Source organism: Oncorhynchus masou, chromosome 13 (assembly GCF_036934945.1).
Source record: "Oncorhynchus masou masou isolate Uvic2021 chromosome 13, UVic_Omas_1.1, whole genome shotgun sequence".
NCBI classification, from domain to species: domain Eukaryota; kingdom Metazoa; phylum Chordata; class Actinopteri; order Salmoniformes; family Salmonidae; genus Oncorhynchus; species Oncorhynchus masou.
The window spans coordinates 55,527,186-55,592,185 of record NC_088224.1 but is presented as its reverse complement, the minus strand read 5'-3'; the positions used below and the strand labels follow the sequence as shown (position 1 = coordinate 55,592,185).

Here is a 65,000-nt window from a genome sequence, read left to right as displayed (position 1 = left end):
CATACTGCCCTATCCCATCTGGACAAGATGAAGCTCAGCCTTCAACACCGTAGCACCCTCCAAGCTCATCATTAAGCTCAGGGCCCTGAGTCTGAACCCCGACATGTGCAACTGTGTCTTGAACTTCCTGACAGGCCGCACCCAGGTGGTGAAGGTAGAAAACAACACCTCCACTTTGCTGATCCTCAACACAGGGGCCCCACATGACTACATACTCACCCACCTCCTGTGCTCCATGTTCAGCCATGACTGCATGGCCACAGATGCCTCTAACTCAATCATCAAATTTGCAGACGACACTGATTACCAACAATGACGAGACAGCCTACAGGGAGGAGGTGAGGGCCCTGGCAGAGTGTTGCCAGGAAAATAAAACAAAACGAAGGAGCTGATGTGGACTTCAGGAAACAGCAGAGGGAGCATGCCCCTAATCACATCGACGGGACCACAGTGGAAAAAGTGGAAAGCTTCCTCGGCATACACATCACTGACAATCTGAAATGGTCCACCCACACAGACAGTGTGGTGAAGAAGGCGCAACAGCACCTCTTCAACTTCAGGAGGCTGAAGAAATTTGGCTTGGCCCCTAAGACCCTCAGAAACTTTTACAGATGCACAATTGAAAGCATGCTGTTGGGCTGTATCACCGTCTGGTATGGCAACTGAACCGCCTGCAACAGCAGGGCTTCGCAGAGGGTGGTACGGTCAGCGCAACGCATCACCGGGGGCAAACTACCTGTCGTCCAGGACACCTACAGCACCCGATGTCACAGGAAGGCCAAAAAGATCACCAAGGACAACAACCACCCAAGCCACTGCCTGTTCTCCCCGTTACCATCCAGAAGGCGAGGTCAGTATAGGTGCATCAAAGCTGGGACCGAGGGACTGAAAAACAGCTTCTATCTCAAGGCCATCAGACTGTTAAATAGCCGTCACAACCCGACTACTCAACCCTGCACCTTAGAGGCTGCTGCCCTATACACATAGACATTGAATCACTGGCCACTTTAATAATGTATCACGAGTCACTAGTCATGTTTACATACTGCTTTACACATCTCATGTGTATATACTGTACACTATTCTACTGTTTTTTTAGTCAATGCCTCTCCGACATTGCTTGTCCTAATATTTACATATTCAATTATTTTACTTTTAGATTTGTGTATTGTCGTGAATTGTTAGATGCTACTGCACTGTTGGAGCTAAGAACACAAGCAGTTTGCTACACCCAGCAATAACTACGATGTTCATGTGACCAAAAAAATTTCATTTGATTTGACCTCCTTGATGTCAAGATAACAGATTTAGTTAAACAGGCTCAATGCATTGCCTTCAATGCGCTCCCTACAACCCCCTAAATTGGGCCAATCGAGAGTTTAATTTGTGTCTACCTAACCCCCGAGCTGCGCAGCGGTCTAATGCACTGCTTCTCGGTGCTAGAGGCATCACTACAGACCCTAGCTTGATTCCAGGCTGTATCTCAACCGGCCGCGATTGGGAGTCCCATCGGGCAGCGCACAATTGGCCCAGCATCGTCCGGGTTTGGCTGGGGTAAGCCGTCATTGTAAATAAAAAATGTGTTCTTAACTGGCTTGTCTAGTTAAATAACAATAAAATAAAAAAGAGATCCATCTTTGATTGGCTTGAGCCGTTCAGGGTTTCTCCTCGTTAGCTACCATTAGCCTGAGGTCCAGACATCCTGTCTTCAAGTTGCTAATGATAATTACAGAGGAGTGGCTGTCAATGCTAGCCTTGCAGATGAACGCTCTTATAATGGAGGCCACTGAGTCACTCCACTCAGAGTTATGCTAAATGTGTGTGTGTGTGGGGGTGTGGGGGGGTTACGTTTTTCCATATTTGTGGACAATGACCTATGAAGGCCTTGCTTTTTTGACTCTACAATGCAAATGTAGATAATTATAGGTCAGAGGTCATATGGTATACCTCTTACACCTTCTCTCAGTCAATGTCACTATGCTGCTGCTGGTGCTGACTGGAGACATCAAGTCCATGCAAGTTGATACCTGGCTGGCAACAAGACATATATCCCATTCCCTAAATCAGTGTTTCCCAATCCTGGCCCTCCAGTACCCCAAACAGTACACATTTGTGTTATAGCCCTGGACAAACACACCTCATTCAGCTCATTGAGGGTTTGATAATTAGTTGACAAGTTGAATCAGGTGTGCTTGGTTACAATACAAATGTGTACTGTTGTGGGTACTCGAGGACCAGGGTCGGGAAACACTGCCCTAAATCACTCTTTGGTCAATACATTGTGCTTTTGAAGATAAGTTTTAAATGGTCACTTTGATCTAGCTGTATGGCCTAGTCCACAGAGATTCCCTGTTTCATTCAATGGGAAAGACAGACCCTCCTGCCAAGACATATGTCTTCCTGAGAACAGCCATGTTCTCTCTCTCTCAATTCAACTTAAGGGTTTTATTAGCATTGGAAACACACTGTATTTTTACTTTGCCAATGTAAGTGAAATAGATAATATTCAAAAGTGACATAAACAATACAAAATTAACAGGAAACATTACACTCGCAAAAGTTCCAAGAGAATAAAGACGTTTCAAATGTCATAGTATGTCTATTTTTTTTATTTTTTTTTATTTTACTAGGCAAGTCAGTTAAGAACAAATTCTTATTTACAATGACGGCCTAGGAACAGTGGGTTAACTGCCTGTTCAGGGGCAGAATGACAGATTTGTACCTTGTCAGCTCGGGGGTTTCAGCTATGGGGTGGCAGGTAGCCTAGAGGTTAGAGCGTCGGACTAGTAACCGAAAGGTTGCAAGATTGAATGTCTTCTCCCCTGAACAAGGCAGTTAACCCACTGTTCCTAGGCTGTCATTGAAAATAAGAATTTGTTCTTAACTGACTTGTCTAGTTAAAAAAAATATATACATGCAAATCTAGGGTGGAGTGGTGGGCCAGGTAGACATTAGGTTTTGAGGCACAGTCTTGTAAAATGCTTGCATTTACCTGCTGTATGGTGGCAGGGTGAAAGTATTTTCGTTGTAGCAGGGTGCACTTGTGCTTTGGGGAAGTGGAAGAAGCTTTTTCAATCATTCCCTTGAGTGTTGGGTCACTCTTTCCTGCCGGTCCCTCAGGTCATTTGTGCCCGTGTGAATTATTATGTGGCTGGGGGACTCAAGTCTGTCCTCTGACAACCGCTCCAGGACATGCCTAGTGTTTGGGCACCAGATTTTAGCCACTTTGTGGAAAAAGTTTATCTTCTTTAATCTATTTGCCATTTGAGTCAAGGAGGAGCACAATCTCTGGATTTTGTGTCCTCAATGGATGTGTGGGGGATGTCAAGAGAGCTATCAGGGGGGCTGTTGGGAGGGTATAGGGTGTGTTGGGTTGGTGGGTCCTGTGTTGTATGTCCCATTGCGGTGCTGAGGTTGTGGTCTAGGTCTGAGGTGGGCTGTTCTGCTCTCTGTCACACACACCCCTCTCCCTCTCTCTCTCTCTCTCTCTCTCTCTCACACTCTCAATTCAATTTCAATTTAAGGAGCTTTATTGGCATGTGAAACATATATTTACATTGCCAAATCGAGTGAAATAGATACTAAACAAAAGTGAAATAAAAAATAAAAGCTTAACAGTAAATATTACACTTACAAAAGTTCCAAAAGAATCAAGACATTTCAAATGTCATTGTCTATATTCAGTGTTGAAATTATGTGCAAAATAGTTAAGTACAAAAAGAAAATAAATAAACATAAATATACTGTACGTTGCTATTGGTGTTTGTTTCTTCACTGGTTGCCCCTTTCTTGTGGCAATAGGTCACAAATCTTGCTCCTGTGATTGCATACTTCACCGAATAGATATGGGAATTTATAGACATTCTCTCTCTAATATGGTCATACATTTGGCAGGAGGTTAGGAAGTGCAGCTTAGTATCCTGTCACATCCTGATCTATTTCACTTGTCTTTGGGATTGTCTCCACTCACCTCCAGGTGTCACCTGTTTTCCCCATAGTCCCTGGGTACTTATTCCTGTGTTCCCTGTTTGTCTGTTGTCAGTTCGTCTTGTCTACCAAACCAGCATGGTTTTTCCATGCTCTTGCTCTTGCTTTCCCTTATCTCTGTTTTGCTAGTCCTCTCTGTTTTGACCCTTGCCTGAGTTGACTCTGGACCCGCCTGCCTGACCATACTGCCTTCCCTTGACCTCGAGCCTGCCTGCCACTCTTTTCACCCTTGACCTAGTTTTTGATATTTTGCTTGTCCACGACCATACTCTTGCCTGCCCCTTGGGTTATAATAAATATCAGAGACTTGAACCATCTGCCTCCCGTGTCTGCATCAGGGTCTCGCCCCCTGTGTCCTTTATATTTCTACCTCATTTTGTGGGCAGTGTGCACATAGCCTGTCTTCTCTTTAGAGCCAGGTCTGCCTTCTGTGGAATTTCTCAATAGCAAGGCTATGCTCGCTGAGTCCATACATAGTCAAAGATTTCCTTCATTTTGGGTCAGTCACAGTGGTCAGGTATTCTGTCATTCTGTCACAGGGCCAAATAGTGCATTTTTTTTTTGTAAATTATTTTCAATGTGTCAAGTAATTATCTTTTTGGGCCTAATAGTGTTGTTGTCCCGGGTCTCTGTGGCATCTGTTTGTGTTTGTGAACTGAGCCCCAGGACCAGCTTGCTTAGGGGGCTCTTCTCCAGGTTTATTTCTCTGTAGGTGACAGCTTTGTTATGGAAGGCTTGGCAATTGCTTCCTTTTCGGTGGTTGTAGAATTTAATGTCTCTTTTCTGGATATTGATATTTAGCGGGTTTTAGCTGCATCCTTGTCTCACCCCCCGGGGCTGTGGAAAGAAATGTGTTTTTTGCCAATTTTAACAATTGTTGTTTGTGTACATGGATTTAATAATGTTGTTTGATTTTCCCCCAACACCGTTTTCCATCAATTTGTATAGCAGACCCTCGTGCCAAATTGAGTCGAAAGCTATTTTGAAATCAGCAACGCATGAGAAGACTTTGCCTTTGTTTTGGTTTGTTTGTTTGTAAATTAGGGTGTGCATGGTGAATACATGGTCTGTCGTACGGTCATTTGGTAAAGGTACATTGTTTTCGCTGAGGACATGTTCGAGTCTGCTGTTAATGATATTGCAAAGGATTTTCCCAAGGTTGCTGTTGACGCATGTCCCACGGTAGTTATTGGGGTCAAATTTGTATTCACTTTTTGCTCCCACAGTTGATTTCTTCAAACCAAGCTGCTTACCTATTGCAGATTCAGTCTTCCCAGCCTGGTGCAGGTCTACAATTTTGTTTCTGGTGTCCTTTGACAGCTCTTTGGTCTTGGACATAGTGGAGTTTGGAGTGTGACTGTTTGAGGTTGTGGAGAGGTGTCTTTTATACTGATAACAAGTTCAAACAGGTGCCAGTAATACAGGTAACGAGTAGAGGACAGATGAGCCTCTTAAAGAAGAAGTTACAGGACTGTGAGAGCCAGAAATATTGCTTGTTTGTAGGTCACCAAATACTTATTTTCCACCATAATTTGCAAATAAATTCATTAAAAATCCTACAATGTGATTTTCTGGATTTTTTTTCTCATTCTGTCTGTCATAGTTGAAGTGTACCTATGATCATCAATGAGCTTGATGCCTTGATAAGCTCCTTTCCTGAGGACGGCTCACCTCTCACAGTCCTGGGCGACTTTAACCTCCCCACGTCTACCTTTGACTCATTCCTCTCTGCCTCCTTCTTTCCACTCCTCTCCTCTTTTGACCTCACCCTCTCACCTTCCCCCCCTACTCACAAGGCAGCCAATACGCTCGACCTCATCTTTACTAGATGCTGTTCTTCCACTAACCTCATTGCAACTCCCCTCCAAGTCTCCGACCACTACCTTGTATCCTTTTCCCTCTCGCTCTCATCCAACACTTCCCACACTGCCCCTACTCGGATGGTATTGCGCCGTCCCAACCTTCGCTCTCTCTCCCCCGCTACTCTCTCCTCTTCCATCCTATCATCTCTTCCCTCTGCTCATACCTTCTCCAACCTATCTCCTGATTCTGCCTCCTCAACCCTCCTCTCTTCCCTTTCTGCATCCTTTGACTCTCTATGTCCCCTATCCTCCAGGCCGGCTCGGTCCTCCCCTCCCGCTCCGTGGCTCGACGACTCACTGCGAGCTCACAGAACAGTGCTCCGGGCAGCCGAGCGGAAATGGAGGAAAACTCGCCTCCCTGCGGACCTGGCATCCTTTCACTCCCTCCTCTCTACATTTTCCTCCTCTGTCTCTGCTGCTAAAGCCACTTTCTTCCACTCTAAATTCCAAGCATCTGCCTCTAACCCTAGGAAGCTCTTTGCCACCTTCTCCTCCCTCCTGAATCCTCCTCCCCCTCCCCCCTCCTCCCTCTCTGCAGATGACTTCGTCAACCATTTTGAAAAGAAGGTCGACGACATCCGATCCTCGTTTGCTAAGTCAAACGACACCGCTGGTTCTGCTCACACTGCCCTACCCTGTGCTCTGACCTCTTTCTCCCCTCTCTCTCCAGATGAAATCTCGCTTCTTGTGACGGCCGGCCGCCCAACAACCTGCCCGCTTGACCCTATCCCCTCCTCTCTTCTCCAGACCATTTCCGGAGACCTTCTCCCTTACCTCACCTCGCTCATCAACTCATCCCTGACCGCTGGCTACGTCCCTTCCGTCTTCAAGAGAGCGAGAGTTGCATCCCTTCTGAAAAAACCTACACTCGATCCCTCCGATGTCAACAACTACAGACCAGTATCCCTTCTTTCTTTTCTCTCCAAAACTCTTGAACGTGCCGTCCTTGGCCAGCTCTCCCGCTATCTCTCTCAGAATGACCTTCTTGATCCAAATCAGTCAGGTTTCAAGACTAGTCATTCAACTGAGACTGCTCTTCTCTGTATCACGGAGGCGCTCCGCACTGCTAAAGCTAACTCTCTCTCCTCTGCTCTCATCCTTCTAGACCTATCGGCTGCCTTCGACACTGTGAACCATCAGATCCTCCTCTCCACCCTCTCCGAGTTGGGCATCTCCGGCGCGGCCCACGCTTGGATTGCGTCCTACCTGACAGGTCGCTCCTACCAGGTGGCGTGGCGAGAATCTGTCTCCTCGCCACGCGCTCTCACCACTGGTGTCCCCCAGGGCTCTGTTCTAGGCCCTCTCCTATTCTCGCTATACACCAAGTCACTTGGCTCTGTCATAACCTCACATGGTCTCTCCTATCATTGCTATGCAGACGACACACAATTAATCTTCTCCTTTCCCCCTTCTGATGACCAGGTGGCGAATCGCATCTCTGCATGTCTGGCAGACATATCAGTGTGGATGACGGATCACCACCTCAAGCTGAACCTCGGCAAGACGGAGCTGCTCTTCCTCCCGGGGAAGGACTGCCCGTTCCATGATCTCCACATCACGGTTGACAACTCCATTGTTTCCTCCTCCCAGAGCGCTAAGAACCTTGGCGTGATCCTGGACAACACCCTGTCGTTCTCAACTAACATCAAGGCGGTGGCCCGTTCCTGTAGGTTTATGCTCTACAACATCCGCAGAGTACGCCCCTGCCTCACACAGGAAGCGGCGCAGGTCCTAATCCAGGCACTTGTCATCTCCCGTCTGGATTACTGCAACTCGCTGTTGGCTGGGCTCCCTGCCTGTGCCATCAAACCCCTACAACTCATCCAGAACGCCGCAGCCCGTCTGGTGTTCAACCTTCCCAAGTTCTCTCACGTCACCCCGCTCCTCCGCTCTCTCCACTGGCTTCCAGTTGAAGCTCGCATCCGCTACAAGACCATGGTGCTTGCCTACGGAGCTGTGAGGGGAATGGCACCGCAGTACCTCCAGGCTCTGATCAGGCCCTACACCCAAACAAGGGCACTGCGTTCATCCACCTCTGGCCTGCTCGCCTCCCTACCACTGAGGAAGTACAGTTCCCGCTCAGCCCAGTCAAAACTGTTCGCTGCTCTGGCCCCCCAATGGTGGAACAAACTCCCTCACGACGCCAGGACAGCGGAGTCAATCACCACCTTCCGGAGACACCTGAAACCCCACCTCTTCAAGGAATACCTAGGATAGGATAAGTAATCCTTCTCACCCCCCCCCCCTCCCCTTAATGATTTAGATGCACTATTGTAAAGTGGCTGTTCCACTGGATGTCAGAAGGTGAATTCACCAATTTGTAAGTCGCTCTGGATAAGAGCGTCTGCTAAATGACTTAAATGTAAATGTAAATGTAATGATGAAAATTACAGGCCACTCTCATATTTTTAAGTGGGAGAACTTGCAAAATTGGTGGCTGACTAAATACTTTTTTGCCCCACTGTATATGTTTTTGCGCTTTGTTCTTTGTTATAGAGCCAAAAATATTGGAGAAGTGGTTTATCCATACATCTCTGTTTTGGATAGATTTTGTGCTGTTTGTTTAGGGTATTACAATTTTCCCTGAAGTGGTTTGATTCTTCTTATTCCGTACTGTATTTCTGTATTGTTTTAGTGATTCACCATAGTGAAGGGGTAGGCTCAGCTTTTCTGGGTATCAATGTTTTTGTGTTTCTCAATATCTTTCTTAGGTATTTGCAATCTTCATCAAACAATTCATCATTATTGTTAATTGTCTTAGGTTTTCTGCTTGAATTTTTTAGATTTGATAGGGAAGCTGAGAGGTCAAATATGCTGTTTAGGATTTTTACTGCCAAGTTTGCACTTTCACTATTACAGTGAAACATTTTGTCTAGGATATTGTCTAGAAGGGATTGAATTTGTTGTTGCCTAATTGTTTTTGGTAGATTTCTACACTATTTTCCTTCCATCCATAGCATTTCTTAATATTATGAATTTTCTTTGGCTTTGATGCTTCTTGATTGAGCAATGCTCTGTTCAAGTAGAGTGTGATTTTGCTGTGGTCTGATAGGGGTGTCAGTGTATTGACTGTGAATGCTCTAAGAGGCTCTGGGTTAAGGTCAGTGATAAAGTAGTCTACAGTACTACTGCCAAGAGATGAGCTACATGTGTACCTACTACAGGAGTCCCCTCGAAGCCTACCATTGACTATGTACATACCCAGCGTCTGACAGAGCTTCAGGAGTTTTTGTTGGTTATGTTGTCATAGTTGTGTCTAGGGGGGCAAATGGGGGAGGGAATGCTGTCACCTCCTGGTAGGTGTTTGTCCCTCTGTATGCTGAGGGTGTCAGGTTCTTGTACAGTTTTGGCATTTAGGTCACCACAGACTAGTACATGTCCCTGGGCCTGGAAATAGTGTATCTCCCCCTCTGGGATGGAGAAGCCGTCAACGTTAAAGTATGGAGATTCTATTGGGGGAATATAGGTAGCACACACGAGGACATTCTTCTCTGTTGAGATCATTTCCTTGTTAATTTCTAGCCAGATATAAAATGTTCCTGTTTTGATACATTTAATAGAGTTGGTTTGGTCTGCTCTATATCACATTAGCATACACCCTGAGTCTCTTCCCTGTTTCACACCTGGTAGTTTGGTGGGTTGGACTACCAGCTCTCTGCAACCAGTGTGTCCGTATCCTCTGTACCATGTTTCTTGTAGGATGACAATGTCTGTATTTGTTCTGGGTTGCTGCTCTGTAGGCCAAAGGCAGATGACCTCAGACCTTGTATATTCCAGGATGAGATAGTAAAAGCTTTGCGTTCCATAGTGTCTAGTGTCATGTTTATGTGGTTTAGGCCCAGACCATTACAGTAGGTCTCGCTCAGTATATCTCCATCTTCTCCCTATGTTTCTAAAAAAAACAGGACACTGAGATCATTGTGTCATTTCTGTGTGAGTGTAGTATGATGGATAAGAACATTAAAATGTGCCTCCCTTGTATGTCACAGTATGCCTAAGGGTAATGGTGCGTTTGTGAAGCTATGTTTGTCTGAGTGTGTGAATCAATGTAGCCCCACACAGACACACACGTGTAGAATGGGCTCATATTGTCGCACCTCTCAAAGGCTCTGCATGTGCTCCACAAACCATCTGTGTGATTGCAGTGTAGATTATAATGTACAGTGCGTCCCTCCATGTGTGTATCACTAATAGGAGCGTGAGTCTGCTGAGGGGGCTGTAGGCTGTAGTCCAATTCTTTGTGTTCTTCAGATGGCGGTTGGCCCCCATACGGCCCCTAACAGAGGGGTCAGGCTCCCGGGCCCCGGGGCCAGAGCATCCATCATCCCACTGGTGTTTGAGGCCAGCTCCGTCGACAACACCAATTATTCTGAGGAGCCTATCGACAACACTCGCACACTGGGCCTGTCTATGTCCCACTTCTTTTGTCTTGTCCTCACAGACAGAGAGCAACTGATTACTAATGATTATTTATTAGTTTTTTTTCAACTTTGTTGTTTTTGACTGTTTTATGGACCGCATCTTTTAATTGTCTCTTTTTCAACATTTTGTTTCATAAGGTCTTTGTGAATTAACATGTTCCAACAACGTGCTGTTATTAACGAGTTGACAACAATTGAGAAACGTTCAAATTGAAAGATTTGAAGGTACGGAATTGCCAGCGTATTCCCTCTTTGTGATATAGTCACAGAAGTGAAACACTTGTGGATATAGCTCCTCAGAGACAATGACCGTACCCCCAAAGATGTGGATGTTATCCCAGCTCCCTGTCATGCCCCCTGGGCGTATGGCACGTCACAATAGAAAATATGCACACTTGTGTCCCGTTTCCAAAACACACTGAAATTAATGACCAATTAGCTTACACAAGTCACTCTTAATTATGCCTCAGTCTGCTTGTGGCATAAGAGGAATGTAACAATGGCCGTAGTTATCACAGCTCAGGAGAAGCCCCAGATGCAGACAGTTTTGAAGTAACAAAAGTTTATTACAAAAACAAGGGCAGGCAAACGAATGGTCAAGGGCAGGCAGAGGTCAGTAATCCAAGGCAGTGTCACAAGCTACAGAACAGCAGGCAGGCTCAGGGTAGGCAGAATGGTTCAAACCGGGAAAAAATACCTAGAGCACAACAGGTGTATGGGAAAACCACTGGTAGGCTTGACGAGACAAGACGAACTGGCAACAGACAAACAGAGAACACAGGTTAAAATACCCTGGGGATAATGGGGAAGATGGGCGACACCTGGAGTGGGGCGGAGACAAGCACAAAGACGAGAGAAACAGATCAGGGTGGGACAGTAGTGTTTCTGTGCCCTTCTCTTGTCAAATCAAATCAAATCAAATCAAATCAAATTGTATTTGTCACATACACATGGTTAGCAGATGTTTAATGCGAGTCTAGCGAAATGCTTGTGCTTCCAGTTCCGACAATGCAGTAATAACCAACAAGTAATCTAACTAACAATTCCAAAACTAATATCTTATACACATTGTAAGGGGATAAAGAATATGTACATAAAGATATGAATGAGTGATGGTGCAGAGCAGCATAGGCAAGATACAGTAGATGGTATCGAGTACAGTATATACATATGAGATGAGTATGTAAACAAAGTGGCATAGTTAAAGTGGCTAGTGATACATGTATTACATAAGGATGCAGTAGATGATAGAGTACAGTATATATGTATACATATGAGATGAATAATGTAGGGTATGTAAACATTATATTAGGTAGCATTGTTTACAGTGGCTAGTGATATATTTTACATCCTTTCCCACCAATTCCCATTTTTGAAGTGGCTGGAGTTGAGTCAGTGTGTTGGCAGCAGCCACTCAATGTTAGTGGTTGCTGTTTAACAGTCTGATGGCCTTGAGATATAAGCTGTTTTTCAGTCTCTTGGTCCCAGCTTTGATGCACCTGTACTGACCTCGCCTTCTGGATGATAGCGGGGTGAACAGGCAGTGGCTCAGGTGGGTGTTGTCCTTGATGATCTTTATGTCCTTCCTGTAACATCGGGTGGTGTAGGTGTCCTGGAGGGCAGGTAGTTTGCCTCCGGTGATACGTTGTGCAGACCTCACTACCCTCTGGAGAGCCTTACGGTTGTGGGCGGAGCAGTTTCGTACCAGGCGGTGATACAGCCCGCCAGGATGCTCTCCATTGTGCATCTGTAGAAGTTTGTGAGTGTTTTTGGTGACAAGCCGAATTTCTTCAGCCTCCTGAGGTTGAAGAGGCGCTGCTGCGCCTTCTTCACGATGCTGTCTGTGTGAGTGGACCAATTTAGTTTGTCTGTGATGTGTATGCCGAGGAACTTAAAACTTACTACCCTCTCCACTGCTGTTCCATCGATGTGGATAGGGGGTGTTCCCTCTGCTGTTTCCTGAAGTCCACAATCATCTCCTTAGTTTTGTTGACGTTGAGTGTGAGGTTATTGTCCTGACACCACACTCCGAGGGCCCTCACCTCCTCCCTGTAGGCCGTCTCGTCGTTGTTGGTAATCAAGCCTACCACTGTTGTGTCGTCCGCAAACTTGATGATTGAGTTGGAGGTGTGCGTTGCCGCGCAGTCGTGGGTGAACAGGGAGTACAGGAGAGGGCTCAGAACGCACCCTTGTGGGGCCCCAGTGTTGAGGATCAGCGGGGTGGAGATGTTGTTGCCTACCCTCACCACCTGGGGGCGGCCCGTCAGGAAGTCCAGTACCCAGTTGCACAGGGCGGGGTCGAGACCCAGGGTCTCGAGCTTGATGACGAGCTTGGAGGGTACTATGGTGTTAAATGCCGAGCTGTAGTCGATGAACAGCATTCTCACATAGGTATTCCTCTTGTCCAGATGGGTTAGGGCAGTGTGCAGTGTGGTTGAGATTGCGTCGTCTGTGGACCTATTTGGGCGGTAAGCAAATTGGAGTGGGTCTAGGGTGTCAGGTAGGGTGGAGGTGATATGGTCCTTGACTAGTCTCTCAAAGCAGTAGTCGTTTAGCTCAGTTACCTTAGCTTTCTTGGGAACAGGAACAATGGTGGCCCTCTTGAAGCATGTGGGAACAGCAGACTGGTATAGGGATTGATTGAATATGTCCGTAAACACACCAGCCAGCTGGTCTGAGCATGCTCTGAGGGCGCGGCTGGGGATGCCGTCTGGGCCTGAAGCCTTACGAGGGTTAACGCGTTTAAATGTTTTACTCACCTCGGCTGCAGTGAAGGAGAGACCGCATGTTTCCGTTGCAGGCCTTGTCAGTGGCACTGTATTGTCCTCAAAGCGGGCAAAAAAGTTATTTAGTCTGCCTGGGAGCAAGACATCCTGGTCCGTGACTGAGCTGGATTTCATCTTGTAGTCCGTGATTGACTGTAGACCCTGCCACATACCTCTTGTGTCTGAGCCGTTGAATTGAGATTCTACTTTGTCTCTATACTGACACTTAGCCTTACGGAGGGAATAGCTGCACTGTTTGTATTCGGTCATGTTACCAGTCACCTTGCTCTGATTAAAAGCAGTGGTTCGCGCTTTCAGTTTCACGCGAATGCTGCCATCAATCCACGGTTTCTGGTTAGGGAATGTTTTAATCGTTGCTATGGGAACGACATCTTCAAAGCACGTTCTAATGAACTCGCACACCGAATCAGCGTATTCGTCAATGTTGGGACATGTACATGTCCCAGTCCACGTGATGTCCCAGTCCACGTGATGGAAGCAGTCTTGGAGTGTGGAATCAGCTTGGTCGGACCAGCGTTGGACAGACCTCAGCGTGGGAGCTTCTTGTTTTAGTTTCTGTCTGTAGGCAGGGATCAGCAAAATGGAGTCGTGGTCAGCTTTTCCGAAAGGGGGGCGGGGCAGGGCCTTATATGCGTCGCGGAAGTTAGAATAACAGTGATCCAAGGTTTTGGCAGCCCTGGTGGCGCAATCGATATGCTGATACATTTTAGGGAGTCTTGTTTTCAGATTAGCCTTGGTAAAATCCCCAGCAACAATGAATGCAGCCTCAGGATGTATGGATTCCAGTTTGCAAAGAGTCAAATAAAGTTCGTTCGGAGCCATCGATGTGTCTGCTTGGGGGGGAATATATACGGCTGTGATTATAATCGAAGAGAATTCTCTTGGTAGATAATGCGGTCTACATTTGATTGTGAGGAATTCTAAATCAGGTGAACAGAAGGATTTGAGTTCCTGTATGTTTCTGTGATCACACCACGTCTCGTTAGCCATAAGGCATACGCCCCCGCCCCTCTTCTTACCATAAAGGTGTTTGTTTCTGTCGGCGTGATGTGTGGAGAAACCCGCTGGCTGCACCGCATCCGAGAGCGTCTCTCCAGTGAGCCATGTTTCCGTGAAGCAAAGAACGTTACAGTCTCTGATGTCCCTCTGGAATGCTACCCTTGCTCGGATTTCATCAACCTTGTTGTCAAGAGACTGGACATTGGCGAGGAGACTGCTAGGAAGTGGGGAACGATGTGCCCGTCTCCGTAGTCTGACCAGAAGACCGCCTCGTTTCCCTCTTTTACGAAGTCGTTTTTTTGGGTCGCCGGCTGGGATCCATTCCGTTGTCCTGGTTGAAAGGCAGAACACTGTATCCGCTTCGCGAAAGTCATATTCTTGGTCGTACTGATGGTGAGTTGACGCTGATCTTATATTCAGTAGTTCTTCTCGACTGTATGTAATGAAACCTAAGATGACCTGGGGTACTAATGTAAGAAATAACACGTAAAAAAACAAAAAACTGCATAGTTTCCTAGGAACGCGAAGCGAGGCGGCCATCTCTGTCGGCGCCGGAAGTAGTAGTTGTTCTATCCAAAATAAGATTGCTGAACTCTTTTGGACCATTTGCAGTTGCTTTCATGTATGATGTGTCTTAGATCTCCAAGGGAGGCAAAGTAATGGCTCTCGCGTTGTTTTCCAATTGGTTTGAGTGTCAAGTGGATTCTTATACTCCTCATTGCTTTTCTTTTTGATATATTTCCAGTGGTTGATTATTGTTTTAGTTCATTATTTCATCAACTCACGAAATTAATGAAGTACAATATGTTTGAACAGGACTTAAAGCATTATCACGCATACATTAGTAGGTCTACAACCCAGACAGAACTATGTCCTGATGTTAGCTTTCGCAACTTCAATTCCTATGGAAGATATAATAGGAGTGTAGATGCATAGAAATATAATAAATAGAAAAGGCTTGGAAGCTCTAAGGCTGGCAATTTGATTGGTAAACTCATGGGTACACTCCGAATGACTGCCTGGTATTGTGATGCAATCATTTCCATGGTAATTTGAAATGTTATATCAAATGACACCATGGTAATGTAGAATTGTCATTCAAACGATGCTAACTTATGTGGCTTTTGCAATGGAATGTATTTGTTGTAACGTCAGTCGAGTTGACTCAACAAATCACAGAACAGATTGAAGGGTACACTTCCTGCTTTTACTTCCTCCCACGGGGCTGTACTAAAATGACGCCGAAGAGGACGTTTTACATGCCCGTAACCAATTGTGCTATTTTGTTCGTATTTTTTGCTCTATTTGTAATATATTTTTAAAACTTATTTCATACATAATGTTGCTGCTACCGTCTCTTATGACCAAAATTTACTTCTGTACATCAGAACTGGGATTATTCACCACGAACTGGAAGAAGCTTTTTCTTTAACGAGTCCGACGAGAAAGATATACTGGAACAGGCCCAGATCCACATCATTTGCGTGAAGACAAGACATAGGAAAAGAGGATGCAGATCAGGCTGCCTTTTGAGAATCTGTAGACGAGTGAGTAAACTCCCACTGCCATCAATTCTACTTGCTAACATGCAATCATTGGAAAATGAAATGGATGACCTACAATTACGATTATCCTACCAACAGGATATAAAGTACTGTAATATCCTTTTTTTCACCGAGTCGTTGTTGAACGATGACACGGACAATATAGAGCTGGAGGGATTTTCAATGCACCGGCAGAACAAAGAAGCTACGTCTGGTAAGACAAGGGGTGGGGGTGTGTGTCTTTTTGTCAATAACAGCTGGTACGCGACGTCTAATATTAAAGAAGTCTCGAGGTATTGCTTGCCTGAGGTAGAGTACCTTATGATAAGCTGCAGACCACAATATCTACCAAGACAGTTCTCATCTATATTATTCCTAACTGTCTATTTACCACCACAGACCGGTGCTGGCACTAAGAGCGCCCTCAACCAACTCTATAAGTCCATAAGCAAAAAAGAAAATGCTCACCCAGAAGTGGTGCTCCTAGTGGCCGGGGATTTTAATGCAGGCAAACTTAAATCAGTTTTACAATTTTTTTACCAGCATGTCACATGTGCAACCAGAGGAAAGAAACCTCTAGACCACCTTTACTCCACACACAGAGATGCATACAAAGCTCTCGCTCGCCCTCCATTTGGCAAATCTGACCATAATTATATCCTCCTGATTCCTGCTTACAAGCGAAAACTAAAGCAGGAAGTACCAGTGACTCGCTCAATATAGAAGTGGTCAGATGGTGCGGATGCTACCCTACAGGACTGTTTTGCAAGCACAGACTGGAATATGTTCTGGGATTCATCCAATGGCATTGAGGAGAATACCACCTCAGTCATCAACTTCCTCAATAAGTGCATTGATGACATCGTCCACACAGTGACCGTACGTAGTACATACCCAACCAGAAGCCATGGATTACAGGCAACATCAGCATCGAGCTAAAGGCTAGAGCTGCCGCTTTCAAGGAGCGGGACACTAATCCGGACACCTATAAGAAATTCCGCTATGCCCTCAGACGAACCATCAAAAAAAACAAAGCGTCAATATAGGATAAAGACTGAATCCTACTACACCGGGTCTGACGCTCATCGGATGTGGCGGGGCTTGAAAACTATTATGGACTACAAAGGGAAACCCAGACGTGAGCTGCCCAGTGACGCAAGCCTATCAGACAAGCTAAATGTCTTTTATGCTCGCTTCGAGGCAAGCAACACTGAAGCATGCACGAGAGCAACAGCTGTTCTGGATGACTGTGTGATAACGTAGCCAATATGAGCAAGAACTTTAAACAGGTTAACATTCACAAAGCCGCGGGGTCAGATGGATTACCAGGACATGTACTCAAAGCACACGTGGACCAGCTAGCAAGTTACTTCACTGACATTTTCAACCTCTCCCTGACTGAGTCTTTAATACCTTCATGTTTCAAGCATACCACCATTGTCCCTATGCCCAAGGAAGCAAAGGTAACAGCTCAGTGTTCAACACTATAGTTCCCACGAATCACATCACTAAGCTAAGGACCCTGGGACTAAACACCTCCCTCTGCAACAGGATCCTGGACTTCCTGACGGGCTGCCCCCAGGTAGTAAGGGTAGGCAACAACACATCTGCCACACTGATCCTCAACACTGGGGCCCCTCAGGGGTGTGTACTTAGTCCCCTCCTGTACTCCCTGTTCACCCACAACTGTGTGGCCAAAAACGACTGCAATACCATCATTAAGTTTGCGGACGACAAAACATTGACAGGCCTGATCACCAACAACGATGAGGCAGCCTGTAGGGAGGAGGTCAGAGAACTGGCAGTGTGCTGCCAGGACAACAACCTCTCCCTCAATGTGAGCAAGACAAAGGAGCTGATCGTGGATTACAGGAAAATGCGGGCCAAACAGGCCCCAATTAACATTAATGGGGCTGTAGTCGAGCGGGTTGAGAGTTTCAAGTTCCTTGGTGTCCACATCACCAATGATCTATCATGGTCCAAACACACCAAGCCAGTTTGAAGAGGGCACGATAAAACATTTTCCACCTCAGGAGAAAAAATTTGGCATGTGTCTCCAGATCCTCAAAAAGTTCTACAGCTGCACCATCGAGATCATCCTGACCGGTTGCATCACCGCCTGGAATGGCAACTGCTCGGCATCTGAGGGTAATGCGTATGGCCCAGTACATCACTGGGGCCAAACTTCCTGCAATCCAGGACCTATATAATAGGCGGTGTCAAAGGAAAGGCCATAAAATTGTCAAAGACTCCAGTTACCCAAGTCATATACTGTTCTCTCTGCTACTGCACGGGAGTGGTACCGGAGCACCAAGTCTAGGACCAAATGGCTCCTTAACAGCTTCTACCCTCAAGCCACAAGACTGCTGAACAATTAATCAAATGGCCACCGGACTTTTACGTCGACCCCCCTCCATTTGTTTTGTACACTGCTGCTACTCACTGTTTATTATCTATGCATTGTCACTGCACCCCTACCTACATGAAAAGATTACCTCTTACCTGTACCCCCACATCTGACTCGGTACCGGTACCCCCTGTATATAGCCTCATCATTGTCGTGTTATTGTATTACTTTTTATAAATGTTTTACTTTAGTTTATTTTGTAAATGTTTTCTTAACTCTTCTTGAACTGCACTGTTGGTTAAGGGCTTGTAAGTAAGTATTTCATTTTAGGTCAACATTGGATCATTCAGAGATCCTCACTGAACTTCTGGAGAGAGTTTGCTGCACTGAAAGTAAAGGGGCTGAATAATTTTGCACGCCCAATTTTCCAGTTTTTGATTTGTTAAAAAAGTTTGAAATATCCAATAAATGTCGTTCCACTTCATGATTGTGTCCCACTTGTTGTTGATTCTTCACAAAAAAATACAGTTTTATATCTTTGTTTGAAGCCTGAAATGTGGCAAAAGGTCGCAAAGTTCAAGGGGGCCAAATACTTTCGCAAGGCACTGTAACTACCAGCGCCGTTGCTAACTAGCATACCCATTGTTGCAAAGAGCTATGGGTTATTATAATTGTCTTAACCTTTGTCATCTTCAACCTATGGGTACACTCACATGGCTGCCAGTCCACCCATTATGCCGTCATTGACTCGAACAGGGATATCCGTTCTATTCATTCTATTTCTATTGTTAGATGTGTCGGTGAAAATGGGTCACCAACAGATGACAAAAACAGAAAAATTCCAGCCCAGTTCAAAATCGGGAAAACTTCACACCTCAATGAACTTGTGAGAGAGCTAGGCAAAACAAATGCTGTGAAGGGGCCTGTGTTGCTCGTAGAGGGGGACGCCCTAATCTCTCTATTGTCCCGGTCCAGGTAGGGGTCTCGCTTTGGTATGAAGTTCCCCTTGAAGTGGAGTGAAGCAGGGTGGGTATAATGAAGTGTGATGGGACACCACCAGCCCCCTCCCCCACCATCTCTCACCCTGTCCCATACAGCCCAATCCCGTGCCATTATTGCCACTAATGTCCTTCCTGGGTCTGTGGAGAAGCCAACAGATGTTGGCTGGTGTGAAAGGACCCTTGAGCTTGTAAACTAGCCGTCGGGATTTGGAGGGGACGGGATCAAAGGGAGGTTCTACTTGAACACCTCCAGAGACACATATACTCTGATCAATCTTCAACCTCAGCATGTAGACAAATGTGTATTCATACATGGACTCTCACATTGCAAGCGCAACATGCAATCAAGGACAAATGTGTGTACACATACAAACACGATTTCACGCACAAATTTACAGGCATAAACACGCACACAGGTACTTGAACATGCACTAGTTAACCAAACAAATCCAAAAGGGGTCTGTTTTATGTAATACTTGTCAGTGTAATAACTGAAGAATTCACCATTGGAGGAAGTGAGCAGTCTAAAAAAAAATATGCAGACAGAGGAAACAAATAGCAGCGTGGAGCGACAGCTTTACTTCGGGTCCTTTTCCCAGATTTAGAGAGCAGAACGGAGGATCAAGCACCCGGGTAGAAATTGTCTGAATCTTTGTTGAGTTTGACAAACCCAGGTTATGCAACAAGTGCTGCTTGCAATGCCAGGTGACAATTAAAATAGCAAGCGGCGAAGTAGGGAGAAACTTAGAATAAATAAAAATTTGGCAGAGTGCTCAGGCAACACTGTCTGACAAAACATGACAGGAGAATAATGTGGCATCACATAACACAACAGTCCTTCCCCAGATACCTGTTAGACAATGACTGCTCATCTTATCTTTCCTGGATGAATATGCATTTAGGCCAAATGTAAAGGAAGTGGATTCGGTGGATGTGCCAACATTGTAGCTTTGTTCTCAGTTATTCCAATGGCAGCGGTTGCGTCTCCCTGTCTGACAGCGCAGGCCTTTCATCCATAGGAGATGTCCCTGCTAGTCCTCCCAGACTGTCACCTCAGCAACATCACTACCGCTTTCATCCGCTGGGAACAGGAAGTGGTTTTTTACGACTGTTTCCTGGATGTTACACTTCATTGTTTACTCTCCCTGTGTCGTGATGCACTCTGTCTTCGTCTCTGAGTTTAAGGTCACTAGGATTTCTATGGTCAGCTAGATCTTGTTTTTACAGCTTACCAATTGAAGAACTACAAAATAACACCTTCATATGTAAAAAAAAGAATAATAAAAAGGAGAATCAGAGCTTTGTCATTAAACAAACCTCTTTCTGTCTATGGCTTTTTTTTGGGAGGGTGGGGGGTATATCCCTTGCAGTCCAAAATAGCCTTCACCCACACACCAAAAAAACATCTCACATACTTGAACAATTAGTTCCATGGCTCAAATCACCAGAAAAAGTCCAACAGTGCTTTTGACTTGAGTACAATGAAAGTACATACAATCAGTGAGGTTTGGGTGACAGTTAATACAACATGAGGTTTGTATTCACTCACTTAAAGAGGACAGACTAGTCCTTAAAACCCCATAGAGGTTATCAAATCTCACAACAGTCACATGTTAGGGCAGAATGACATGTCAAATTAATTACTATTCCCGAGAATGTAAACTGTCTGCCTGAACAATTTTGACATTAGCTGTGGGACCAGCAGAGGCCCAAGAGGTCTGTCTGCCTGGGTGTTTAGTATTCTGCACCACCTGTTTGGAGCCTGAAGGACCAATGATGTTAGATTTCAATCCATCTAGCAAAAATGCTGAATCATTGCTCCTCCATTTTGTAAGACTCACAAACATACCATGATTAAAGTAGTGTCACAACCTGATCTGTTTCACCCCCTCCAGGTGTCGCCCATCTTCCCAATTATCCCCTGTGTATTTATACCTGTGTTCTCTGTCTGTTCGTTGCCAGTTCGTATTGTTTGTTCAAGCTTACCAGCGTTTTTCCTGTCAGCTCCTATCGTTTCCCAGCCTCTCTTTTCATCCGCCTGGTTTTTGACCTTTGCCGGTCCTGACCCTGTCCCCACCTGCCTGACCTCTCTGCCTGTCCCTGAGCCTGCCTGCCATCCCGTACCTTTGCTCCACCTCTGGATTACTGAACTCTGCCTGTCCCTGAGTCTGCCTGCATTCCTATACCTTTGCCATACCCTGGATAATCGGCCCCTGCCTGCCTTGACCTGTCTTTGCCTGCCCCTGTTGCTACAATAAACATTGTTACTTTGACAATCTGCATCTGGGTCTTACCTTGATTCCTGAGAGTACGAACTGGCCATGACTGACCCAGCAGACTTGGACCTGCGCCACTACACCATTTCCTTAAAAGGAGCCACCATTGGTAGGCACGAGGAGTTGCTTCGCGGTCTGATGGAGGGGTTCCAGGCCACGGCCAAACGTCACGGCCAAACGCGACGACCAAGCACTGGAGATTTTGCAGGAGCAAGTCCGTGGTTTGCCTACTAGGCAGCCAACACTGACGGTAACCTCCCAGCACCTCTGTAAACCGACTGGTAACAGTGCCGTCACGCGGGTTTCCCGGGAACCCCGCTTACCTCACCCTGAGCGTGACGATGGAGATTCCAGAACCTGTCAGGCCTTTCTCTCCCAGTGCTCCTTTTGTTTTCGAGCAGCAGCCTTCTTCATTCTCCTCGGACCACTAGAAGATAGTGTACATTATTTCGCTGATGTCCGGGAGAGCACTCACCTGGGCCATGGTGGTGTGGGAGCAACAATCTGCCGTCTGCCTAAGTCTGGAGGTATTTAGTGGCAGAGGTAAGAAAGGTATTCGAGGCTTCGGTGTCCAGGATAGAGGCTGCCCGGAAGTTACTCCAGCTTCGACAGGACACCCTCAGTGTGTCAGACTATGCAGTGGAGTTCTGCACGCTAGCCGCGGAGGGTACATGGAACCCGGAAGCGCTGTTTGACATGTTCCTGCACAGCTTATCTGAGGAGGTAAAGGATGAGCTGGCAGCCCGAGAACTACTGACAGATCTCAACTCACTCATCGCTTTAACCATCCGGATCGATGGTCAGCTACGAGAACATAGGAGACAGAAGAGGTCCAATTGCGGTACCAATCGCTCACTCAGGGATCCCACCTTGCAGCTGATGAAGTCCCCGGCGTCTACGTCCCTGAGAATATCCGAGTTAACCGAGTCCCTCCAAGAGCCTCCGGAGACTGCTGATTCACCTCTTCCCGAGCCGATAAAGCTCGGCAGGGCTGGGCTGTCTCCAGCCAACCGCGTACGCAGACTTGAGACCCAGAGATGTCTGCATTGTGGTATTGCCGGTCATTTTGTGTCTACTTGTCCCTTCAAGACAGCTATCTCATTCGTTGGAGTGAGTACACTGGTGGGTATGAAAGATAATTGTTCTTCTCCCCTTACTCGCCCCACCTATCTATGCCACCCTCCTGTGGGACGACCAGTCCAAGCCTCTCCAGGTACTCATCAACTCTGGGATTGATGTGAGTCTCATGGACGTTAGACTGGCATTCGAGCTGGGCATCCCCACTCAACCCCTCTCCATTCCCAAGGGTGTTGGAGTGCTGGACGGGCGCTCTTTTGGCCAGGTCACCCACCAGACCACCCCTGTCAACCTACGAGTCTCGGGGAACCACAGCAAGACTATCCAATTCCTGCTGGTTGAGTCTCGGCAGGTTCCGAGGTATTGGGATTCTCGTGGCTCCAGCAACACATTCCCTCCATTGACTGGGCTACTGGTGCCATTATAGGTTGGAGCCCGTCCTGCCACACTCATTGACTGAAGTCAGCTCTGCCTGCCCCGGGACATCTTCCTGGGGGCTTGGAAATTGCCCCTGACCTCTCCACCAGCTCCACAGAGTACCAGGACCTCTGGCAGGGGTTCAGTAAGGACCGGGCCACTTCGCTTCCACAGCACCGACCAGTTACAAAAGAAGGTCGAGCCTGAGGCACTGGCACATCGCTATAGGGCGGCAGCTACACCCATGGAAGCCAAGACCTGTCCCGCCTGCTCCAAGATCATTACCCCCTCTACTGTTTGTCCTCTGTTGCCCTGTACCCTCCATATTTTTCCTACCTTTTCTGTGTCTAGTGTCCCGTTTGTCTTCTGTTTCTAGACCCTTCCCTCCCCCCGTGTCATTGATGGCCAGCCCTGATCTGTTTTTACCTGTCCTTGTGCTTGTCTCCACCCCCCTCCAGGTGTCACCCATCTTCCCAATTATCCCCTGTGTATTTATACCTGTGTCCTCTGTCTGTTCGTTGCCAGTTCGTCTTGTTCGTTCAAGCTTACCAAGCTTTTCCTGTCAGCTCCCATCTTTTCCCACCCTCTCTTTTCTCGTCCTCCTGGTTTTTGACCTTTGCCTGTCCTGACCCTGTACCCGCCCGCCTGACCTCTCTGCCTGTCCCTGACCAGGGACTGCCTGCCGTCCTGTACCTTTGCTTTACCCTGGATTATCGACCCCTGCCTGCCTTGACCTGTCTTTGCCTGCCCCTGTTGCTACAATAAACATTGTTACTTCGACAGTCTGCATCTGGGTCTTACCTTGAATCTTGATAAGTAGAGGAATCCAGATGTAGGCTAATGTTGTTACCTCATGTTCCATATTTTTCTTTTGGATCTTAAGTCCCATTTATATCTGCCTCTAACATGCATACTTCATCCTGATCTTGTCTGTTCACACTTACAAAATTGAATTACAATCAGATCAGAATGTGTCTTTTAATCGTCTATGCCTGTGGGCACATTTAGCATGTGTACAAGATCAGGACGCATCGGACGCATGTTAGCACCAGGTGAGAACGGGTGATGAATGTTTTATTTGCTTTGGAGGACAATGACAAGCACCACATCTGGCAAAATTAGTTCATGACTTTAAGGTTGAAATCAATAAAATAGGAGATAGAAGAGCACTGGTGTAGTTTAATTTGAGCTCGAATGGGCAATTCAACAGGTACTCTTCAAAAGGTCAACGTCAAAAAGGTAGGCCTGGTAATAGAGTCAAAGGTCATTTGAAAATTAAGGGGAAGTGTTTAAAAAAAAGTAAGATCAAATTTAAAAAAGGGATCCAGAACTTTTTCCTGAATCTAATCACATGGAGGTGATGTGCAGTGTTTTTGTAGGGAGAGGCAATCTCAGCCTTTTTGACAAGCTCTAAATCCATTCATACGTTCTCTTTTAAACAAGCCGATAATCTTTGTGTAAATCAGCACTTGAATGAAAGGAATCTGCTGTAAAAGCATCAGAAACGATAACTGACACATCAATAATGAAGGTTTACCATAATGCAGGCAAAGCTGACAACCACATGTGAGAGTGGAACCACTTCGCTGGTTACCTTGCAAAGCTGCTTTTGGGCTCCCTTATGTAAAACATATGCTAATAAGAAATTACACATGAATCTCAATGAATGTTGTCAATCCTGTTAATGCTTTTTGCTTCCCTAAAATACATATTTGATGTATATGGTTTGTCCATGGACATTTGCCTAGCACAATGGCAATGCAGTTTTAAACAATGACATGGTTGGACCATCTGACCACAGACTGGAAAGCAGAAGTACGACCTAGAGTTAATCAAATTTAAATAAAAATATTCACGTCAACAGTGCCTGTGGAACGGCCTCTGAGATTAGGGGTGTCTGGCCATAACATAACCACTAGCATCTATAGACCTGTTACTTACTCAGTTGCTTCTCTAATATCTTTCCCACACTAATCTGTCTGAGTTGAACTGAGCCTCTGGCGACCCTTAGTGGCAAAACCATACTTCTGTAACTGTCATTACATTGTCATAACGTCAGTTTGGTTGAAAACTGACCAACAAAGCTGATGAAAACACTGCTTCTAATGCATTTTCAAAACAAGTTTGACACTTAATGCAATTATTAATCTATGAATAGGATCCTTTTCAGAAATTGTGTGAGTAATTTTGCTGCACATCTTCAAGAAAAATAATTTTATTTCTTTATAAATCCACATATTTGACCTATGAAAGCATAAAATTCCATCTCACGTTTTTTTCTTTTTGTTGCTTCATAATTCAAAGGAAATATGGGTATCAAATCAGAGAAGATTGAAGGTGTATCTCACATACAAATACATACACAGTCAACAGTAAGGGGAAAAAGAGTATTTGATCCGTGTTTCATCTTTTCAATTGGCAAGTGGTATACAATAGGGTCAGTTTCTTCTCTGTAAAGTTTGTGTCAGAATGAAACTTAACTCACCATTTCACCATCAAACCACAAGGCATTGCTTGTGCTGTAGGTTCATGTAATCAAACCAAACCAGGTTTTTCTTTTGTCCTCATCTTGAGAGCCCATGTTTTTGGCCAAATAATTATATTTTTTCCACCGTCATCCAAAATGGATGCATTTGATCTCAAAATTGTTGAGTATACTATTCAGTTGTCCATATAGACGGAGGGAGAGAGAGAGTGGGAGAGAGAGAGAGAGAGAGAGAGAGAGAAAGAGAGGATTATAAAGTGCCCTCGAGATCACCGAACAACCGTTTGATATTGGTGCGTCGACGTGACATCGATGTGTGCTAACACTTCCAAGGCCCTCGGGGGGAGGGGGGAGGGGGGGTAGAACGAAACACTGTATAGCCATCTCTTATTGTATTCCTTTGGCATGTGACCGATCGTTAAGGGAGAGTGGAGCTTTATTACGAAACCAACAACATTTCATCAAAACCATCCAAGGGTGTTCCTCTGTAATAGGCAATTCCAATGAGAATCCCCAAAAAGTATTCCGAAAGGAATTTGAGGCGTCTGGGTTGTCAACTCATTCCTCACACAGTGAAAGAAGCCCCAGGTTTTGGAATAAATTTCCCTCCACTCCACAGGGCTGGATTACATCCCAGTTCCAGGTAGAATTGCATAAGTGACGGAACACAGCGATTCCATGGCATCCACCCATCTCTACTCCTAATGCTGTTCTTGGCTTCATATGTATTCTTTTGTGAGTTTGTTTTTCCAACTTCCTTGAACCTGGGGGACTTTACCTGGAGGAGAGAATTAAAGTAAACATCACCAAGGAATTGCCTAAACCCGCAGTCTACTAGACAATCTAATGCAATAGAAAGAAAACACTATTTGTGTTGTACGTGTCCCTTCTTCCCTTCTCATTTGCCCTTTAAATCAGACATGCGTAACGTCATAACTTCACCATCTCTATGTAGAACTTGCATATAGAATTGAAATGTATAGCTCTCTGCCCCTAAACTCACCTTTCCATTCTCCCTCCCTCCACCTCAGAAGACGAGCATGGGTGATGTGTGAATCTGGAAGAGACAGGACACAGGAATCAGTGCACGAACCTCATCACCTGAGCTAAGAATTCCTGGAAAGTTCCCGTATGTCTTACCTGACCCCGGGGGGGTTCAATTCTGTAGATATGAATATCACATCTGGCTACGTGATTGCGCCTACTAGTTCCTTTTTTTTAGACAGAGACACAGGATAATAAGATGGTGCTCTAGAAGGGCATAGGCCAGATTCAAACCCACGCCAGACCTGGCATATCTGTGTGATCAGAAGACAACAGCAGTAACCACTAGACCACCCCAGGCCACACAAGCCTACAAGTATTTGACAGTGTCTTACACATAGGTCTAGTTGAAAATGAGGTGATGAAAGCGGACCAAGACCATGAACAAGCATATCTAAGAAGCTGGTTCACTGACTGATTTGGATAAGGTCGACATTTCTCAATAGCAATCCTCACTGAGTCTCTCCATAGTCAAAGCTTTCCTTAATTTTGGGTCAGTCACAGTGGTCAGGTATTCTGCCACTATGTACTCATTCTAGTTTGCGCAGTTTTTTGGTTAATTCTTTCCAGTGTGGGGTCTGTTAGTGTTTGTGAACAGAGCCCCAGGACCAGCTTGCTTATCTTATGGGACTCCTCTGCAGGTTAATCTCTCTGTAGGTGATGGCTTTGTTATGGAAGGTTTGGGAATCACTTCATTTTTAGGTGGTTGTGAAATTGAATGGCTCTTTTCTGGATTCTGATAATTAGCGGGTATCGGCCTAATTCTCCACTGCATGCATTATTTGGTGTTTTACGTTGTACACAGAGGATCATTTTGTATAATTCTGGTTGGTGAGCGGACCCCAGATCTCACAACCATAAAGGGCAAAGGGTTCTATAACTGATTCTAGTATTTGTAGCCAGATCCTGATTGGTATTTCAAATTTGATGTTCCTTCTGACGGCATAGAAGGCCCTTCTTGCCTTGTCTCTCAGACCATTCACAGCTTTGTGGAAGTTACCTGTGGCGCTGATGTTTAGGCCAAGGTATGTATAGTGTTTTGTGTGCTCTAGGGCAACGGTGTCTAGATGCAATTTGTATTTGTGAACCTTTTTTGGAACACCATTATTTTTGTCTTACTGAGATTTACTGTCAGATTTACTGTCTCTCTCTCTCTCTCTCTCTCTTGCAGTGCATGCTGGGAGTTTTTTGGGAGTTTGAGTGTTTGGTTTTTCTATGGTGGAGGGTTAATGCAATATTTGTTTTAGTGGTATCCACAGTTTTTTCAAAGTTAGGGTGGAAGAGGACAGAGTAACTTTCCTGGGGTTTGGAAGGTGTGGTGTGGGCGATGGCTTCTCAGCCTAGCGCGGAGGAGACGCTATTGATACAGCATGGATTCAGGTGTGTTCCTGAGAATGGAGTTAAGGTGGAGGAGGTTCTGCTCGCGGTCGGTGAACAGGTAGGAGCTGAATTTATACACTCTGCTTCTAGAATGAACAAAGCTGTGGTTGTGTTCATGAAAAGGGCTAATTTGGTTGGTAGGCTAATTGCTAGCGGAATATTTGTAAGGGGTGTGTTGGTGTCAATTTCACCTGTCTCTACCCCTTCGACAAGAGTGGTAGTTGCAAATTTGCCTCCATTTATTACAGATGACCAAATCAGGAAAGAACTGAGTCGTTTTGGTAAGTTTGCTAGAGGTTTTTGTGTACTGTCAGCAGGCTTTCAGGCAGATGCCGTTAAGCACGTTGTTTCGTTCCGGAGGCAAGTGTTTATGTTTCTGAACAACAATGAGCAACAACTAAATGTGCATTTTAAAGTGAGGCACGGGGAGGGGCTCTATGCAGGGTTTGCCAGCACATATAGTCTACGGTGTTTTGAGTGTGGGGATTTGGGGCATAAGAGCTTTGCGTGCCCACATAAAGCCTGTAGACAAGGTGAGGCTACAAGCGCCAGTGGGGGAAATTGAGGTCAAGGTGCAGGGGGTAAAGAGATGCAGACAGCAGAAGCTGGGCCTAGTCATGCCAGGGAAGGTGGTGTAGATGAGGCTGGGCCTAGTCAGGCTAGAGATGGTGGTGTAGATAAGGCTGGGTCTAGTCAGGCTATGGATGGTGGTGTAGCGGAGGCAGGGTATAGTCAGGATATGGATGGTGGTGAAGCGGAGGCTGGGTCTTGTCAGGCTAGATATGGTGGGGTAGCTGAGGCTGGGTATAGTCAGGCTATTGATGGTGGTGAAGCGGGGGCTGGGTATAATCAGGCTAGAGATGGTGGGGTAGTGGAGGCTGGGTCTAGTCAGGCTAGAGATGGTGGGGAAGCAGAGGCTGGGTCTAGTCAGGCGAGAGGTGGTGATGTAGCTGAGGCTAGGCCTAGTTATGCTATGAAGGGTGGTGTAGATGATTCTGGGCCTAGTCATGCTATGGAGGGTGGTGTAGATGATGCTGGGTCTAGTCAGGTTATCCTATTGGATCAGGAGAGTATAGTGGGGAAGTGTAAGAGATTTGGGGGGAGGAGGAGGGTGTCAAGCGGAAAAGTAAAAAGGGTGTGGACAAAGGCACCATGGAAAATTTGCCTGTTGCTGTGGGTGATGCCCTGACCAGAGAGGAAGGCCAGGTGGTCAGGGTGGGAGATAGAGATGAGGAGGAAAGTGAGTCTGAGGAAGAGGACGAGGAGTTATTTTTTTCAGACTCCTCTTCAATGGGCCCGGAGCTGACAGCCAGTCAAGCAGAGGGGTCTAAGTACACGTTGAGAGAATTGCCAAGGTTCCGTAATGAGACTAAGGGGAAAAAAGTTAAACTTGAGGCTTTTTTTTCTGATCCTAGAAAGTTTGTAAGATCAGTACAACATGCTATGAAAAATGAGGGACATGGTGTTCTCTCACCCAGGAAACATTTTAGGTTGAGGAAGTGGGTCACAACAGTACGTAAAGGTTTACCTTTAGACACTGTTTAGATGTATATTTTCTTTCTGACACTGGGGATTTTTGCGCTTTGCTATTGGTCTCTTTCTCTGCTGGATTTTCTCCCATTTCTTATGGAGACTCTTCGGGTAGGTTCACTCAATATAAATGGAGACTTCTTATGGAGACTCTTCAGGTAGGCTCACTCAATATAAATGGAGACTTCTTAGGGAGACTCTTCGGGTAGGTTCACTCAATATAAATGGAGACATCTTATGGAGACTCTTCGGGTAGGCTCACTCAATATAAATGGAGACTTCTTATGGAGACTCTTCAGGTAGGCTCACTCAATATAAATGGAGACTTCTTAGGGAGACTCTTTGGGTAGGCTGACTCAATATAAATGGAGACTTCTTATGGAGACTCTTCGGGTAGGCTCACTCAATATAAATGGAGACTTCTTATGGAGACTCTTCGGGTAGGCTCACTCAATATAAATGGAGACTTCTTATGGAGACTCTTCAGGTAGGCTAGGAGACTTCTTATGGAGACTCAATATATAAATGGAGACTTCTTATGGAGACTCTTCGGGTAGGTTCGCTCAATATAAATGGAGACTTCTTATGGAGACTCTTCGGGTAGGATCACTCAATATAAATGGAGACTTCTTATGGAGACGCTTCGGGTAGGATCACTCAATATAAATGGCGCCAGAGATGCGGGGAAGAGGAGTGTGTTGGGTGAATATGTAAAACAAAAAAAAGTACAGGCGTTGTTTCTGCAGGAGACGCATAGTGATGTGTTGAATGATGTCGATTGGGGGCTCTGGTGGAAAAGGGCAAGTGTGTTGAGCCATGGGACAAATCTTAGTGCAGGGGTGCAGTCCTTTTTGCACCGGGGCTGTCTGTAAAACGTTGCTCCTCAAAGGAGGTGTGTAAGGTAGGCTGCTTGTTGTTCAAGCAGAAATTACCAACATTGGTTTTGTCTTTATAAATGTGTATGCACCTGACACAGGGAGAGAAAGAGGGGTTCTATTTGGGAGTCTTAGACAGGAACTCTCACAGGTAGTGCCTGAGGAGACGCTGGTGGTCGGAGGGGACTGGAAATGTACAATGGATTTTAGGAAAGACAGAAATGGGGAAGAGCCTCATTCAGTGTCAGTGGGAGTGTTAAGGGACATCGTTAATCAGTTCGACCTAGTGGATGTTTGGAGAACTAAACATCCAAACACAAGACAGTATACATGGGTGAAGGTTTTTGGTGCTAGGGTGAGTGCAGCCCAACTTGATCGGTTTTACATGTCTAGGAATCGGAGCAATAGGCTTCTGGGCGCTACCATTCTCCTGGTGGGGTTTTCGGATCATCACATAACCATGGCTCGGCTGTCTAACTCACCAGGGCCCCGGCAGGCATCTTATTGGATGTTCAATGTAAAGCTCTTACAAGATGCCACTTTTTGCTCAGGTTTCCAGACCTTTTGGGAAAGGTGCGGGCAGCGAAGAGAGGAGTATGAGTCTCTGAGTCAATGGTGGGATGTGGGGAAAGTCCAAATTCGGCTTTTCTGTCAACAGTACACAGCTCTCTCATCCTCAGAGGCTAGGAGAGTATTGGGGGAGGTAGAGATTGTGGGGCAAGGCAATGTAGGCCTCCAGGCTAATTTAGCTGAATTATATAAGGCCTGGGCAGTTTTTTCCAGGTTAAAACAAAGGGAGCACTTATAAGAGCTAGGTTCTCCATGCTCAAGGAGATGGATGCTCCCAGCTCCTTCTTCTTTGGTTTGGATTGACAGAGTGGTGAAGCCAAGGGTATGCATTGTCTATGGCTGTCTGATGGGCAGGTGAGACGCGGGAGTGGACTGTGGAGTGTGTGATCCTATGTGTGTAGGAGAGTTGCCGATGAGATGCCATCGGGCGGCTCTGACTCTTCTGCCCAAAAAAAGGGGACTTGTGTGGACTTAAGAACTGGAGGCCTGTGGCATTACTCTGTGCGGACTACAAGATATTTGCCAAAGTCCTCTCTAACAGACTGAAGTCCCATTTGGACTCGATAGTACATAAGGACCAAACATATTGTGCACCGGGACGCTCAATCACGGATAACTTGTTCTTAATCAGGGACATGTTGAACTTGTCGAGAGGTTCTAATGTGAACTTTGGACTGGTCTCTTTAGATCAAGAGAAGGCTTTTGATAGAGTGGACCATGAGTATCTTTTTAATGTGATGTCTGTGTTTGGGTTTGGGAAGAGTTTTTTGACCTGTGTGAAGATGTTGTATGCTGGGGCGTCATGTATGGTCAAGGTGGGAGGGGGGCTCAGTAGGCCAGTCTGGGTGAGGCAGGGCATTAGACAAGGATGCCCTCTATCTGGGCAGTTATACACACTAGCCATTGAGCCTTTTTTAGGACTGCTATGCAGAAGACTGCAGGGAGTGTGCTGGACAGGAATGGATTTGGTGACAGGCATAGCAGTGTCTGCGCATGCAGATGATGTTTCTGTGATGGTCAGGGATGATCAGGATATGCAGGCACTAGAGACGAGTCTGAAGGTGTACGAGGGCGCTTCGTCAGCTAAGGTAAACTGGGGCAAGAGCAAAGCTCTGTTATGTGGGGCATGGAGGGATAGGGCTCCTCCTCTGCTTCCGGGGGGTTTGAAGTTGGGTTGTGAAGGGCTTAAAGTGTTGGGGGTGTACCTGGGCTCAGAGAAGTGGGTAAGGAAGAACTGAGAGGGGCTGTCACAGGCAGTGGTGTCAAGACTGGCCAGGTGGAGGTGGCTCCTGTCCCAAGTGTCATATAGAGGGAGGGTGCTGATAATTAACAACCTGGTGGCATCTTCCCTGTGGCATAAACTGGCTGTCCTCAATCCCCCTGCTCGCAGACCTGCAACGCAAGCTGGTGGACTTCTTCTGGTCGGGCCATGACTGGCTGAAGGCAGCAGTGTTGTACATGACCGTTCACGAAGGAGGACAGGGCCTGGTGGAACTGGAGAGCAGGATGACTGCTTTCAGGCTAAAGGTGGTGCAGAGACTGCTGTACCATGCTGATGTTGGCTGGAGGGAGCCAGCATGCGCGCTGCTGAGGAGAGCTGGCGGATTAGGGTTGGACCGGCAGCTGTTCCTCATGAAGCTGGAGAGGCTCAATACAGCAGGTCTCTCAGATTTTTCTCCGCAATGCTGAGGGCCTGGCAGCTGCTAAGGCCCATACGAGAAGGGGGTGTGGAGCCTGGGCTATGGGTGTGGGAGGAGCCTATCTTCCACAACCCAGCCATCCCTTTGAGATCGGTTCAGTCGGCCACCCTGCAGAGGCAACTGATGGCAGGGGGTTTACAAAGGCTGGGTGACCTGAGACTGCTGCGAGATGAGGGGTGGAAAACCCCGGAAGTCTTGGCACAACAAACAGGAATAACGTCTCTTAGGCTGCTGGAGAGATTCTTGGAGGAGGTCCAGGAGGCACTGTCTGAGCCGGTAAGGGGGATATTTGAGCGGCCAAAGGGAGAGGGGCCACCAATGTTTACGCCACTGCAGGTGACGGCAGAGACTGGCAAGGGGGTCTGGAGGACTTGTTAGATTTTAACACTCTGAGCCTGGGGGAGTTTGAGGATGTGGGAGGTAAAGCCCTCTACAACCTCTGCGTTAAGGTGAGGAGCATTAGAAGCCTAACAGGAGTGAAGGCACATCAGTGACAGGGGGTATGTGGGGAGGAGAGTATGGTGTGTTTTAGATGGAGGGGGCTCTACAAACCCCCAGTACCAAAGAGGTCAGGAAACCCCCAGTGCAGGGTTCTTCATGGAGCCCTGGCCACAAACAGCTGGTTGGCACGGGTTGAACCGGGAATCGGGCAGGGGTGTCTTATCTGAAAAAATGAAATTAACTGTGATTCATGTGTTTTCTGTGTGCACCAGGTTAATGCCTTTAATGTCTCTGTTGGAATGTCTGTGTGAGAGGTTGGGGGTGGTTTTTATTGTTGGGATGTTTATAATGGGATACAGGTATTCGAGTAATGAGAAAGCCAAATGTGTTTTGTTGAATTTTCTGTTTGCTCAGGCAAAGTTAGCTATTTGGCTAACAAGGAGGAACAGGGTCAAAGGTGGGGGGATAACAAACTCTTTACTAATGTTTAATGGGATGGTCTATAAAATGATCAAATGTGTAGAGATGTTTGATGAGATATGGTGTGTTGGGGGGCAGTCTGTATAGCTGGGGATGATGTTTTGGATATACGGTTGTAGGAGTGGGAATTGTGATGTTGGTTTGTATCATGTGGTAGATAGAAAGGTGTGTATGGTAAATGTATGCAGTACAGGATATATTTATATTTTTTTATTTTTAAGGGGGCGGTTGAGTTTTAAATGAAAGACAGTCTCCAGTCTCTCTCTCTCTCTCTCTCTCTCTCCAGGCTCTCTCTCCCTCTCTCTCTCTCTCTCTCTCTAGGCTCTCTCTCCAGGCTCTCTCTCTTGCTCTCTCTCTTGCTCTCTCTCCAGTCTCTCTCTCTCTCTCTCCAGTCTCCCTCTTGCTCTCTCTCCAGTCTCCCTCTCGCTCTCTCTCCAGTCTCCCTCTCGCTCTCTCTCCAGTCTCTCTCTTGCTCTCTCTCCAGTCTCTCTCTCTCTCCAGTCTCCCTCTCGCTCTCTCTCCAGTCTTCGTCTCCCTCTCTCTCCAGTCTCCGTCTCCCTCTCTCTCCAGTCTCCGTCTCCCTCTCTCTCCAGTCTCCGCCTCCCTCTCTCTCCAGTCTCCGTCTCCCTCTCTCTCCAGTCTCGCTCTCCAGTCTCTCTCTCTCCAGTCTCTCTCTCTCTCTCTCTCCAGTCTCTCTCCAGTCTCTCTCCAGTCTCTCTCTCCAGTCTCTCTCTCCAGTCTCTCTCTCTCGCCAGTCTCTCTCTCTCTCTCTCTCTCTCTCCAGTCTCTCTCTCCAGTCTCTCTGCTCTCCAGTCTCTGCTCTCCAGTCTCCCCCTCTCTCTCTCTCTCTCTCGCTCTCAGCCCCCTCCTTTCCTCCTGTCGCCAGTAACTCTGTCAGCCTCATTGTGTCGCTGTGAGAAACACAGGGCCTCCTGGGAGTGATCTGTCATCTCCTCGCTGGCTGTCTGATGCTCCTAGATGAATTATGGATGCACAGACACTGCAGGTATTTCACAGCTAAACGCTGAGCACCGCAGCTGAGGAAGAATACTACCTCATCTGCCTCATCCAGGCCTGTCACAGAGAGAGAACACTGCCTGCTGCTGCCCACAGCTATAAACACGCAGACATTCATTGAGCCAACTAAACTCTCTTCTTGAAGAAGACTATGATCGACAGGGTTGTAAAACCCAGTGTAACCAAGGTCTAATCACTCGGTCATCTGAGACAAAAAATAGCTCTTCCTACGAAATGGATATGTAATGCAACCAGGACTCATAAACTGCTCAACAACAAAAACAACTCATCCCAAATGAGAGCTGCATGGATTGCTTCACTGCTGCAGCAGTTGATGACTCAAATGGCAAGCTATTACATGAGGTCAATGATCGTAAGGTTGATAATCTCTTTGCTTAGGTCAGGGGTTCCCAATTTTTTTTTCGGACCTGACCACATTTTGATATCTGAACATTTTCACGACCCCACCCATGTGAAACAGCCAATGTTCACTTTTTTATTTGGGGCTATGACAGTTAATTTAAAAACAGTATTTCTGATTGTCTTCTCAACTCACCATCACATTCTTTTAATGTGGGGCTATATGACAGTCAATTGCAAATTAGTCTGACATAATGTCTTTTATCTCACCACCACTAATGAGGTAGGTGTGCTTGATGCATGTCGCATTGGAGCTTCTTAAAGTCAGGGGGGCGGGGTCGACCTGCGCACCTCATCTCTGCTGTCATCCAACCTGGATCGATATTTGGCTTGAATGCAGAAGAGTGCACTGAATCCAGCTTCACACAGACACGAGCTGGTGAATGGTAGCCTACCATGGGTTTCAGAGCACTTTCAAAGCATATGGGACCTCTGAAAAAAATAACAGGTCAAATCATGACGTCAGTGATCTTTAGGTCAGAAAGTCAGAGCTCTAGAATAAAGCCAGAGCTCCCGAGTTGGAGAAGCGTTCAAAATGATTTTTCCCCACTTGGAGTTTCCTTCCGAGTTGTTATGAACGCCACACTAATACTCAGAGGGAGACGGTAGGTTATTCCCTTTGAGTTAGGAACCAAAACACCTCTGTATTGAACTGTGAATGCGTTGTCTGCAGCATGACAGCTCGATCAGCTTTGGACTGTCAACTGAGCCAGGATCACAGTTAAATGGATTGGGAAGTCGGTCCATCCTAAAGTGCTCTTCCAAGCGATGGGGGGTGAGCAGTCATCGCTCGTGTGGGACACCTTACTGATGCTGTTTCTGTTATGTTTCTTTTCATTACTCAGAAAGTCAACCAAGTCTGTTTATTTTTATTTTTATACATCCATTGTGAATGACAACAGTTCCTCTCTCAATGGGAAAACTCTTTCCAACACTCCCCCTCGATAACCACCAAGCCTCGGAGTGAAATAGAACATTGTCATGCTCTGATCCCATATCTCCACATAGCTTTGCGAACAGGTGTGCACGCAGTGGATGTGGTTTGATATAGTTTCCAATCGAAGTTACCTGTTGCAGTATATCTCCGAGTTCTGTGCTCAGCTTCTTTGCCCCCAGTTGCTCTCGGTGTATCATACAATGCATCCATATGGCAGAGGGAGACACATTCAGAACTAGAGTGCAGAGGCTTGCCCTCCGTCCCGGGACAGACAGAGCCCCATCTGTACAAAAACCCATAATTCGATCCCATATGGAATATGTTTTTTGTCAATTATAGCCATGCAGCACACTGAACATCCCCTATGCTGTTTCATTCTCGGAAATCGCGAGACACAACACCATGTCCTGTATAGTGAACAAAAATCAATGCTTGAGCATCTCGACCCTCACAGCTAACGTCCATTTGGAGAGCTTAAGCTGGGGAGTTTTGAGTCATTCAGTCAGAGTTTCCTCTTTGTTTAACAGTGTTATCTGACAAAGGTATTGATGTGAGTCCCACACATTGTTGTCACCATATCAATTGCGGCCGGCAGTATCAAGGTCTCTGCAGTCGTGTGTGGTTTCATAGCGTAGCAGGCCTAGCCGTTCACCGTGGGAATGATTCAAGTGCAACGGTCAAGTGCGGCCTTTTCCCATGATCTGAGGGCACTCTCTGGTTGAATCTTTTAGATTTGAATCATTTTCATTTAGATTTTTAAGGTTAATCACATTACAATGATTTTGAGATACAACGATGATATTATAATGTATCCTGAGAATAAAATAATAGTATGTATAACCTTTTTTTGTCATACATATATATATGACAAAAAAATGTTATACATACTACTGTATTATTTTTTTCTCAGTACTTTTTGAAATTCTCCTGCAACCCAATTTTTATATCATGCCACCCCACATGGGGTCGCGACCCCTAGTTTTGGAACCGCTGGCTTAGGTTAACATTACCAAGGGCATACCTGAACATACCCATAGGGGTCGCTATTACGCATGTGGCTGCCATATGCCTTTTCTAACCTAACAAGGTTCTGACCCTTGTTTAAAAGTACCTTCCAGCTGCTAGTGACATAGCTTGTAGCTTGCCCTCCAAAAACGAATCAGAATAACACAAATGCCTTAGGAAGCCCCAAAGATGACTTCAAACCCTCGTTAGTACACCGAGTGTGCTAATATGCGGGATGACGTGATGTTGATGGTGGGCGGCAGAGACACAGATGACAGTGTTTAAAAAGCCACAGAGCTGTCCCAGGCCCAGCTCAGTTCATTTGTATTTTGAGAGCGCAGATGTAGAGGAGATTGTGCTATACTGCGGATATTAAACTTACAACAAACATCTCAGGGCCAGCGAAGTCAGCTATGATTGGTTTTCATGGAAACAGAGAGTGTGTGTGGGGGGGGGGGAGGAATCCCATCGGGCAGTGAGGGAGAGAGGAAGGAAGTAGAGAGAGGGGGGACGTGGAGCGAGTTAGCACAGCGTGCCGTCCTTTATGTGCTGTGTGATTTTATGATGATTGCCTATTCCCATCAGTCCTGGGGACTTGGCGTGGGGCACGAGCAAAGCCTGCCTGCAGTCATCGCTGAAGCTCAATAGGACTAGTTCACTGTACTATTTACTACGCTTCATTTAAAGAGGAAATTCTATACAGCAAAAGTACTGCACTTTGTCAAGACAAGCCCCTCGAAATAGACACTGCATGCAGATGCACCTAGACTTATAGGACACACACACACACACACACACACACACACACACACACACACACACACACACACACACACACACACACACACACACACACACACACACACACACACACACACACACACATCTGTAAGCTCTTACAGAAGCAGTCTGCAGAATTGTTAATGAATACAGATGAGCCCTGAGCACTTGCCCAGACTTGTCTGACAGGAATCACCCACCTTGGACACGAGATAATCCTTGGTAAGGCAGAGGGACCCCAGCACCAGGAAATAAAATGGGGCGGGGTGGGGAAGTCCCAGATCCTGTGTTATTGTGATATAGCATCCTCGTCCTTGACTGACTTCCCGTAGTCTGGGTTCAAGTCCACTACGGTGGTCCCTTTCAAGGGCCCTCCGAAGCCCCCTTCCGAGGCCTGATGGGGTCCCTCATGCCCTACCCTGTCCACTGGGCCAGGAGGCATGGGCTTATTAGCCGAGCCTGAGGAAGAAGGGGGGATGGGAGGGCCTCCCCCGCCCGCCGCCTGGCCTCCGTTGGTCTGAGAGCACACGTTGCTGACGTGTGCCGCCTTCTGCTTGTAATGGTTGCTGTGCAGCTTGTATTTCATGAGGAGGATGAAGATGAAGACAAGCACGGATGCCACGATGATACCGCCGATCACGATGATCATGGTTCCGCCCAGGAATTGGTCGTGGAGGGAGCGGCACTGACGGTACTCGCGCTCTGTGGTGAAAGCCACGCAGCCCACCAGGCGGGTGCCGGTTAGGGCCGTGACGCCATCGTCGTACACCGCCAACACACACAGGTCATAATCCCGTTGAGTGGCCAAGTCACTGAGTAGGAAGAACTTATGAGACGCAGGGATCATCCTGAGAGAGAGAGAGAGAGAGAGAGAGAGAGAGAGAGAGAGAGAGAGAGAGAGAGAGAGAGAGAGAGAGAGAGAGAGAGAGAGAGAGAGAGAGAGAGAGAGAGAGAGAGAGAGAGAGAGAACAATGTTATTGACAGAGTGAACATTCTAGCAGTAATCCGAAAACTGAAAGCTTGTATGAAGGCAGTGAACTCAACAACCTATACTTTCAGTACCTGGAGATTATGTTTAACCTTTACTACCCTGACCACACACTTTCATGCTCTCTTCTCATTCTGCACTCTCCATTGTCAGGTTTACTTTCTGTCTTACAAACACTAGACCACACATTGGCTAAGGTGCGTGAGTGTGTATGTGTGTGTCTGAGCACGTTCCTGCATGTGTGTGTGTGTGTGTGTGTGTGTGTCTGTGTGTGTGTGTGTCTGCTGCTACCCCGGTGGCTAGCGTGCCAAACTGCTCCATTTATCAACAGGGACATAGGGGCCCGGGGGCTCCGAGGTGACGAAACATGGAGCGGAATTCCAATGCGCCCAAGGGGTGACAGCGTGGGTGACAGTGTGTGCATTAAACATTTCTCCTCTAAATGCAGGCGCCAGCGGGGCCAACCTCTACGCTCACACGGCGGGACTCGTACTGTCTCAGAGTACCCTCCTCTGCCCTGCCTTATCCACAGATTACACCTGCTGTGTCCATTAAACTGACTTACTACCGTTACTAAGCTCTTGCCACCCTGTTTATCCACTGTATTCTCCTTTACAAATTCCTGCTGTTTTTACGAGGCATGTGAAGAATAACATTAGATTTGATGTGAACAGAAAAAGGTATGAACTCTCTATACTGTAAATCGCTCTGGATAAGAGCTAAATGCTAAATGTACGTTTTCAATTCCGTGAACATTTCCTTGAACGAAAGAAAGGAAACGAGAAGATCAAACTACTAAGAAAGGTGGAATCTCACTAATTAGGGGGAATTGTCTTGATGTTGTTCTGCACGCCCCGGAGCATATACGCTCATCATTAGTGGATGTTCTGGATGAGTGGAGGTCACTAGCCGCCCACAGATGGGTCTGGCCATTTCGTTAGTCCTCAGCCTAGCATGCAGTCTAGGTATAAAAAGGGAGGTTGCCCGGTTCAAAAAATAATAGGCCCCAATATACTGTATCTTCAGATGTGTCGACATCTATATCCTCTGGTGGGGCTTTGAGGACATGGAGGAGAAAGCTGGGTCCTCTACATGCAATGGGGAGGAGGTGGTGGGGATGGTGAGAGAGGAGCGGGAGCTCTCACTGATGTAGTCAGACCTGACCTTGCCATAACTCCTGTCACCAGTCTATCACATTAGAGATGGGAATATGGATGCTACAGGCAGGGGGCCAGGAGGGGTTAGGGGGACATGTGTGTGTGTGTGTGTGTGTGTGTGTGTGTGTGTGTGTGTGTGTGTGTGTGTGCGCGCGCGCGCGTGTTTACTCTTGCGCGCGCATGTGTGATCATGGATGTGAGTGTGTGCTGAAATCTCCCTACCACATGCTGTCTATAATGGCTTTAACATAGGATAGTTCTCATCCTCTCATGTAAGACTGTCTCCGAAGAGGCCATACAAACATGAAGGCAATTAGGTAGGGATATCTGGAGTCAAAAGATGGACAGAGAGAGGGAACGAAAGGAAGAGAAAATAGAGAGTGCAGTCGACTTGATGTATGAAAGAAGAAGGAGACTGAGGAAAGCTGATACCGTCACAATCCTCTCCTGTTTTCAGCACAATGTTAATGTGTCTGAGAGGATATTAGCTGTCCTCGGCCACCGCGTCCCTTCATTACCCACTCCCTCCATCTCTGACCTCCCAAATTCAATACAACCGTCAGTCCACACAGAGCTGGACTCATGTGTGCCTAATTGATTAAAAAAAAACGCATACCGATTACTTTGCAGTGCCATAAACCAAAGGCCTCCATGTGCTTTTTTGCATAATTAACAGCAAATTGCTTCTCCCACGTGTCTTTTTTTGTCTTCATCCATCCTCAGGGAAAGGCCGGAAGTTAATTAGGTACTAACAGGGCTGCTTCAACGGAGAATCACGCCACAGTGCAATGTTGAAGAGGGCCGTGGTGTAATATAAAAATCGAATCAATAGATTCATTTCTGTCTTTTAACGAATCTCACCGTCTGTCCATTATAGGCTTGTGGAATAATCCACTGTGTGAGTGCCGTGAAGTGCTTCAACAGAGAGGTGAATGGATCTGAGCTCGCTGGCTATTTTTGCCGTGGCGTAGGAAAACCCCCCCCCCCCCCCTTAAGACTTCGTACAGTACTCTCACTTCTAAATATCTTTAATAACATTAGGCGTAGGAAAACCCCCCCCCCCCCCCTTAAGACTTCTAATGTTGTACAGTACTCTCACTTCTAAATATCTTTAATAACATTAGCTGGTGCTGCAACACTCATGGGGATGTTTTCTACTGCACCTCCTATAAAAAATAATGAGCCACTGAACAGCGAATTTAAAGAAATCTTTGAAAGCTCAAGAGGAGAATATTGCCCTAGGAGAAGAAAGGGGTTTCACAGCCGACTCTGGGGGAATTTAATGGCCGCCGATTTCTCTGGTTTTCACTTTGAGGAGTGAATTCTTTTTTTTCTGTTAATGTTCCACTTGATTCTTAGCAGAGACAAACAGAGGGCTGTAGTGACTGTGGGAGTGACCCCCCTTTCTTCTCTGTGTAAATCGGTATGTTTCAGGTGTTTTATGCTCTCTGCAACAGTCCCATAAGAACATATTATTTTCATTCCTAAAGTTGGGGTGAAGAGTTCAACTCAACTGTGCCTCATTCAAAATCAGTTATCAAATACTGCCTTCTGGAACGGATTGCACTTCACTGGGGTAATGTGTTTACATCAGTTTAACTCTGCACTGGGATTCCTTTGGGTGCTATAGAAAATATTAAATATTTTCTCTCACTGAAGTTAATACCTCTATTGTCCACGGCTTACAATAATCACAATCACTTAAAAGTCTGGACAGTATATTGTTATTTCTGATAGGAACAATACTGAATTACAAAAGCCAAACTCAACACTTTTCAAAACCCTTCCATGACACTTAGAGTACGGGTGAGGCATTACAGTACGAGTGAGGCATTACAGTGAGGCGTTACAGTACGAGTGAGGCATTACAGTACGAGTGAGGCATTACAGTACGAGTGAGGCATTACAGTACGAGTGAGGCATTACAGTACGAGGCATTAGTGAGGCATTACAGTACGAGTGAGGCATTACAGTGAGGCGTTACAGTATGGGTGAGGCATTACAGTACGAGTGAGGCATTACAGTGAGGCGTTACAGTATGGGTGAGGCATTACAGTACGAGTGAGGCATTACAGTACGAGTGAGGCATTACAGTACGAGTGAGGCATTACAGTGAGGCGTTACAGTACGAGTGAGGCATTACAGTACGAGTGAGGCATTACAGTGAGGCGTTACAGTACGAGTGAGGCATTACAGTATGAGTGAGGCATTACAGTACGAGTGAGGCATTACAGTGAGGTGTTACAGTACGGGGTGTGAGGCATTACAGTACGAGTGAGGCATTACAGTGAGGCGTTACAGTACGAGTGAGGCATTACAGTGAGGCGTTACAGTACGAGTGAGGCATTACAGTGAGGCGTTACAGTACGAGTGAGGCATTACAGTGAGGCGTTACAGTACGAGTGAGGCATTACAGTACGAGTGAGGCATTACAGTGAGGCGTTACAGTACGAGTGAGGCATTACAGTGAGGCATTACAGTACGAGTGAGGCATTACAGTGAGGCATTACAGTACGAGTGAGGCATTACAGTGAGGCGTTACAGTACGGGTGAGGCATTACAGTGAGGAGGCATTACAGTGAGGCGTACAGTGAGGCATTACAGTATGAGTGAGGCATTACAGTGAGGCGTTACAGTACGAGTGAGGCATTACAGTGAGGCGTTACAGTACGGGTGAGGCATTACAGTACGAGTGAGGCATTACAGTGAGGCGTTACAGTACGGGTGAGGCATTACAGTGAGGCGTTACAGTACGGGTGAGGCATTACAGTGAGGCATTACAGTACGAGTGAGGCATTACAGTGAGGCGTTACAGTACGAGTGAGGCGTAACAGTACGAGTGAGGCATTGCAACCTTCAGTCCATTGTGTCATTGAATGCTTGGCTTTTGATACTTGGCAATCAACCCACCTAAAATCTGAATCTGATATCAGAAAGGTCAATATTGAACTGCATCTCCATCTCAGTTCTATGGAGATGATTGATGGCAACAAGTTCTCTTCTTATAGGCTCTTCACTGCCAGACATATTATAGCTAATGGCTACTGCACAGTAATGCTATATAGGTTGGTGTGGCAATAGATGTCGGCACATTAAGTCATTCCAACACATTTTCTTCAGAACTTCTTTGTCGTTTTCCCTGTGGGCATCATGTTCTAGTGTTTCTGCATTTCGCTCTGTGACTTCTTCAGCGATGAGTTAAGCCCACTCATGTTGTCATCGGGCACTACATTCATTATCAACGTGATTCAGTGCCTCTCTAAACCAGGCTGTTAATGGGGATCAATTTGGAGGCTCATGAACTGTCGAAGAACAACAAGAGACCCACAGTATGCAATGCCACACTTGAAGACCACCTTCCACACAAAGATACCCGTTGGCTTTATAGGGATAACATTAACCACCCCCCCCATAGAGATCATCTTATATGATCTTTTTGTACAAGCATGTGGTTCCCAGCTCACCTGTATATGAGGATGTCGTCAGAGGAGCTGTTGTACTGGATCTGGTACATACGGACCCCCGGAATGTGGTGCTGAGGGGGCCATCGGATGGTGACCGAGGTCGAGCTCAGCTCTGACACACTGACCCTCTGATGGTCGGTGCGGGCGTGGCCCCCACTGGCATTGGATTTGATGGAGGTGGGGATGTCAGAGGGGCCTGGCTCGGGCTCCAGCTTGGGGTCAAAATGTGGCGAGGGGTTAACCACCAGCTCCACGGGCGCCGTGGCCTCGCCGGCGGCGTTGGATGCGATGCATGTGAACTTCCCAGAGTCCTTCACAGTGGTGGTGAGGATGTCCAACGAGCCGTTCTCATAGCAGATGGTGCGGGACGTGTTCCCAATCAGCTTCCCCTCTGGGCTGACCCAATGTGTCGAAGGTTCCGGGTCGCCCACTGACTTACAGCGTAGGCTCACCTCCTGACCCTCCATCACAAACATCTTGGAGGTGTGCCGCGTGATCATGGGTGGCTCGCACACAAACTCCTCCTCGCGGATGGTCCAGAAATACTTGCCGGCGAGCTCTCGGGGGGAGGCGCAGGTCTCCAGGTCATCTTCCCTGGTCAGCCTCCTCAGCCACACTAGCTCACAGTTACAGTGCAGCGGGTTCCCACCGAAGCTCAGCACCAGGGATGTGAGTGGAGAACCTTTCAGCTTAGCGTACACTGGGATCCTCAGGAACAGGGGATCTGGAGGGATTTTCTTCAGCTTGTTGGAGGTCATGTCTAGACGCGCCAGCTTGTGCAGGTTGGAGAAGATGCCCTCGGGGACCATCTCTATGAGGTTGTGGTCCAGACTGAGGGTGTTGACACTGGCCAGCAGGCCAATGGTCTCCCAGGGAATGTTCACCAGGTTGTTGTAGGACAGGTCCAGGTCTTCTAGGGTCTCCAGGAAGTCCTGAAAGGCCCCCTCTGAGATGCTGTGCAGCTGGTTGTTGGCCAGGATCATGTGCCTGAGGTTGACCAGGCCCTGGAAGTGGGTGTCGTCCAGCATGGTGAGCCGGTTGGCGTCCAGGTGCAGGGCGTGCAGGTCCTGCAGGTCGGCGAAGGCATACGGCTTGATCTGGCTAATGGTATTGCGCGACAGCGTCAGGTGGATGAGGCTGCTCATGTTGGCAAAGTCACGGTGACGAAGGGTGGTTATGAAGTTGTCCATGAGGCGCAGCTCGGCAGTCTGCCGGTCAATGTTTGGCGGCACGAAGAGCAGGCCTGTCTTGGCGCAGAGAACAGTATAGGAGGGCATGAGGTTCTGGCAGGTGCAGCGCTTGGGGCACAGCATGGTGGCGACGGGCGCAGCGAGGAGGGCCAGGCACAGGAGCAGGTGCTCCATGGCTAGGCTCCTGGAAGACAAGGGGAAAGGCGGTTAGGATACAACAACAATGAAAACAGCATTGAAAAAAAAAACAAATACAATGAAAACAACAACATTGTTATCATTGTATTTGTTGTTTTGGGATGGATAGAAAGAACCTTTACGCTGATAGCTGTAAATATAACATATTTCTAAAATGAAATGCTTACATTTTTATCAGGGACCTGAAAAGAATAGATACAGTTCATTATCAATTTTGTTGGATTATATTGTTCTAATCAATCTACACACAATAGCCCATTAACACAAAAAAAATAATTCAAATGAACACTATCAGTCAAAAGTTTGGACACACCTTCTCATCCAAGGGTTTTTCTTTATTTTTACTATTTGATACATTTTAGAATAATAGCAAAGACATCAAAACAATTAAATAACACATATGGAGTCATGTAGTAACCAAAAAAGTGTTTATATATATTTTATATATATCTTATATTTGCGATTCTTCAAAGTAGCCACCCTTTGCATTGATGACAGCTTTGCACACTTGTCACGTTCTGATCTTAGTTCTTTTGTAATGTCTTTGTTTTAGGTTGGTCAGGGCGTGAGTTGGGGTGGGTTGCCTATGTTCGTTTTTCTATGTTGTGTTTTGCGTTTGGCCTGGTATGGTTCAATCAGAAGCAGGTGACCTGCGCCAACTCCCCGTGCTTACTGTGGAGAGAGGTGGACCGGGCAGGCACCGTGTTATGCCGTGAGGCGCACGGTGTCCCCGGTGCGCAGGCATAGCCCGGTGCGTTACATCGCAGCTCCTCGTATCAGCCGGGCTAGAGTGGGCATCACGCCAGGTGCCATGGAGCCAGCTCAGCGCATTTGGTCTCCAGTGCGTCTCCTCGGGCCTGGGTACATGGTTCCAGCCCTACGCATGGTGTCCCCGGTTCGCCAGCACAGCCCAGTGCTGTCTATTCCACCTCGCCGCACTGGCCTGGCTACATGGAGTATCCAGCCAGGTAGGGTTGTGCAGGCTCGGTGCTCGAGACCTCCAGTGCGCCTCCACGGTTCGGGCTATCCGGTGCCTCCTCCATGCACCAGGCCTCAGGTGGCAGCCCCCCGCACCAGGCTGTCTCTGTCTTCTCGCTACAGGTGCTTCCGCCTGTCCAGTGCTGCCAGAGTCTCCCACCTGTCCTGAGCTGCCGGAGCCGCCCGCTTGTCCTGAGCTGCCGGAGCCGCCCGCCTGTCCTGAGCTGCTGGAGCCGCCCGCCTGTCCTGAGCTGCCGGAGCCGCCCGCCTGTCCTGAGCTGGCAGCTCATGCCCTCCTTTACTGTTCTCTGCGCCAAGACAGGCCTGCTCATTGTGCCGCGGCTCCGGCAGCTCAGGACAGGCGGGCGGCTCCGGCAGCTCAGGACAGGCGGGCGGCTCCGGGACAGGCGGCGGGCGGCTCCGGCAGCTCAGGACAGGCGGGCGGCTCCGGCAGCTCAGGACAGGCGGGCGGCTCCGGCAGCTCAGGACAGGCGGGCGGCTCCGGCAGCTCAGGACAGGCGGGCGGCGGGCAGCTCAGGACAAGCGGGCGGCTCCGGAGCTCAGTACAGGCGGGCGGCTCCGGAAGCTCAGGAGCTGCCGGAGCCGCCTGTCAGTCAGGAGCTGCTGGAGCCATCCGTTACGCCGTCCGTTACGCCGTCCGAATTGCCCACCTGTCCGGAGGTGGGTTAAGAGGCGGGGAAAGACTATGGTGGAGTGGGGTCCACATCCCGCGCCAGAGCCACCACCGCGGACAGACACCCACCCAGACCCTCCCCTATAGGTTCAGGTTTTGCGGCCGGAGTGGTAATGTCACGTTCTGACCTTAGTTCTTTTGTTATGTCTTTGTTTTCGGTTGGTCAGGGAGTTGGGGTGGGTTGTCTATATTCATTTTTCTATGTTGTGTTTTGCATTTGGCCTGGTATGGTTTTCAATCAGAGGCAGGTGTCGCTAGTTGTCTCTGATTGAGAATCATACTTAGGTAGCCTTTTCCCACCTGTGTTTGGTGGGTGATTGTTTTCTGTCTTTGTATGTCACCAGACAGGACTGTTTTGTTTCAGTGTACTGTGTTTTAATAAATTCATCATGAACACGTACCACGCTGCGCATTGGTCCTCCGATCCTTGCTACTCCTCCTCAGAAGAGGAGGAAGACGAATGTTACAACACTCTTGGCATTCTGTCAACCAGCTTCATGAGGTAGTCACCTGGAATGCATTTCAATTAAAACAGGTGTGCCTTGTTAAAAGTTAATTTGTGGAATTTATTTCCTTCTTAATGTGATTGAGCCAATCAGTTGTGTTGTGACAAGGTATGGATGGTATACAGAAGATAGCCTTATATGGCAAAAGACCAAGTCCATATTATGTCAAGAACAGCTCAAATAAGCAAAGAGGAATGGCAGTCCTTTATTACTTTAACACATGAAGGTCATTCAATCCGGAAAATTTCAAGAACTTTGGAAGTTTCTTCAAGTGCAGTTACATCAGCCATCAAGCGCTATGATGAAACTGGCTCTCATGAGGAACGACACAGGAAAGGGAGACCCAGAGTTAACATCAGAGTTAACTGCACCTCAGATTGCAGCCCAAATAAATGCTTCACAGAGTTCAAGTAACAGACACATCTCAACATCAACTGCTCAGAGGAGACTGTGTGAATCAGGCCTTCATGGTCAAATTTTTACAAATAAACCACTACTAAAGGACACCAATAAGAGAAAGAGACTTGCCTGGGCCAAGAAACACGTGCAATGGACATTAGACCTGGGAAAGTTGTCCTTTGGTCTGATGTGTCCACATTTGAGATTTTTGGTTCCAACCGCCATGTCTTTGTGAGACTAAAGGTAGCTGAATGGATGATCTCTGCATGTGTGGTTCGTGAAGCATGGAGGAGGAGGTGTGATGGTGTGTGGATGCTTGCTGGTGACACTATCAGTGATTTATTTAGAGTTCAAGGCACACTTAACAGCATTCTGCAGTTATACGCCATCCCATCTGGTTTACACTTAGTCCCACAATCATTTGTTTTTCAACAGGACAATGATCTAACACACTATTTGACCAAGGAGGAGAGTGATGGAGTGCTGCATCAGATGCCCTGGCCTCCACAATCAACCGACCTCAACCCAATTGAGATGGTTTGGGATGAGTTGGAGTGTAGAGTGAAGGAAAAGCAGCCAACAAGTGCTCAGCATATGTGGGAACTCCTTCACGACTGTTAGAAAAGCATTCCAGATGAAGCTGGTTGAGAGAATGCCAAGAGTGTGTGAAAAGCTGTCATCAAGGCAACGGGTGGCTACTTTGAAGAATCTCAATTAAAACAAAATATTTGTATATGTTATTTTATAGTGTTGATGTCTTCACTATATTTCTAGAATGTAGAAAATAGTAAAAAATAAAGAAAAACCCTTGAATGAGCTTGGCACACCTGTGTTTGGTGAGTTTCTGACATTCTTCTCTGCAGCTCCTCTCAAGGTATTTCTGTTTTCATTTTTAATACATTTTGCAAAAAAATCAAAAAACCTGTATTCACTTTTGTCATTATGGGGTATTGTATGTAGATTGATGAGGAAAATGTATTTATTCCATTTTAGAATAAGGATGTAACGTAACAAAATGTGAAAAAAGGTAAGGGTTCTGAATACTTTCCGAATGCACTGTACCTAGTCCATTCCCAGACCTGTTCCCTAAAGGTGTGCTTGGATATGAAAACATGCACGCTTTACTACAGTTTAGTCAGAATGTCATGATGTGAATTTGTTGCAGGTTCGCCAAGATAACGGGGATATCTGTGGAGGCTACAGAAAGAGGAGAAGATATCAATGCTGCTCCCTTGACACCGCACTTCATTCTACCACACCCCACCACTTCAAACCATTATGACACCCCATCTGTCTATAACACACACTCAAATAGAATTTCACAAGGCAATCCTTTATGTAAATATTCAGAAATGCTCCAGAATAGCTAATGGATATCTGTTACGAGATCCTTTTGTTTATTGTTTGTGCACACCATTCCATTCTCATAACGTTTACATAGAAATGCATGAACGTAATTATTTCACACTGCCAGGGAACCCACTCTGAATATCAATGCTCTAACTGCAGGGATATGAAAGAGATGGACTTTCAATCGGGGAAGAGGAGGTGGGAGAAGGTGGAGAAAACATGGATGTGTAGTTACGGCTCTCTGCCAGTTGGGGGAGATATCGAGCCACACAGGTGGTATATCAGTAGGGACTGAGAGAGGAGAGCTGCTCTCTGCTCTGCTAAGGCGAGCCAGATATCAGAGGCAGAGAAAAAGACAGTGCAGTGTCTCAGTGACACGCCCAGGCAGGGCTGAACTCCCTGCTCTCCATTATAGGGAGGATGAGAAGTAACAGCACCCCCGGAGAGAGAGCCATTACCTCTCGACAACTAACTAAGAAAAACGCAATGGGAAAAGGTACCGATGTCAATGCATGTCAGTGGTGGACTATTTCATGCAGGCGCATTAGCTATAGGCCTATCAGTGGAGGCTCCTGAGGGGGCTAATAATAATGGCTGGAATGGAGTCAATGGAGTGGTATCAACCACATGGAAACCACGTGTTTGATGTGTTTGATACCATTCCGTTGACTCCATTCCAGCCATTATTATGATCCGTCCTCCCTGCAGAAGCTTCAACTGAGGCCGAGGTACTCGACTTAACAGTAAAGTATGATTGAGTCATGGCATTCATATCAATGAGTAGTCAAGTGCAATTTACATACAGTACCTACACAGCACTTTCTTCGGTGTTAAATCAACACTGAGCGTGTTAAAGTTAATACTGGTCCGGTGTCTATACAGGTCCACACTTAAATGAACACACTGCTTAGTGTAAAGCCTTATTTGCACATTTCCCAGAGTGCCTTTTGGGTGAATATTAGAGTTTACTACCCATGACTATTTGTTAGTGACAGAGACATGGTTGTTGCATTCATCCTTTTTTCAATCACGTGGCCTTCACCAAGTGGGATCCTAAGCGAATACAGTAGGTTATCATTAAAATGAATTTTGTTAACACAATAGATAAAGCCTTATTTTGAGGGCCTAGTTTGTCATTATATGCAAAAATAGAATAGAAATATGCACTTGTGGCCATGGAGGGTCTGGCTGACTTCTTTACAATACAAAATCCTTTGTCCATTAGTTACAGTGAACAACAAAATGTGCCCTCTGCTCCATTCTCACTCCTTTACTGGGTATATACACTGAGTGTACAAAACATTAGGAACCCTAACCCTTCCTATTATTGAGTTGCACCCGTTTTTGCCCTCAGAACGACCTCAATTCTTCGGGGCACGGTGTCGAAAGCGTTCCACAGGGATGCTGACTCCATTGCCTCTCACCTTTGTGTTTAAGTTGGCTGGATGTTCTTTGGGTGGTGGACCATTCTTGATACGCACGGGATACTGTTGAGAGTGAAAAGCCTAGCACCGTTGCAGTTCTTGACACAAACCGGTGCGCCTGGCACCTACTACCATACCCGTTCAAAGGCACTTAAATATTTTGTCTTGCCAATTCACTCTCTGAATGGCACACATACACAATCCATGTCTCAATTGTCTCCACCTTAAAACTCCTTCTTTAACCTGTCTCCTCCCCTTCACTGACTGAAGTTAATTTTACGAGTGACGTCAATAAGTGATCATATAGTAGCCGTCACCTGGATTCAACTGGTCAGTCGATGTCATGGTGTTTTGTACACTCGGTGTATATATATAACCTTTTTTAGTAAGGTTCTTTAAACTCCTCCAAAAGAACCACAAAGTTTCTGTGTAGAAAAATAGCAATTTTTTTTCTCCGAGTGTATAGACTTCATTTTTATACAAACATTCAAAACGTGGCCTACAGTGCGAAACTTGAAATAACTTGTGGTTCTCGCAGTCAAATGAAATGATACAATGTATCACGTGTGCTGGTAATTCCAAAATAAAATATTTAGGGTCATATGACGATCTGGCTCCCAGCACAGCTTTACTTCCGGGCCATTATGATGGATCTGGCAGCTCCTTCTCTGTACATACCTAGCTGCAACCTGCATTCAGAATGACTGCCGGGATGGGAAGACTAAGGTACGAGACTACCTAAATTATCAAAACTGGACAAAATTGTACCCATTCAGTAACGGGTACAATAAGTCTAACTAACAGATTGGATAAGTTTAGAAAAATGAATGTTATTTATATTTGAGTTGCATAAGATGCATTAATCTATCAATGTACATGCAAAAACTGAGACATTGAAACAAACAATGCTAAAAAAAAATACAATAGAGCATGCTGGGAAATATGATAGATGGGTGTGGTTTTGGTTTAACACTGGGGTTCTTTTACACCAATGAGTGATAATAGAACACCTGAATCAACACTAGAAATGTTGCATTGAATAATCAACAGTAGGTAACACTGTCCAATTTGTTGTGTAGTCGATTCTGTTGCTGCATGCATCTACAGTAAGTGTCCTTAGAAAATGCACAGCACGTGTAGTTTGTTAATAGTATATGGAATCCATCATTATTTAGTGTCTTGACGCTCTGGTTGGCTCTTATTGTAAGTACAAGTATGGTTTGTGGGAAAATAGCTTAACATGAGTGTCTTCATCTTTTCAAGGGATTTCAATACTTTAATGATGTTGCTACTTGTGAATTACATAAGATGGCATCATTTTTAGTAAAACTGTATCAGCTCAGTACGTCTGGGCAGAGACAAGCAAAGATAGACGTGATTCTCATATGGTACGTATTGTTTCAATCCATTCTCCAGCACTGGAACACGCAAGATTGAGCAGCCATCAATATTTTAGTGAAGGAATACTTGAGTGCTTGACAGAGGGAGCAGAGTGGGTAACCTCTTGCCCTGTTAGGCATTTAATAAGAGACTAATACGGTCAAGGGTAAATATACAGTATAGAATCTGTCAAATGGCTGTCTTACAATCACTGCATTATGTAAGGAACAAGCTGTTCATGACATGTTTCTACTGCGTTTCTTGGGTGGCCGGTAGCTTAGGGTCATTTTAAATAAGAATTTCTTCTGACTTGCCTAGTTAAACAAAGGTTAAATAAAATAAAATTCAATATGTAAGGAAGGCTGGTAATACATGCTAACTGATAAAGATGCACATGAAAAGGTGGTTAAAAGGGGAGGATGGGGTATGAATACAGAGTACAGCGACTCATCACCCGCAGCCGTTGTTGTTAACAGTGGGATTTCCATTTCAATGACAATAAGAAAGGCGAGATTGTCAGAACATGGAGTAGAGTGGTGGGTGGAAGATTGACAGTTAATAGAAGTGTTCTGACAATCTAACAGCCACAGCTGTTTAGAGGACATCCTGCTGTTCAAACGGGCTTCCTTTTTCATCAACACTAATCAACGCCATCTCAAAGAAGAGGAAGAGATGGTGTGTGTGTGTGTGTGTGTGTGTGTGTGTGTGTGTGTGTGTGTGTGTGTGTGTGTGTGTGTGTGTGTGTGTGTGTGTGTGTGTGTGTGTGTATGCACAAATGAAAACTGGAGAGAGGAGCAGTAAGGTAGAGAGAATCTGAGTGAGTGAGAAAGAAAGAGAGAGCGGGATAAAGAGAGACAAAGAGACAGCTAAAAGGAGGCAGACAGCTAAAAGAGAGTGAGATGAAACGAGTGGAGCGAAAGCAGACACCTCCACCATCCACTCCACTTCTCAGCACAATATATCTTGTCTGAGGGTGTATTAGCCATCCACAGCCCTGCATCTTCCCTCCTCCAAAGAGAAAGGGAGAGATGGAGAGATCGCTCGTGCCACCCAATTCCCCCCCCCCCCCCGACCTAAAAGCATCCCTCACCCAGTGCCTGATGGAAAAGAGGGCAAGCGGCCCACAAAAACAAAGGCAAAGCGCTATCCCTGGGCTCAGCGTGTGGGTACAATCACCTCTGTGATCAGCATTGCAAATATGAGTAAGTAGGGCAGCTGCACTTGAACAACAAGGGCCTGCAGCCTGCGGTGTTCTCTCCCCGTCCCCCTGGGACACAGACTGCTGTCACGGGGGCTTACAGGAGCAACCGGAGCAGACAAGTCACTGAGCCTGGCTTAACCAACCAACGCTCTCACTGAATGCCTCTGCTTGCCTGCCTGGCTGGCTGGCATACAAAGGGCGGGCGGGGTTCACGTCCATACACAACCCTCATGGCGCGCGCGCACACACACACACACACACACACACACACACACACACACACACACACACACACACACACACACACACACACACACACACACACACACACACACCTTCCATTAACCCCCTCCATTATGAGCCAGAACCTGTGACACAAATCAGCTGTGTTATCTGGACATCCTCAGCAGGAGAGTAATTTGCATGCTACAGTGCCTTGCGAAAGTATTCGGCCCCCTTGAACGTTGCAACCTTTTTTTTCTTCCAGCTTGGGAAATCTTTTTGTATCCAAATCCGGCTTTATACTTCTTCACAACAGTATCTCGGACCTGCCTGGTGTGTTCCTTGTACTTCATGATGCTCTCTGCGCTTTTAACGGACCTTTGAGACTATCACAGTGCAGGTGCATTTATACGGAGACTTGATTACACACAGGTGGATTGTATTTATCATCATTAGTCATTTAGGTCAACATTGGATCATTCAGAGATCCTCACTGAACTTCTGGAGAGAGTTTGCTGCACTGAAAGTAAAGGGGCTGAATAATTTTGCACGCCCAATTTTTCAGTTTTTGATTTGTTAAAAAAGTTTGAAATATCCAATAAATGTCGTTCCACTTCATGATTGTGTCTCACTTGTTGTTGATTCTTCACAAAAAATACAGTTTTATATCTTTATGTTTGAAGCCTGAAATGTGGCAAAAGGTCGCAAAGTTCAAGGGGGCCGAATACTTTCGCAAGGCACTGTATCTCCTAACGACAGGGAAAGTGATAAAGAGGATCAAGCTGATTGGTCAATACTACAGTAGAGTTTGGCTGGGGAGGGTCATAAAGGTCCCCCCTCCATGACTTAATTATCTGGCTTCCTAGGGAAAGCTGGGGAGAGAAACTGTGACTAATTGCAGCCTGATGCCTTTAAAGAGGAGATGGGGAGGGTAATGTTCTTGCTGTGCTGGCAGGCCAATTGATTTTTATTGTAACAGGCGTTCTCCAAAGCTCCTGCCATTCCTGTGTGTTTTTTTTTTTGTCCATGGAGATTTTATTAACCTATTATTAATTTTGACATGGTATTTATTGGTGATGCATTGCAGCTGCGATAGCCGTCGCCATGCATTTGTTAATCATTACTAAAGGTTTGAGCCACTCTTGCACAGTAATTTCCCCACGCTATGTGCCTTGAATGGAAGTCCACCTGGACCGAATGGAATGTCCTAGACATTTTATAATCATCACTTTCCATTGTGCGCCACCAACCTGTAATTGCTAAGTGCAAATTGAAAGCGAGATATTAATAAATGGAGAGCATACCTATTTTTTGTTGTTGATGGGAAACATTTGCTTTTGTTGTTTTGTTTCTTCCTCCTTGCTGTTGGCCGTAAATGTAATTGCCCATTTTGATTTGCATAAGCATCCCTTCCGTGGGATTGTGCATGGCGGAGTAATTTTTGTTCCATTTCCTTTTGAAAACATTTTCTGTGCGAACATGGTGGCACAGTGGTTGAACTCTCCCAAGGGTCTTGTTCAGTGGGACAGATGCTACATTACTGGAATCTATGTCCTCTGCAAGCTCACCGGAGACTTCTTAAGAAACCTATTAAGTAAACAATGGTCATGCTGGAGGTTATAGTGGGTGTACCGTGTACGTGGAAAACGCTTCTATTAACCATCTCCAATACACTTCAATACATTGGATAGTGGATAAGCCTCTATCTTACACATTTACTATAGTCAAAACATTTTCATTTAATAATTAAGACAACCATCCACCCACACACATACATACTGTCCAATAGATCTATACGTCTTTACCATAAACACTAAGACATACATGTACATCCTGCATGGTAACATTGAACTTGAACTTTGAACACCTTCATGCAAACATGAATTGAACATACAAGGGTTGCAAAGCTACCGGTAATTTACCAAAGTTACCGGAATCTTCTGCAATTTTGATAATTAACAGACACTCTATGGCATCTATGGTAACTTTTAAAGTTATACTTTCTCGTAGATAGACCATATGGTTCAAGAGAAAATAGCCTAATTAGTGGAAATCAACAATTACATAATTTTCAATTAACCCCCGCAAGTCTTCCAATTACGTTATTTTGATAACTGCCACCAGTCTGATGCCAAAACATTGAAAACAAATACCTATTGACATAGAAAAATAAATAAAAGTGTGTAAAAATATCTACACTGAGTTTACAAAACATTAGGAACATGAGAGACTGGCCAGGTGAATCCAGGTGAAAGCTTACTGATGTTAACCTTTTGCGACGAGCAAACCCGTATCCGGGAGTGTAATCATAGCCTCAAACGCATTAGCATAACGCAACAGACATAAATACCCCTATAAACTTTTCCTATTCATGAAAATCGCAAATGAAATGAAATAAATATATTCAAACACAAGCTTAGCCTTTTGTTAACAACACTGTCATCTCAGATTTTCAAAATATGCGTTACAGCCAATGCTAGACAAGCATTTGTGTAAGTTTATCATGGCATAATGCTATGCTAGGCTCTGCTGGCAGCAGGCAACATTTTCACAAAAATAAGAAAAGCAACCAAATTAAATAATTTACCTTTGAAGACCTTCAGATGCTTTCACTCAGGAGACTCCCAGTTAGATAGCAAATGTTCCTTTTTTCCAAAAAGTTTATTTTTGTAGGCGAAATAGCTCCCGTTTGTTCATCATGCTTGGCTGAGAAATCGACCCTAAAATGCTACAACTATAACGCCAAACTTTTTTCAAAATTTGCTCCATAATATCGACAGAAACACGGCAAACGTTGTTTAGGATCCATCCTCAAGGTGTTAACAACAAATATATTCAATAATATATCCGCCGAGGCAGTTGGTTTCTCATAAGAAGCAATTGGAAAAATGACTACCTCAGTATTTTACGCAATGTTTTCTGCGGGAGACACCATGTGACCACATGCCATATATGGTCCCTTACAGCCATTCTTCAAGGGAAATGCCTAAAAAGACGTCACAATGCTGTAGACACCTTGGGGAAAACGTGGATAACGTAAGCTCATTCACAGCCATATAAGGATTCATTGGCATGTGGCGGTTTCAAAAAATGCGGCACTTCCTGGTTGGATTTGTATCTGGGTTTCGCCTGTAACATCAGTTCTGTGGCACTCACAGACAATATCTTTGCAGTTTTGGAAACGTCAGAGTGTCTTCTTTCCAAAACTGTCAATTATATGCATAGTCAAGCATCTTTTCGTGACAAAATATCTTGTTTAAAACGGGAACATTTTTCATCCAAAAATTAAAATAGCGCCCCCTAAATCCAACTGGTTAAATCCACTTAAATCAGTGTAGATGAAGGGGCGTGGAGTCAGGTTAAACAATGATTTTTAAGCCTTGAGACAATTGAGACATGGATTGTGTATGTGTGACATTCAGAGGGTGAATGGGCAAGACAAAAGATTTAAGTGCCTTTGAACGGGGTATGATAGTAGGTGCCAGACGCCCCGTTTTGAGTGTGTCAAGAACTGCAACTCTGGTGGATTTTTCATGCTCAACAGTTTTATCATGTGTATGGTCCACCACCCAAATGAAATCCATCCAACTTAACACAACTGTGAAAATCATTGGAGTCAACTCTTTCGACACCTTGTAGAGTCCATGCCTCGGCGATTTGAGGTTGTTCTGAGGGCAACTCAGTTTGTTTTGTAGACTCAGTGTATAAAGGATATTTCATGCTGAAACACTCATATTAAACCCCAATGGTATTGAACAAGTTGATGGTTTATACACTGCTCAAAAAAATAAAGGGAACACTAAATAACACATCCTAGATCTGAATGGATGAAATATTCTTATTAAATACTTTTTTCTTTACATAGTTTAATGTGCTGACAACAAAATCAAACACAAATTATCAGTGGAAATCAAATTTATCAACCCATGTAGGTCTGGATTTGGAGTCACACTCAAAATGAAAGTGGAAAACCACACTACAGGCTGATTCAACTTTGATGTAATGTCCTTAAAAGAAGTCAAAATGAGGCTCAGTAGTGTGTGTGGCCTCCACGTGCCTGTATGACCTCCCTACAATGCCTGGGCATGCTCCTGATGAGGTGGCGGATGGTCTCCTGAGGGATCTCCTCCCAGACCTGGACTAAAGCATCCGCCAACTCCTGGACAGTCTGTGGTGCAATGTGGCATTGGTGGATGGAGCGAGACATGATGTCCCAGATGTCCCAGTGCTCAATGGGATTCAGTTCAGGGGAACGGGCGGGCCAGTCCATAGCATCAATGCCTTCCTCTTGCAGGAACTGCTGACACTCCAGCCACGTGAGGTCTAGCATTGTCTTGCATTAGGAGGAAGCCAGGGCCAACCGCACCAGCATATGGTCTCACAAGGGGTCTGAGGATCTCATCTCGGTACCTAATGGCAGTCAGGCTACCTCTGGCGAGCACATGGAGGGCTGTGCGGCCCCGCAAAGAAATGCCACCCCACACCATGACTGACCCACTGCCAAACCGGTCATGCTGGAGGATGTTGCAGGCAGCAGAACGTTCTCCACGGCGTCTCCAGACTCTGTCACGTCAGTCACATGTGCTCAGTGTGAACCTGTCTTCATCTGTGAAGAGCACAGGGTGCCAGTGGTGAATTTGCCAATCTTGGTGTTCTCTGGCAAATGCCAAACGTCCTGCACGGTGTTGGGCTGTAAGCACAACCCCCACTTGGGGACATCGGGCCCTCATAACACACTCATGGAGTCTGTTTCTGACCATTTGAGCAGACACATGCACATTTGTGGTCTGCTGGAGGTCATTTTGCAGGGCTCTGGCAGTGCTCCTCCTGCTCCTCCTTGCACAAAGGCGGAGGTAGCGGTCCTGCTGCTGGGTTGTTGCCCTCCTACGGCCTCCTCCACATCTCCTGATGTACTGGCCTATCTCCTGGTAGCACATCCATGCTCTGGACACTACGCTGACAGACATAGCAAACCTTCTTGCAACAGCTCACATTGATGTGCCATCCTGGATGAGCTGCACTACCTGAGCCACGTGTGTGGGTTGTAGACTCCGTCTCATGCTACCACTAGAGTGAAAGCACCGCAAGCATTCAAAAGAGACCAAAACGTCATTCAGGAAGCATAGGAACTGAGAAGTGGTCTGTGGTCACCACCTGCAGAACCACTCCTTTATTGGGGGTGTCTTGTTAATTGCCTATAATTTCCACCCTTTGTCTATTCCATTTGCACAACAGCATGTGAAATATATTTTCAATTAGTGTTGACTCCTAATTGGACAGTTTGATTTCACAGAAGTGTGATTGACTTGGAGTTACATTGTGTTGTTTAAGTGTTCCCTTTATTTTTTTGAGCAGTGTATTTAGGATATTTTACAGCTTTGTCATTCTATTTCATTATTTCATTAGTACATATGATAAGGCCACACAGAGGGTAAGAGATAATTGCAAATACCTGTGCTATTCTGAGGTACCCAAAACGGCCATTACATGTCATCTTACACAATTCAAAATAAAACTTGAAAGTTACCAAAATTCTGGTAGTTTACTGGTAAACGTAGAAAGTTTCCAGTAATATACCCTCCCTCTGCAACCCTATACCAATCACACATCTCTACACACACAAAAACTCATGCAACCAGGCAGCATTACAACAATGTCCAGGGAACACAGTGCTCTATTGGGCCTGTCGTGTTTGATTTCCAATGCAGTGAGGGGGAATTCACCTCCACAGCACCATAAATTAACACAGCAGTGAGTTCCTGGCCTGCAACACATAACCAGGCAGAGCAGACGCTATAACACAGGCCATTCTGTAGCAGATCTCCCCCACAGCCATAACACATAACGGGAGGTGCTAGGTGGTGGCGGATGGTAGCCAGGCGACAAGTCTGACAGCACACGAGAGAGTGCCAACTAGTTGACAGAAACTTCAACCCTGTCTCCCTTTAAGACAATGGCAAGATCGCTGGCGGAGTGCCTCCGCCACTCTGATTACGCAAGCGGGCAAATGCACCCCACCTCCTCTCTCCTTTCCTCGCTCCATCCATCCCCCAGCCTTCACTCCCATCACAGGACACCCTCCACTCCCGAATCAGATTGGCAACTGTTGGCGATGGTTAATAGGATTGTGTTGCTGAGGTGAAGCAGCAACATGGCAATCCACTCCCAGTGCCAAAACAGTTAATGGCATTAGAGCTCGTAATTAGCCCATGATCCCTCTGTCATACACTTTAACAGCACTGGCCTTTCCCTAAGTAAGCTGTAGATACGCCCGCCCGCTCCCTCCCTCTACCTCCCTTCATCTCTCTCCATTTCCATCACTCCATCCCCCGCCACTCACCCTGTCCTCTACCCTGACTGTCAAAGCAACATGATGTATTCAGGGGGCGAACTGCAGGGCTGTGGCACAAACTAATGCAAATACATACAGGCAAGCAGGCACACACGTACCAGTATGCACCCATGCACAGACACACTAACTAAAACAGCCAGACAAAGCCACCATGACAGTGGCTGCGAGCTGCTCTGTCTCTTGTGACATTAAAGGCTGTCAAAGTTTACACGTTAACTAGGGCTGGGAATTGCCAGGGACCTCACAATATATGACTATACTTAGGTGCCGATACAATATGTATTGCGATTCAATACTACGATTTTATTTCAATTCGATGTTCCAAACATATCGCTCACTGTTACGAATCCCTTTTGGCCCGACAGTCTAGGGGGGATGGTAATGAGACCCGTAACATAACTCATGGAAATTATTATTGTGACAAAGTAAAAGTGTGAACGAAATAACCACGACAACAGAAATCTACCGTCAAACTCCAGGTTTATTTATAAACACACGGTAATGGGGGGAGCAGGAAAAGGGGCTGAGCTGGACCCAAGGAAAGAAACAATAAGTATTCAAAAACACTCCTAAGCTAGACTAGCCTACTTTAACAACAGCTAACTAACTAAACAAAAATACAGTTGGTGGTCCGCCCAGTTCTAACTAGTGTATTTAACAAAGTTCACCGACGGGTAGTGTATGCCCATGGGCGACTTGTCTTGGTTTCCCCCTTTTCCCACCAGCAACAAACAAACACCATAACCAAAAACAATACTCATAGGTGATGACAAAGTGCTATGAGGTGCTTAAACAAAAGAGAAGTTACGACACAAAGCGAGAGTGAAACACAGAGACCTACAGACATGGCATATACAGAGAGATTGAGCTCTAGAACAAACAAATGATGGGGTTTTTAAACCATGGAGAAGGAACTGTGATAAGTTAGGAAATAGGAGGAGGTGTGTCTTCTGATTGATGATTGATTGTTGACTGATTGGAGAGTGATGATTTTCACCTGTGAGGGGAGAAGGAGAGAAAAGAAACACACACACAGGATACACACACACAGGATAACTGTATCCGTAACACTCCCACCCTTAAAAGAGCAACCCTAGGGGTTGCGACTACAGTATTTCAATGAATACTCACAACAAAGCAACAACCTTGCAAAACATACAGAAATCATTTTCACACACGAGACAAAGCATCTGCCAACACATTATCAGAACCCTTTTTGTGGCGGATCTCCAAATTAGAATTTTGTACAATCAGCGCCCAACGCATAAGGCGCTGGTTCTGGTTGTACATTCGGTGGAGAAAAACTAAGGGGTTATGGTCAGTATATACAATCACGGGTAGGGCACTGGAACCAATATATACTTCAAAGTATTGCAGAGCCAACAACAAAGCAAGAGCTTCTTGTTCTATTGTCGCATAGTTTGTTTGACATTTATTACATTTACGTGAAAAATAACAAACGGGATGATCCACTCCACTCTTGTCCTGCTGCAGTAGAACAGCACCAGCACCTCTGGCACTAGCATCTACCTCAAGTTTGAACGGTTGTTCAAAATCTGGAGCAGCAAGTACAGGTGTACTACATAAGAGTGCTTTCACTGATTCAAAAGCTCTCTTACAATCAGGGGACCACACAAATGATCTAGCCGGACTAAGCAAATCGGTCAATGGAGCAACTACCGCAGAGAAATTTTTACAGAAGCTACGGTAGTAGCCAACCATCCCTAAAAAGCGGCGTAGCTCTCGTCTGGTGGTAGGTGCAGGGAATGCAGTTATAGCCAAGACCTTGGCATCAACAGGGCGCACCTGTCCATGGCCAACCTCTTTACCGAGATAGGTAACAGTAGCCTTCCCAAACTCGCACTTTGCCAAGTTCACGGTTAGAGAAGCAGCTGCCAACCGTTCACATGCTACCCTTAGCGAGTCAACATGATCTGACCACTCAGGCGAATAAATCACTAGGTCATCAAGGTATGCACTACAATTAGGAACGCCAGCTAATACGGAGTTAACCAGTCGTTGGAAGGTGGCTGGTGCATTTCGCATCCCAAAATGCCATGACTGAGTACTGTAGGAAGTTGTCTGGGGTCACAAAGGCAGAAATCTCAGAAGCACGTGAAGTTAACGGAACCTGCCAGTAACCTTTTAAGAGGTCTAACTTAGTTATATACTTAGCAGCACCAATAGTGTCGATACAGTCGTCCAGTCGGGGTAACGGGAACGAATCTGGCATTGTGACAGAATTTACCTTTCGATAATCCGTACATAACCTGGACGTACCATCAGGTTTAGGAACCAAAATGCAAGGAGAACTCCAAGGGCTTGAACTTGGCTTAGCCAGGTCATTCTCCAACAAATATCTCACCTCATCCCTCATTATCTTCCTCTTGGAAGCGTTGATATGATATGGGTGTTGCTTGATAGGTGTAGCATTTCCAACATTAATGTCACGTTCCAACACATTTGTGCGAGTAGGAACGTCATTAAAGAAACATGGAAAACTGTATAGTAGCCTCACAATATCATTGGCCTGTTCATCCGTTAAATGAACCAGACCGGATTGGATAGACAGCAGCATTTTTGAGTTGGGCAATCTAACACACTGCTGCTGAGTATTGCGCAACTCCAAGCCATCAACATCATCAATATGACAGTCCACTATCATAGCAGTAGTAGCAGAGGAGACAGCAGTACCTTCCTCTGTTTTTGAACTCTCTAACTGTTGTGATGGGTCGGGTGTGGTAAGCTTTCAACATGTTAATGTGACACACACGAGATTGGCGTTGTCTATCAGGAGTTTGAAGCACATAGTCAGTTTCACTTATTTTATTTTCAATTAAATAAGGACCCGAGAAACGAGCTGACAGTGAAGATCCTGGAACAGGTAATAACACCAGTACTTGGTCACCTGGCTGTAGTGGACGAGAAACAGCCTCTTGATCATAGTGTCTTTTCATGCTCCTCTGTGAGGAAGACAGAGCTTCCTTTGCAAGAGCACAAGCTTGGTGTAGGCGCTCACGAAGGCGACTAACGTAGTCCAACACATTCTCATCTCTGGTACACAACTCTTGGGACAAGAACTGTTCTTTAAAGACTTTCATTGGTCCTCTCACTGTGTGACCAAACACCAGTTCAGCCGGGCTGAAACCTAGGGACTCCTGCATAGTTTCACGAGCAGCAAACAAAACTAGAGGAACTCCCTCATCCCAATCTTTCTCAGATTCCAAACAATATTTACGTAGCATAGACTTCAGTGTCTGATGCCATCTTTCAAGTGCACCCTGAGACTCTGGGTGATAGGCGCTTGACACACGGTGCGTAATTGACAAGGATTTTAACACCTGCCTAAAGAGCTTGGATAGGAAATTGGTACCTTGATCGCTTTGTACCACCCTAGGTAACCTGAATGTCGTGAAGAATTTTATTAAGGCTTTACTCACTACCGGGGCTGTAATCCTTCTCAGAGGAATGGCCTCAGGGTATCTTGTAGCCATACACATTATCGTTAACAAAAACTGGTTACCCGATTTTGTCTTCGGTAACGGTCCGACACAATCAACCACCACATGCTCGAATGGTTCACCTATGACAGGTATGGGACAAAGAGGAGCGGGAGGAATAACCTGATTTGGTTTTCCTGTTATCTGACATGTGTGGCATGTCCAACAGAACTGAGCCACATCTTGTTTTAAACCCGGCCAAAAGAAATGTCGAAGTATCCGATCATAAGTTTTTGTGATTCCTAAATGACCAGACCACTGGTGATCATGAGCAAGGGATAACACATTTTGTCGAAAGGCTGTAGGAATCACTATTTGGTAAACAGCATTCTTATCTCCAACTGCGTCAACATGGGATTTCCATTTACGCATGAGGAGATTACCATCAATGAAGTAAGCCACGTTCTTCTTCTTCACATCTTCCAATGAGACAACACTAGAAAAACATTTAGCAAGCTTGTTGTCAACCTTTTGGTTAGCAATCAGCTGCTCACGAGTGACTGGTAACTGTATTGCATCAGCAATAAGTTCAACGTTCTTTGATTCTTTCCTGGGCTGTTTGTCAGAGGTGATCAGCTTCTCAGAGGTATCACACAATCCATCCTCTTGATCAACCTCTTTGAACAGAACAGTGTTCGACAAATCTATCTCATCACCCCCTTGTCGTGCCTGAGCACGAGTGACAGCACAAGCGGGGAACACATGTGGATAACTCTGTGCCAGCTCATTCGAGAGAGAGTGGTCACTTTTATCTAATACTTCCAATACGGGTACTACCTTTCCTCCGGCAATATCGTTACCCATTATAAAGGTCACACCTTTCACTGGCAACATAGGGCGTACCCCCACTCTGAATATTCCACTGATTAACTCAGAGTGTACTTTCACAAAGTGCAATGGCACTGGGACAAAACCCATTTCAATACCCTGCACTAACACACTGGAACCACAGTATGTATCGTCAGATAAGGGCAACACATCAGACAATATAAACGACTGCGCCGCACCAGTATCTCTAAGGATTTTAAACGGTCGTTGAGATGCTTCGTCATTCGTTAGGGACACAAACCCCTCGAAAATGAATGGTTCATAACTGCGGTCGGGGACTGAGACTTTCAAACTACAGTTACCCTGAGGCACCTGTTTTGTTGCAGACCTCACAACCGTACGAATTAGAGCAACACCTGTTGGTGGCTTGGCACGAAGAGGCATCCCTTGTTTGCGTTTAAGCAGGAAGCAATCATTAATCATATGTCCTACTTTATGACAATAGAAACATGGACGCTCATTCTTCTGGCATGCTTGACATACTACTGCTGGCCGACTAGGACTAAAGGTAGGAAACTCAGTGGCTCTACTCTCAGTTTGAGCCGAAAACACACTCTTGTGCGTCAACACAAACTCGTCTGCCAACACAGACGCTTCTGCCAGGGAGGATACTTTCTGTTCGTTTAGGTAAACTACAATGCGTTTGGGTAATCAATTTTTAAACTCTTCCAACAAGATTAACTCCCGGAGAGAGTTGAAATCAGTTACCTTACTAGCAGCATGCCATTTATCAAACAGATTTCCCTTGTCTCTAGCAAATTCCACATAAGTCTTACTAGAAGACTTTCTATGAGACCTAAATCTCTGTCGGTATGCCTCAGGCACAAGCTCATAGGCATGAAGAACAGTAGCTTTGACCACTTCATAATTCAAACCGTCCTCCAGAGGTAGCACTGACAAAACCTCTTGGGCTTTACCAGTTAATTTACACTGAAGTAATAGGCACCATACCTCTTCAGGCCATTTCAATGCTACGGCTATACGCTCAAATACACAAAAATAGGAGTCAACCTCTGACTCTCTGAACAAAGGTACTAAGGCAATCTGCCTACTAATGTCAAACGTGTTTGAGGACACAGCAGGTGAGGACGGCTCACAAACAGGCACAGTAGGACCGGAGGCTAGCCTCGCTGTTTCTGCCTCAAGTTCCATCTGGCGCATTTTGAACTCCAACTGCCTTTGTTCTCTGTCGGCCTCAATTTTACACATCTCCAAATGCCGTTGTTCTCGTTCTTTTTCTTCCTCTATTTTACACATCTCCAACTGGAGAGTCTCTCGCCTAATTTGTGCTCTCTCTTCCACCTCCAGTTGGAACTGTGCTAAACGGACATCCCTCCTGACATCACCATTTGACAGTGGTTAGAGTGCATCAAAACGGGACAATGTGGCTGGTGTTTTAGCCTCTCCCTCATTATCAGACACCAATGGTCTTACAGGAGCAGCAACATCCGCTACAGGGGTAGTAGGCTCAGGCAGCGGTAACACAAGCACCTGCTCTTCCAACAATACATTTAATACTAGCCGTTTCACCTCCGCCTTAACTAAACTCTGCGGAATCGATGCTGAATAATGGTCAGCCAAGGTCATTAAATCAACTCTACGACATTTGTCAAAAACCTCCCACGAAGGGTTATCCCCAAAAAATTTCAAATCAAAAGTAGTCATTTTACACTACTTCACAAGTGCCAAAGAAAATAGCAAACACTAATGCTACTTCAGCTATGACGCTCAACACTGAACTATACCACTACAACAATCTACATGAGCGGCATGGGTGTCAGTTATGAC

General features: G+C 46.0%; 1 protein-coding gene across 1 annotated transcript; it reads right to left on the bottom strand.

Moving 5' to 3' along the window:
* Nucleotides 1-24,916: 24,916 nt before the first annotated feature.
* Nucleotides 24,917-44,367, bottom strand: si:cabz01090165.1 (uncharacterized protein LOC100333421 homolog). Its single transcript, XM_064984324.1, has 4 exons — nt 42,991-44,367; nt 37,582-38,229; nt 26,206-26,259; nt 24,917-25,980 (listed from the first exon to the last, which is right to left on the bottom strand). The coding sequence occupies exons 1-2, from the start codon at nt 44,352-44,354 to the stop codon at nt 37,671-37,673; spliced, it is 1,923 nt and encodes a 640-aa protein (XP_064840396.1). The 5' UTR covers nt 44,355-44,367; the 3' UTR covers nt 24,917-25,980; nt 26,206-26,259; nt 37,582-37,670.
* Nucleotides 44,368-65,000: the final 20,633 nt, after the last annotated feature.

Coding starts and splice junctions, on each gene's coding strand:
- si:cabz01090165.1 (XM_064984324.1), bottom strand. CDS start 44,354: ATGGAGCACCTGCTCCTGTGCCTGGCCCTCCTCGCTGCGCCCGTCGCC. Junction 38,230..42,990: donor GACGACATCCTCATATACAG/GTGAGCTGGGAA, acceptor TCTCTCTCTCAG/GATGATCCCTGCGTCTCATA.